The 64,514-nt window shown below is 49.0% G+C and overlaps 2 protein-coding genes across 2 annotated transcripts in view; one reads left to right on the top strand and one right to left on the bottom strand.

Annotated features, from left to right (window-relative positions):
- The first annotated feature begins 3,871 nt into the window (after positions 1 to 3,871).
- LOC111152524 (pyroglutamyl-peptidase I-like) lies at positions 3,872 to 37,600 on the top strand. Its single transcript, XM_022511008.1, has 5 exons — positions 3,872 to 3,905; positions 8,850 to 8,902; positions 35,197 to 35,319; positions 36,350 to 36,576; positions 37,351 to 37,600. Exons 1-5 carry the CDS (start codon positions 3,872 to 3,874, stop codon positions 37,598 to 37,600), a joined length of 687 nt encoding a protein of 228 aa, XP_022366716.1.
- A 10,917-nt stretch (positions 37,601 to 48,517) lies between these two features.
- The window catches only part of LOC111152643 (insulin like growth factor 1 receptor), a 293,795-nt gene continuing 277,798 nt past the window's right edge, over positions 48,518 to 64,514 (bottom strand). Inside the window, exons 19-21 of the mRNA XM_022511183.1 lie at positions 61,570 to 61,699; positions 56,677 to 56,811; positions 48,518 to 49,083 (exon numbers count right to left, since the gene is read on the bottom strand). Of these exons, the coding sequence (XP_022366891.1) occupies positions 48,702 to 49,083; positions 56,677 to 56,811; positions 61,570 to 61,699 (647 nt within the window). The 3' untranslated portion in view covers positions 48,518 to 48,701. The remainder of the gene's footprint in view (positions 49,084 to 56,676; positions 56,812 to 61,569; positions 61,700 to 64,514) is intronic.

Here is a 64,514-nt window from a genome sequence, read left to right as displayed (position 1 = left end):
AAAAAAAGAATCAAAAGAGGAATAATGGTTTGTGACACGTGGGCATTGTATGTACTCAAAATTCATAGTTGTTGGAACAGCCACGCCCCCTCGTTTGCATATTATCTGCTCTGCTTTGAAAGCTACAAGTTGGAGTGGAAAGGTTGCAACAGAGACCGGTGGCCCAGGGTCTTTACAGAGACTGTGTTTTGGCCCCTTTTGAGCTATTAAGCTGGAAAAGCAAAGGAATGGGGTGAGGGAGTCCCAAAGGCTATCTTGGAAGAGTGACATTTTTCAAGATTCAGTCAAGGCTTTGACAAGAGGCAGTGAGCTGTTCATGGTCAGAGACAAATAAACAAACCCTTTTAATCCTTTTTCTTGCTTAAGCAGGAAGTCACAACCTGCCAATGAGAAATTTAAAACAAATCCCACGAAGTTGTATGTTTGGTTCAAAACTCGAAATATTTAGGTCTTGGGATATCACAGTCTTGGCAGCCAGCATCTGTCATCCCTGGTGAGAACACGTGTGTCCTGTTGCTTGCTTTTCAGTTCACTGGGAGAGGGTCGCACCTTGCCCTCTTAATCCCAGAGTCAAACACAATTACAAATATTTTCCTCTCGGGAAACTAACTCATAAGGAAGATCACTGTGCTTGTTTGTTAAATAAAACATCTCTCTTTAGTTGCCTTATTCGTTCTCAGGCTTACTGTGTTTCATGGGCCTAAAGATTGTGTTTGACATCAACAATTGTTAGAGACCATTTGTTTTTACAATGGAAAAAGAAATGAAAGTGCAGATGTCAGACTTCAAAATCCATACTTCTCTGAATTGTTTTCATTTTAGAGAATGAGAAGGTGTGGGGTTTTTTGTCTTTTTTTTTTTTTTTCTGGGTGGGAATGGATGCAATCAGAGACAGGTCACTGCTGCTACGTAAAAATGTTTTACATCTCTCACTTTCTTTTTTATTAATTGCAAAGTGAAAGGAAAGTTCAAAACATAAGAAAAATAAGTGAATTATGGGAACATGAAACTTCCAGGACACATTCCAGTTTAAGTTAAAATAAGAAAGGTTTACATCAAACCCTGAAAAAAATAAAGATAAAAATTGCGATGTCGTTATCAGAAAAGTAGCATCGGTAACAACTGGCAGTCTTAAAAACAGTTGAGTCTATTTTGAGGTATGATAGGTTAACAACACTCTAAGCTACCCAGATCTCATTAGTGTTGATATCAGAGTTTGACCACTGGCATTTCTAGTGGCCTAATTTGTTTATGACTGTGATGGGCAAGCAAAACCCTCCGGACACAAGAAGTAGGTAAGTGACAAGAACTTGAACCAGGGGAGCCATTCACCAAGGTAGGGAGTTGACATTACATCCACAATGCCCGAGGGAGTATGAGAAACTGGGTAATTGCTTTCAAACTTGGATTTCTGTATTGTCTACTCTAATCTCAAAAGAAGGTGTAATGCAACGCCTTCTGTGTCCCTGAAAATACAAGGTGGCCCCAGCCTCCCAGAGCTGGTAGGGGAAGGCCTCTGGGGGAAACATACCACGTCCCACCTGCTCTCTGCTGCAAATAAGCCTGCAGTCCACACCAGGGGCCAATTAAAAGGAATCTTTGGTTCAGCATCCCAGGAAGGCATCAGGTGAAATCAAGTCCTTGGCAGTGATCCCAGTTAAAGGGGGTGGTGTAGTTTTTTCTATCGGGGGCCCAATTAAGAAGATGGAACCACATGGTCACACTCTCTAATACAGGGCACTCTGAACTTGGGAAAGCACTGTGACCCTAGAGGAGCTCTGCCCGTCTCCCTGGGATGGAGCTTCACATGGCCATGCCTAGATGGGGAAAGAGAATGTTTTTTTGTATCTCCTATTAGACAGCTTTCTTTCTTTTCTTTTTTTTTTTTTTTTTAAGATTTTATTTACTTATTTGAGAGAGAGAGCAGCAGGAGAGGTAGAGAGGGAGAGACTCTCAAGCAGACTCCCCACTGAGTGGGGAACCCCACATGGGGACTCGATTCCAGGACCATGAGATCATGACCTGAGCCAAAATTAAGAGTCAGATGCTTAGGGATGCTTAGGTGAACTCAGTCTGCCTTCAGCTCAGATCTGGACCGTGTTCCCTGCTCAATGGGCCAACTGCTTCTCCCTCTACCCCTCCCCACTGCTTGTGTGCACTCTCTCCCTCTCTCTCTCTCTCAAATAAATTAATTAATTAAGAAACGAAAAAGGAGTCGAATGCTTAACCAATGGAGCCACCCAGGCTCCCCACCTCCTAGTAGACGGCTTTCTAAAAAAAAGTATTTTTAGCTAAAAAACTACATACATATACAAATATATATAAAACTTTTATATAGTCATAGATCTATAAAAGTTATAAAAGTTACATAAAATATAGAAGTTTTATATACATAAAAGTTTAAATAAATATAAAAATGACATAAAACTTTATATATGAAGCTGTATAAACATATATATAAAAAACTGTATAGCTACAATATATATAATATATTCTGAAAGGTCAAGATGTTGCATAACATGGCTTCTTCCCTAGAAAAACTAGCCCCAAATGTGAGCTTCAGTGACTCTGACACAATTAAGAAGGTGGAGGCATGTGTACAGAGCCAGGTGGAAGGTCACCACAGGGCGGCAGCTGACATTACGTGTAGTTAGTCCTGTACCGCGTTACCGGCTGGTGGCAGGTGGGATGCGGTGTGGGGAGGGCACAGTCCGAGAAGCCAGCGAAGACTTTGCTGGCGGGGTGAGCCTCTGCCCCTGCCAGGGCTGGGCTTCAGGGACTGAGGACAATGCCCCTGGGGTTCCCCCATTTAGGAAGAGGGTGTTGTGATCCTCTCCATTTCACACAAAGAGGAGACAGGGCACAGAAAAGTGAACTTGTCTGAGGACCCACAGCTTTATAGGGGACCGGTGCTTTCAACTAATACTTTTTTTTTTTTTTTTTGAGATTTTATTTATTTATTTGACAGACAGAGATCAAAAGTAGGCAGAGAAGCAGTCAGAGAGAGGGGGAGACAGGCCCCCCCCCTGCCCCAAGCAGAGAGCCCGACGTGGGACTCAATCTCAGGACCCCGGGACCACGACAGGAGCCGAACGCAGAGGCTTTAACCCACTGAGCCACCCAGGTGCCCCTCAACCAACACTTTTACCATAAGCTTCATCCCTGGGTTTGGTTTTCTTTTTCCTTTTTTTTTTTTTTTTTTTTTTAACATATTTTGCATAATCAGTTTCAAGAGCAACCAAATTTCACAAAGCCATCATGGCCAAACATAACTCAGGACTGCAGGGGAGGGAAGGGGGGGGAACATTACTGAAGAGAGGAAACAAGAGCTAAACAAACAGATGGTAGGAGCATCTGATTTGCCTGGGACTCTACGGGTTACAGCACATTTCAGTACCTCCCCCCACCAGCCCCTACCAACCTCCCCAGTCCCAGAAACCCCTCAGTCCCAGGCAAACAGGGACAGTGGGTCACCAAACTCGTGGCTCACCTTTGACTCATACCCAGCAACAAACTGAAACAAACTGACCCAGACCCCAAGGATCCAGAAAGTCCCTGACGGTGCTCCGACCCTTTATTTGTCTGATATCCAAAGCCTCTGAGCCCTGAACTGGCTGCTTCTGCTTTCAAGGGGTGTCATCTTACCACCCTACCCCCACCCCAGAGTCCTCAGCCTTTCAGGGGGGTGCCTCCTGGCCAGACAAGGCTGGGCACCGCCCCCTCCCCCAACACACACACACACGCCAGGAGCTTGAGACTGTCAGCAGCCACGCGGGAGGGGCGCCCGGTGTTCCGAGTGCCCGGTGCCCTGGGCGGAGCCTTGGCCGCCTGACCCCCAGAGACACAGAGACACGCTCCCCACTTGGGTTTCATGGATTCCCAGCCCAGCTGCGTGGTGGTGACGGGTAAGACTGTTCTTCTGCTTTCCCATTTGCTGCTGCTTTTAGCCTGATCGTGGAATGTGCACTTGCCTGATCTGCTCATAAACAGCTCCCTCTCGGGGAAAAAAGAGTGGCAACCGGTGGTGCCAATAATTCCAGATGGAAGCTCGCGTCTTGCCATGCCCTAATTGAAAAACAGTCCAGGGGACAGAGTGGCTTTTGGCTCTGGTCCTATCCTTCACTTCAAAGGTGCCTACGGGTGGCTCGGGCTCAGACCTTGTCCATTCGCCCACCAGGGAGGAATCGAGGTTGGCACCTGCTGTCCCTGAACTGTAATGGTACCCACTGGGGAGTCAGCTCCATAGCAAGGCAGTGGGAGTTGAGGATCCAGAAAGGATGGGGCCTTATAAGGCTGGGACAGCGGTCCTTCTACAAGAACCTCCCCCAAAGGAGCACACAGCCCCCAACACCCAGACTGAAGAGCTTTCAGCCACTCAGAAAACCCTGAACACCACCTGAGAACCTTCAAGGGGAGACTCTGAACCCCAAAAGATCAACTTGGAGGTAACAGTAGCCACGTACTCCTACCTTCCGCCAGCTCATCCCAAATCCCCCTCAGCCGCCCTCAGTCATTGTCAAAACTGGTCCCTGAAAGGCTCGATTTCTTCACAAAGCTCCTTCTTTCTAGTTAGACACTTGGACATATTTAAAGTTTTTCGACTTGTGTGTGATGAAAGGAACAGGACACAAGGATTCCTATGGACATGGAAAACCGAAACTTAACTATCTTAATATTTTCAGACTATAATCAAACTCCTGTTAACCTTCTGAGGAAAAGAAAATTCTTTGGAAACCTTTTATCTCCCCTGTTCTCATTTGTGTTATTTGGGGGTAGAGAGACTGAGTGGTTCAAAATATTCTGGAATTGCTAAGGAAACTGTATCCCTGATAAACGCAATGCTTGTCACAAATGAGTTATGAATATTGAGGCCCAGTTGGCATGTCTTTGACTCACACTGACCCCTGCCTCTGGCCTGTCAGCTTGTGGTTTGCTGGCAAACATTAGGTTTTTTGATGAAATACCTGATTATCCGCCACGATGTGGGAATGCCCACTGGCTTCTAAGAGTGTGGCCTGCCTTTATTAAAAGTGCTTTGGACTGCCAAGGGTAGTCTCTTCTTATAATTGGATTTGCGTGGAAATCTGGCCAAGACAGTTGGCGCAGAGACTGATGTGGGTGGGAGAGGACAGGGCTCTGACTAACAGGCCTCAGGTTCAAGGCATTCTGACTAGCACCGGGAAGAACAGGGGGAGGCTAAGAAAACCTGCATCCCTCCCTCGAGAGGGCCTCCCATGATTTCAAGAGAAGATTCCCCAGCCTTATGCAAATTTCACCTCCCCCCCAGAGCCTGCCAAGTTTAAAGTGTAAGGTTGGACCCTATAGAACAAGAAGTTCAAACCTGTACTTGCTGAGCTGTTTTTCCTAATTAAAAACAGAGAAGAGATGATCTGACCATGCTGATCTGAATATGATTCTAAAGCCGAATGTGGTTGTTTTTTGTTTTTTTTTTCTTGTGGCTCTGCATTTTTATGATGTCTGCAATCATCCCAGGAGGTACCTGGTTTCTCAGTGATTTTTTTCTGAATCTCAATATTTTCTAAAACTTTTTTGTTTGTTTGTTTGTTTTCCCAGGCTGCCTCCAGTGGCGGCCACAGTCTTATTTACTGTCTAGGAGTCAGTCCGTGTCAAGAGGACGCACCATGGTCTTCCTGGGGTCAGGACATCCTGTCCAGAATTTCTGCATTTCCTGAGAAAGAGGGATGGATCCCTTGTGAGCCACGCTTGTTAGCGGTTCTAGACTCAGAGGCTCAGGAACTTCGAAGGCACCATCCTCTCCGGGACTGGCTCCTATTCTGAAAGCCTGAGTTCTGTGCAGCCACTGGCCTCCCGTGCAGGGGCAGGGGTGGGGGGTGACCCAGGAGCTCTGAGCAAGGGCCACTCTGAAGGAGAGAGAAAATAAGCGGTCTCCTGGGTGTGGTCACGCCTGCATCATCTTTTAGGCCCTGTGATGGTTAATTTTAGGTCTCAACTTGACTTGGCCACAGGGTATCTAGATACTTGGGCTGAAAACAATCCACTTCCCCCATCTCTAACTCCTCACTGCCATTAAGCTGTTCTGCATCTGTACAATTATGTTATTTTACAAATATTGTATAAATGGCATCGTGAAGTATGCATCCTTTTGAGATTGGCTTGTTTTCACTCAGCATATTTCCTTTGAGGTTCATCCAAGCTGTTGTCTGTATCAGTGGTTCCTTTTTTTTTTTTAATGGCTTTATGGAGATGAAATTCACATGCTATACAATTCACTTAAAATGGACAGTTGTCATGTGCGGCTCAGTCAGTGGAATGTGTGACTCTTGATCTCGGGTTTGTGAGCTTGAGCTGCATGTTGGGTACAGAGATTATTTAAAAATAAAATCTTTAGGGGCGCCTGGGTGGCTCAGTGGGTTAAAGCCTCTGCTTCCGGCTCAGGTCATGATCTCAGGGTCCTGGGATCGAGCCCCGCATCAGATTCTCTGCTCAGCAGGGAGCCTGTTTCCCCCCCTCTCTCTCTGCCTGCCTCTCTGCCTACTTGTGATCTCTGTCAAATAAATAAATAAAATATTTAAAAAACAATAATAAAAATATAATAAAAAAATAAAATCTTTAAAAAAATAAAAATAAATAAAATGGACAGTTCGATGGTTTTTAGTATATTCATAGTTATGTATTCATCACACAAACAATTTTAGAACATTTGAATTACCCCAAAGGCAAATCCCAAGCCCCTTAACTATCACTCCCTAATCTGCCCTGATGTAGGAAAGGGTTAGGGTAGGGTTCAGAGCTGAAGGCCAAGAAAGAATTCTTGAGACATCTTTGGTGCAAAAAGGTGGTTGGTTTTGTTAAAGCATGGGATCTGTGGGCAGAAAGAGCTGGAATGGGGCATGAGGAGTGGCCCATCATATACTTTCAAGTTGAGAGAGGCTTAGGGATAACATAATTCTCTAAGGACTTTTGGTAGCAAGGTTTCCAGGACCTTGAGGGAGCTAGCTAGTTGGGAAAAGGTTGTTTTATTACTGTCCAAGAAAATCTTAGTCCTGAAACCCTTCCGATGTATATCGGTGAGCCATATGCTTGAGGGATGACTGCCATCATGTATCTCAGGGAGCAAAGATAAATGAAATTTCTAAAGGAATTTTTATGTTAAAGACTTACAGGCTAAGATTGCTTTTCACCCTTAGCAAAGTGTTCACATTGAGGCAGCTGAGTTCCTAGAGGAATATCACTCTGCCTGTTTTAAGGACTGGTCAGTGGGCTGCAAGTAGGGAGAAATTTTAATTTTTCTTTTGTCTTTTTTTTCCCCATGCCACCACCCAGCCCACCCTCCACTCCAAATCTACGAACCACTAACCTATTTTCTGTCTCTCTAGATTACCAATTCTGGATGTATCATATAAACGCGGCCATATGCTGTGTGGTCCTTTGTGGCAGGCTTCTTTTACTTGGCATAATATTTTCAAGGCTAAGCCATGCTGTACCATGCATTAGTACTTCATTTCCTCTTCTATGAATCCCACATTTTCTTTACCCATTCGTCAGTGGATGCACACATTTGTGTGGTTTCGACTTTTTTCTTTTCACTGCTGAGTCATATTCCACGATCCGGAATTCTTGCTCTACTGTCACCTCTTGAGGGACATTTGAGTAGTTTCGAGCTTTGGGTTATTACAAATAAAGCTGCTGTGAACATGTGTGTACAAGTTTCTGTGTGAAAACAAGTCTTCACGTCTCTGAGATAAACATCCGGGAGTACGCACGCTGGGAAGTCCACTTTCAGTTTTAAAAGAATCTGGCAAACTATTTCCCAGAGTGGCAGTACCATGTTGCATTCCCACTAAGCAAGGTGTATGGGCCAGTTTCTCCTCATCTCTGTCAGCTTTTGGTGTTATCAGCATTTCTATTTTAGCTGCTCTTCTAGAAATGTGATAATATCTCATTGTGGTTTTAGTTCGTGTCTCCCTGCTGGCAAGCGCGTCAGACAGTCCCCACTCTGCTTGTTGGTTTGTACATAGATCTTCTTCAGTGAAATATCCCTTTGTGTATTTTGCCAACTTTTTAATTGGGTTGTTTCTTTAACGTTATGTTTTGAGAGTTCTTTATATAGTCTACCTATAAGGCCTTCCTCAGATGTGTGATCAGCAGCTGTTTATTTTTGTTTTTGTTTTTCCTGTCCATGTCTTTCTTTTCATTCTCTCAAAAGGCGTTTCATACAGCAGAAGTTTTCATTTGGTTGGGGTTCAATTTATTAAAGTTTACTTTCATAGATCATGGTGTGCTCTTGGCGTCAAGAATTTGCCTAAGCCTAGGGCTCAAGACTTTCTCCCTTTTTCCCCCATAAAAGTTTTATAGTTTTCCCTTTTTTGTTGAAGGCCATGATCCACTTTGAGTTAATTTTTGTGCAAGGTGCCAGACTGAGGTTGGGGTTTCGTGTTTTTGCCTCCGGGTATCCTGTTGTTCAAGCCCCGTTTGTTGGAAAGGCCATCCTCCCCCGCTTCCCCCAAACTGACTCCACACCTCTCCTAGCAAAAACGGGGCATATTCCCACAGGTGTGCTTCTAGGCTCTTAACAAAGCATGCATTTTAACCGGACATTTGTGCACTTTCTCAAGCCTTGCTATCTTGGGCGTGGGTGGGCAGCACGTTCCTCTTTGGCTCCCCCCACAATGCCTGACACAGAGAACTCTGAAAATGCTCCCAGACTGGCAAGGTGGCAGGCCTCCTGAAGAAGGGGGGTGTATGGAGTACCCCAGGCCCACCATGGCCCTGGGAGCGCAGGAAGCCCCCCTGGGAATTTGGGGAGCAGCCCAGGTGTAGAGGCCTAATAAGCCGACCTGAGCTAACCAGGGTCTCTTTGGCTTCAGGCTTTGGGCCCTTCCGGCAGCACCTGGTGAATTCCAGCTGGGAAGCAGTGAAGGTAAACAAACGCCCACCAGGTCCGGACCTCACAGCTCAGGGCCCCACTGATTCCTTTTGTGGCCGAGAAACCCCGTGTACAACGCCCCTTGGTAGCCAGATCCACATCAGAGGGGAGAAGACAAATCCTCAGGACCCTGACAGAAGGACTAACCTTTGGTCCTTGGATTGAGATTCACCTGCCCCGAGCTGGCCCTTCTGGCTAATGTGGTAAAGAAGAGACGGTGGGGACACTCCTGGGAAGGACAGAGAGTGCCCAAAAGCAGGCTCTGCTGCCCCGAGAGCTAAGTTCTCATGACCCCTGCCCCCTTTTGGCCCTGGGGCCGTGGGAAAGTCACTTCCCCCAGGCTTAGTTTCCTTATGCATGAAATGAGTGGGTAATAGTGCAGGTCTTACAGAGGAGGAGGAAAAGGGACAAGCACGTAAAGCAAGTAAGCATGAAAGTCTGTAAAAACAGCTTTTTATAGTGCCTGGCACAAGGTAAGTAAGTGCTTAACAGTTGTCCTTATTATAAAGGACACACATTTTTTATTATTTAAATTCAATTTAATTAACATATCATGTATTATTAGCTTCAGAGTTGGAATCCAGTGATTCATCAGTTGCATGTAACATCCAGTGCTCATTCCATCAAGGACCCTCCTTAATGCCCTTCCCCCTGTTACCCCATCCATCCCCCCACTCACCTCCCCTTCCTCGAACCCTCCCTTTGTTCCCTAGAGTTAAGAGTCTCTTATGGTTTATCTCCCTCTCTGTTCTCATCTTATTTTATTTTTCCTTCCCTTCCCCTATGTTCATTTGTTTTGTTTCTTAAAGTCTACATAAGAGTAATAAAGGTGTGTCCTAATAGCGTATGATTTCACTCATAGGAGAACACACCTTTATTTTGAAGGAGGTAGCCAACCAGTAGAAAGCATGTCCTGGGACAGGGTGAGGGGCGGGTCAGGGTCTCATCACTAGAGGGGACCACCTCTCCTCCTTGAAGCAAATGCCTCCTATCAGTCCCACGTGGGTGTCACTTAGCGACTTGGAACACAGCTGGCTGTTGATTCATACCTGACCGTCAATTTCATGCCTCTGTTGGATCAAGTCAAAGGTATGGGCTTGAGTCTATTCTCAGGGCTTCCCAGTGGAGCTGAAAATGTCACAAAGCTACTTGCATCACGAGGTCTAAGCCACTGTACCATTGCTTTTCTAGACTATCCACACAGATGCAGTCACGGAGCTCTTGAGTGAGAATTTATGTTGTTTTATTGTTGCTGCATTGTTTTTTGTTGTTGTTGTTTTTCCCAGCCAGAAAAAAAGCCCAGAGAACCCCAGACCCACTGCCAAACCTCACTGCTATTCACATCGTACCAGAAAGGCCAGGTCACGGCTTTTATGAGTTACTGGGTGTCTGTAGCCTTTTCCTCAAAAAACAGGGCTTTTTCTGCTGAATGTTGGATGGCCCTGAGCCCTGGTATTTCTTTTTGCCATCATGAAAAAAGAAAAGAGCCAGGCTGCCTGCGTTTGCCCCCCAGCTCCAACAACTGCAATCTCTGGGACCCAAAACAAGTCCCCTAGCTTTTCTCTGCTTCAGTTTCCTTATCTGCAAAGTGGGATGGTTGTCATGACTATGGGAGTTAACACATGTAAAACCCTTGGAACAGGGGTAGCTGGGTGGCTCAGTCGGTTAAGCATCTGCCTTCATCTCAGGTCCTGATCTCAGGGTCCTGGGGTCGAGCCCCACATCGGGCTCCCCACTCAGTGGGGAGTCTGCTATTTTCTCTTTCTCCCTCTGCGCCTCTCCCCCACTCATGCTCTGTTTCTCAAATAAATAAAATCTTTAAAAAAAAAAAAAAACTATACCCAAAACAAAAACCAAACCCTTGGAATGGGGCAGGGAGCACTGCTGGTGTTCACAGATATTATCCTTATTACTAGGAAGCTATTCTATTGGTCGGTCTTCTCAGCTGCGGGTCAACAGATTCTGAGTTTGGAAAGTCACACAGGAAATGGAAGGATGGAGAGGATTCTTTGAGAGACTCAAGATTGACCGATAAAGCCAGAGAAGCAGGGCAGAAACAGAAGCAGGCTAGGGGCTTCCAAGCAGCGGAATAGGATGGCAAATTAGGTGCTCTGAGGGGCCCTTCCACTGTAGATAAACTAGAGAGGACAGAACTTCTGTGTATTGTTGGACATGATGTATGATGTTTTCCAGGAAAGCTTGTATACATGACATCGTGTGCCTATACCCATCACACATAGGAAGGGCTGTCACCTGAAGGAGAGACATAAGAGGCACGTGTGGGCAAATACCATTATCAGTAGTCAGCAGCGAAGGGGCTCGAGATGAAACCAAGACTTGAACTGTAAACTAGACCCTTGGAAGGGGGTCCTGTGGTTTCTAGGGCCCCAGTTCCCAGCAGAAGCCTATGCAAATTCTCTGGAATATTTAAAACCCCAGATTCTCCACAAACCAAGACCAACTAAACAGTAGTTTCCATTCAGATATCACCAAATACCTAAAGAAACAAACAGCTTTGAGGAAAAACCAGCAGACTTAGAATCTCAAGAATGTGAGATGCTTAATCATTCTCCTAGACATCATCATAAAATAGCGTAAGTGTGAAATATTTAGAGAAGTAAAGATGGGATGACAGAAATGAGACCATCAGGGGGGAAAAAGACTATTAAAAGATCAGGTAAGTTGAAAAAGGGAGTAAAAGAACTTACAGAAATTTTAAAAAATTGTTGAGGTGAAGAATTTAACAGATGGCTTATAAGGCAGTTTAGCGTTATGCTAAGTGAAAGATACCAGTCGCAAAAGATGACAGGGTAGGATTCCATTTAGATGAATGTCCAGATGAGGCAAATCTGTTGAGACAAAAGTAGGTTTGCAGTTGCCAAAGGCAGGGGAGGAGAAATAGGAGGAAATAGGGAATGACTGTTGATGGGTACAGTGTTACTTTAGGGGTGATGAAAAGATTCTAAGTTTGATTGTTGCACCATTCTGTGAATATACTAAAAATCACTGAATTATAGACTTCATTTTTAAAAATATAGACCTTAAATGGGTGAATTGTGAAATATACACACAAATTTACATATATATGGCAGTTTAGAGAGTGATGAAGAGAAAATTAGTGAACTAGAAGATGGATCTGAAGATATTATTAAAAGGGCAGATTTAAAAAGGTGGACAAAGAAGCGAAAAAAGAAATTAAAAGGTATGGATAATAAAATGAGATATTCTAACATATGGCTAATAAGAGTTCCACGAGGAGAGACTAATGAGAATGGAAGAGAAGCAATATTCAAAGACAATGATTGAGATGATTCCAGAAGTGACGAAAGACATGAATTCACAGAGATAAGAAGTACAAAATGTACCAAGCAAAGACTAACAAAATCCACACTTAGGCACACAATAAAACCACACAAAACCAAAGACAAAGAGATCTAAAAACTTGCCTGAGAGAAAAGATAGCCAGTTGCAGAAATTGGTCATACAGTGAGACCGAGAGTAAATTTCTCTAAAACAATAGTAAAAGCCAGAAAACAGTGGAGTAATATCTTCAAAGAGCTGGGGGTGAAAATATCAACCTGAAACTGTTTTTCAAGAAAAAGAATGAAATGAAGACATTTTATAAAAATAAGCACCAGGAGGGGCACCCAGCATCCTGCAGGGTGGAGCCCTACCCAACCTGGTCGCCTCATTAGCATAACAAAGACACTCCAGTCGCTCAGGAAATCCAAGGGTTTTAAAGCTCTATGCCTGGAACCAGGGACAAAAACCAGATCCACTCTTTCTTATACCACAGTTCCTTCCATGGGTTTTCAGCCTAGGAAGAGGAGGTGACCTTTAAGTAAAATCATTATAACTCAAAGCATATTCTGAGAAGCGTGATGCTGTGAGATACTCTGAAGAGGAAGAGATTCACTTCATTCTGGAGAACGTATAGAGGAAAGGAACCTAAAGCAAAATGAGAGGAAACTGCTCCCCAACCCCACTCCAGAGGTCCACTGGGATGGCCATCTAGTGGATGCAGGATGAAGGACAGGCTGATTTCTGCCAAGTGGGAACAAATTCTCAAACCACTGTGTGCTGGGTACCACATGGGACACTTCAAGCAGAAGAGCTTATGGAGTTCTTCCTGCAGTCCAGAGAAATTGATATTTATTCCCATTGTGGAGATGGGGAAATGGATGCACGGGGAGGTTGAATATCTGGCCCAAGGACATATGCCGTCTAGATTTCAGTCTTAGATGGTCCTGGTGAGCGAAGTCCAGGTTCATCCCACTTGCTTCTGTCTTCCCTTGTGGGAAAATAACATCAATAATGGCTTATAAACTTCCTAGAACTCAAGAAACATCCAAAACCGCACTATCCAATGACCCTCAGGTGAGCAAAGTGAGGAGACTCACCCAAATGCCTTAGCCCTATGGCCATGTCAACATGGCTGACTGTCCGCTGTGATCTGATCTCCGAGCCCTTCCCAGCTCTCCCGCCAGCATCCGAGACACGGACAAGGCGACAGGCTGCTCAGTCTCCTAGCTCAGGAGGAACCACAGTGGTGATGACCAGAACAGAAGCCACCCTAATATCCAATGAAGAAGGGACCCCAAGTCCTGCCACCCCCCATTTGCCTCCTCCACCGGTCCCTGCTCTGGGTCCCTGGTTTCTGCTCTGCTCTTCTTTCTGGCTTTTTTCTCCAGGGTGCAGATGCCTGTGATGAATTTAGAGGCTCTTTTCACTCCGAATCCGCAGGACCGTTCTCACTTCCTGGGCCGCCCTGGGTCATTCTGTGGCCTCCACTAACATGTCTGCAGACTCTACTCAGTGTTAGACTTCCCCCTTCGGGCTTAGGACCACACTGGTAGCATCCATTGAAAGTTACCAGCAGACTGTCAACAGAACATCCTTTGCAAGGCTAATCGTCTAAGCGGCCATACTAAGGCAAAAGTCCAACCTAGTTCATGTACATATGTTTGACCCATTATGCAGATATGGAGACTCAGATGGGCAAAATAATGCAAAAAGAACCCCACAGAGGGCCTAGCCTGAAGCATGTGTTCCAATGGCTAGATGCATGAATGAATGCTTTGCTTTGCTTTCTCTTTCTTCCTTCCTTCCTTCCTTTCTTTTCTTCTTTTCCTTTCTTTTCTTTTTTCTTTTCTTCCTTCCTCCCTCTCTCCCTCCTTCCCTTCCTTCCTTTCTTTTAAAAAATATTTCATTTATATAGTTGAGAGAGAGTGAGAGAGCACAAGCCAGGGGAAGAGGCAGAGGGAGAAGGAGAAGCAGGCTTCCCACCGAGCAGGGAGTCTGATGCAGGGCTTGATCCCAGGACCCTGCGATCATGACCTGAGCCAAAGGCAGACGCTTAACCAACTGAGCCACCCAGGCGCCCCAGTGCCATTCTTTTCTATCCCCACGCTCTCTCCTAGCAACGTCAGCCTTGTCAATATCATGGGCAATGTTTAATGAGCACTTACTCCATGGCAGTCCTCATAAGTGGGCATTATGGAATCAAAAGGAGGAAAAGAGTCTTATTGCACACTTACAGCATCTCACCTCTAAGAGAGGTGAGCTATTAATAAATAGTAACTTGAATGCGGTTCTGGTGGAGTTGCCCTTAAAAGTTTTTATTCACGTAATCTCTACACCCCATGGGGCTTGAGCTCATGAGGTCAAGTGTCGCACGCTCCTTGGACAGAGACAGCCAGGCGCTCCTTGTCATAGCTGTTCTTGAAGGGGAGAAGAGTGTTTTTAAAAAGAAGGAAAATACAGAAGAATAATATAAATGCTAGAAGTCCACAAGGAAAAGAGACATTTGCTACAAGCTCCCAGAAGGGTGATTTAATGCTGTTTACCACTAGCATGTGCCAAAGTATTTAACATCGCTCTGGCCCTTGGTGGGCGCCCCTCCCTCCCTGCCCATAAGCTTTATCTAGTGACTTATGAATGCAACGGCTGCATCATTATCTCCTGGGCTTTGGACACTTTAATTTTGGAGCCTGGACCACTTCACATTCTTTCAAAAGGAATGATGTCCTTAGCTCTTCTACAAGTGCCTGAGCCTGGAAAGGCAGCAAATAAAACAAAAGTTTGTAAATCATACCATGGATCAGTTGGGCCAAGACATTATGTAACCGCATAGAAGATAAACCCAGCCTGGGTGGCCAGAGGGTCAAGGCTCTTGCCAGATTTCATAAACTTGATACAGAATTTCTCTTTACTCCAAAGATGAAGGGGCATCGTGCCTTTATTACATGTTGCTTTAAAAAATCATCATAATAAAGAGTAAAGGGCAGTGCATCAGAAGATCTCAAAAAGCACCTTGCCTAAGGGCACTTTACAGCAAAGGGTGAGTCTTGGGGACAAGCAGGGCACTGTCCGCCTTTCTGAGTAGAAGTGAATTGTTTCTTTGATTCATCTCTATCTTCTCTTGTAGGAAGGCCTCAATTCACTTGTTAGACTGCTGCTTCATGGATTATTATTATTATTTTTAAAATATTTTATTTTTTTATTTGAGAGAGAGAGAGCAAGTGTGCAAGTGAGGGGGAGGGGCAGAAGGAGAGCGAGAAGCAGGCTCCCTGCAGAGCAGAGAGCCTACTGTGGGGCTCCATCCCAGGAGCCTGATGTGGGGCTCGATCCTGGGATCCCGGGATCCTGGGATCATGACCCGAGCCAAAGGCAGCTGCTTAACCGACTGAGCCACCCAGGTGCCCCTTTTCTCATGATTTCTTACACCTCCTCTCTCCAGTCTGATGACTAGGGTGTGAGCCCATTTTATTGGTAGGAAGAGAAGTAGTTGTGTTCCTCCACGCACTGGCCCCAGGACCTCATGGAACAGGTTGTCCCCGCCATCCCATTTTGCAGTGGCACAAGAAGTCACCAGAATAGGGAGCATATGTGAGCACATGGCAAGGAGCCTGGGTCCTGGACAGAAGGCTTATGGCAGTGAGAGCCTCCACAGGAAGCTGGGCTGCAGAGAATCGGCTAGATATACCTCCCCCCCCTCCATAAACACCAGCTTTTATTAAACATCCAGGGATGTGCATTTAGTCGGCTTACTTAGGGCAGAACTTGCCATTTGCAGGCAAGCGAGTCAAAGGTTTAGTTCTTGCTAAACCCTAAATCTATTCCCACGTGGACGGGAAGACAAACCTGAGGAACCAGAATAAGATCTTTCCAAATCACAGCAGCATTTTCCCAGGACCCGTCTGAGGAGTGCCCGCCCCTTCCCTCCAGCCAATGCAGAGTCTTCAACTGTCTCCGAGGACCAAAGCAGGGCAGATTCTCCGACTTCTCACCTGTTTAAATAAACTTTTTACTTAAAAACACATTGAGATGAGGGGTGCCCGGGTGGCTCTGTCAGTTAAGCGTCTGACTTGATCTCAGCTCAGGTCTTGATCTCAGGGTCGTGAGTTCAAGCCCCGGGATGAGCTCCATGCTAGGCATAGAGCTGATTTAAAAAAAAAAAAAAAAAAAAGGCTGCCTGGGTGGCTCAATAGGTTAAGCCTCTGCCTTCTGATCAGGTCATGATCCCAGGGTCCCAGGATTGAGTGCCCTGTTGGGCTCCCTTCTTAGTGGGGAGCCTGTTTCTTCCTCTCCCTCTGCCTCCTGCTCGTGCTCTCTCTCTTGCTCTCTATCCCAAATAAATAAATAAAATCTTAAAAAATAAAATAAGAGAGAGGAAAAAACAGTTTCCATATATTCCACACCTACTTTCCCCTCTTTTTTTTTTTTTAATTTATATATTTGACAGACAGAGATCACAAGTAGGCAGAGCGGCAAAGAGAGAGAGAGGAGGAAGCAGGCTCCCCGCCGAGCAGAAAGCCCGACTTGGGGCTGGATCCCAGCACCCTGGGACCATGACCCAAGCCAAAGGCAGAGGCCCTAACCCACTGAGCCACCCAGGCGCCCCCTACTTTCCCGTCTTATTAACGTCTTACATCTATATGGTACTTTTGTCACAAGGAATGAACCAACATTAATAACATACCAAGGGCCCATTAATATGGCGGATCACCACTGATGACCTGGCTTGTCAGGTTTCTCACTGTAAAGTTGCTCCCTGCCCCATCACCCTCTTTCCCTATCATGCTCTTCGGAAGGACAGCACTAAGCCCCGCCCACCAGTGGGGAGTAGGAGTGACGCCCCCTTGAGGGCAGAGTATCTGCAGAAAGTACTCGGAAGGCACCTGCAAGAAAGATTTGGTTCTTCCATCCCCCCACTTAAGTACATATTTACTTCATCACGTCTTCACATCGGTACGGACTCCTGGATATTTATTTTATACTTTGGATTATGGCCTGTATTCACCTCCCTTACAATCCCTGGTCGCAGAGGTCCCTTTCCTCTAAAGGAAACGCATGGCTCCATATTTCGTTTTCCACCGTGTGCTTGGCTGTACTGGGTTCCACTCAGGCGGACGCTTTTGAAATAACTGCGCTCGTTTTCTGTAGAACTCCGAGCGTGTTCTCCTGTCCCCCTTCACATGCACCCATCATCTTTTATTGATGTAAAAAGCCACTTTAAAAAAAAAAAAAAAAAAAAAAGGACTGGGGCATCCTCAAATTAGGTGAATCTTCCAGGCATTTGCATCTCATGCTTTGCCATAGTTGAGCAGAACTTTTTGCTTTCGTGGTGCTTCACCCAATAATGCTTGGCGTTCCGTCTCTGAGGCTGAGATTGGATGAAATTCATCATGTCCTTTCTGGATTACACATTCTGTCAGCATGGAAAGCACTCTGGCCTGTTTATCTTGCTTCGTAGAGTCTAGACCAGAACTTTGAGGGGATTAACGCTGTATTTGTGCTGCCTTAGATACGGTGAAACAGTATCCTGCAACACACAGAGTCCAACACAGGGGAAAGTGCGCAAACAAACCTGACGTTGGAATCATGCCGCTTACTCAGCACTCCCCACCACCCCCACCCCACCTCCGGCCTCGGATTTGAGGCGCCTTTTCATTCTGGGGAGGGACAGAATTTGGGGAAAAACAAAAAGCTCTTGGACCTACTTTTTTTCTTCTCCATCCTCACAGCCAGTCACATTAGAAAGCACATTACAATTTTTTTTTTTAAGATTGTATTTATTTATTTGAGAGAAAAAGAGAGGGCACGAGGGTCATAGGGAGAAACAGCCTCCTCCTTGAGCAAGGAGCCCGATGTGGGGCTCGATCCCAGGACTCTGGGATCATGACCTGACCCAAAAGCAGACGCTTAGCGCCTGAGTCACCCAGGTGCTCCGGCACACTCCAAATCTTAAAAGTAAGGTCAGCATTACCCCGGATTCCAAAACCCATCCAGACTTTGTGGGCTTGCAGGCTGAGAGGCAGTTTGAGACGGACGCCCTTCGATCCCAGCTTCTGCACTGACGTTCATAATCATGGAGGAATATGCCCCTCCCCTTCCAGCCTCAGTAAGGCTCATACCTCTCCAGGGTGCTCCCGGCTCTCCCACCCTTGGCCTGGGTGCTCACGTGCACACTGCACCTTCTCTCTGGGCAGGAAGCTGTGCTCAGGCCGTGTTTCTTCTCTTGGAGGCACTTGCAAACCAGACAGGGACGAATGAATCCAAAGGCTCTATGGCAGTCAAATTTCAGGCACTGGGTCCCCCAACAGTGGGGAAATGTTTGGGGAGCCACAAGATGCATTTCGGGTGTCGGTCCTCAGGCTGCTGGGATCACGTTCTTTTTGGCCACTTGTAAAATTATTCCTATCCTTTAGCTGTCTTGGTAACTGTGTTCCAAGACGTCAAATTTGGAGTCAGAGAGCCAGTGAGCAATTATGGAAGAAGCAGCCATTTAATGGAGGTCAGGTAATCCAGAAGACATAACAGCCCTAAACATTGATGTCCTTAATGACAGCACTTCCAAAATATATGAAGCAAAAATGAATGAAAGTATAAGGAAAATAGAAAACCCCACAATTTTGTCAGTGCTTTTATTTATTTTAAAGATTCTATTTATTTACTTGACACAGAGACAGAGCACAAACAGGGGAAACGGCAGGCAGAGGGAGAGGGAGATCAGGACACCTGACACAGGGTTCGATCCCAGGACCCCGGGCTCATGACCTGAGCTATAGGCAGACGCTTAACCGACTGAGCCACCCAGCCACCCCTTAGTCAGAGATTTTATTACCCCTCTCTCAATAAGTGATAGAACACAGAAAATCATCAAATGTATATAAGACTTGAACAGACCATCAGCCAACTTGACCTAAGTGACATTTATAGAACACTCCAACAGGATCTGCAGAATACACACTCTTTCAAGTGTGTATAGAACATTTTTCATATGTTTAAGATAGACCGTATCCTGGGCCACAAAACAAGTCTAAACAAATTCAAAAGGATCCAAGTCATGCAAAGTATGTTCCCTGGGCACAGTGGATTTAAATTAGAAATCAACAACAGAGTGATGTCTGGAAAATCCCCAAATATTTAGAAACTAAATGCATATCTAAATAAGCCATGGCCCAAATAAATCAAAAACGATGTTAGAAAGTCTTTGGAAATGAATGAGAATTAAAAGAGAGCATATTAAAACACGTGGCGTGCTGCTAACGCAGAACTCAGGAGGAAATGTGTAGCACTGAACAATACTAGTAAAGAAGAAAGGTCTCGGGGCACCTGGGTGGCTCAGTCGTTAAGTGTCTGCCTTCGGCTCGGGTCATGATCCCAGGATTCTGGGATCAAGCCCCGCATCAGGCTCCCGGCTTGGTGGGAAGCCTGCTTCTCCCTCTCTCACTCCCCCTGCTTGTGTTCCCTCTCTCGCTGTGTCTCTCTGTCAAATAAATAAATACAATATTTAAAAAAAAAAAAAAAAAGAAGAAAGGTCTCAAATCAGTGACCAGTGTTTCTACTGTAAGAAATTAGAAGAAGAAGAGCACGTTAAACCCGAACTAAAGAGAAAGAAGGAAATAGTAAGATCAGAGTAGAAATCAGTGAAACAGAGAACAGAATCCTAACAATGAAAATCAAAGAAACCAAAAACTGGTTCTTTGAGAAAAATCAATAAAACTGATAAATCTGTAGAGAGACTGGCCACGGAAAAAGAGAGAAAAGAGAGAAGGAGAGAGGAAGAGATAGACAATGATTTCTATGTTAATTTTCAAGTTCATTTACCACTGCCGGGCTTCCTGTCTTTGTTCCACACTCAAACTGCTCCCATCAGTCACCAAGGCCTTTTTTTTTTTTTTTCTTTTGCCAGTTTGCTTGAGCATTCTGGGATCCTAATAATCTTTGTGGTGGATACCATATGGCTATTATTCCCATTGTACAGGTCGAAGACTGAGGCCCAGGTTGACCAGGTCCTTTTGTCTCCCTGTCTTAGCTTGAAAGGCAGCTGTGAGCATTCAACCAAATACAATAATAACCTGTAAAGTTTTAGTTCAGCTCGCATACATCAAATAAACATTGAATCATGAGCTTCCCTTAGCAAGACCCTCTTCCAACTGGCTCGCCATCCTCCGACCCCCACCTCCAGATAAACCCAGGAGTCACCCTTGTCCTTGCCTCTTCCCTTGTTCCTGGGGAAACATCCAGATTTTGATGGCCCTAGGTTTGCAATACAGCCTTTATATGGGAAGAATTGCCATCCATAATGACTTCTCTTTAGGATCCCTCAAATTCTGAGACACTTTCAGTAAGCGAACAGCTCAGACACTGCTCCCTTTCGGACTCTCCTGCCCTCATCTGAGAAGATGACTTCTAGATCTTGATGCCATAAAACCCTAGAAGACTTTCAGATATGGAAAAGAGTAGGCTTTGTTAAAATCCCCACATAACAGGGGCAGCTGGGTGGCTCAGTTGGCTGAGTGGCTGTCTCTTGACTTGGGCTTAGGTCATGATCTTAGGGTCCTGGGATCAAGCCCCATGTTGGGCTCAATGCTCAGCTGGGAGTCTGCTTGAGGACTTGATTCTCTCTCTCTCTCTCCTTCTACCCTTCATCTCACTTCATCTCTCTCAGATAAATAAATATTTTTTTAAAGCCCCACATAATTGGGGTGCCTGAGTGGCTCAGTGGGTTAAAGCCTCTGCCTTCAGCTCAGGTCATGATCCCAGGGTCCTGGGATCGAGCCCCGCATTGGGCTCTCAACTCAGCAGGGAGGCTGCTTCCTCCCTTCTCTCTCTCTGCCTGCCTCTCTGCCTACTTGTGATCTGTCTGTCAAATAAATAAATAAATAAAATCTTTAAAAAAAAAAAAAGCCCCACATAATTATTAGCCCTGTCTAAAAGATGGAGGCATCAACCTGAGCCTAGTCACTGGCAATTCAGTCTTTCTTCAGATCACACTTCTATCCAGGCTAAACAATGTCGGTGGCCAAGCATGATGGTGAGGTCCATAAATTTTTTTTAAACTATGACAAAATATACATAATAGTAGGTTTATCATTTATTCCTTTGAAGTGTACAGGTTGATGGCATTAAATAATTCCCATCATTATGCAACCATCACCAGCGTCCATCTCCAGAACTTTCCGTCATCCTAAATAGAAACTCTGTCACCATTAAACCGTAACTCCCCATCTCCCCCGGTAACCGTCATTCTATTTTTCTTCTCTATGAATTTGACTATTCTAGTTTACCTCATATAAGTAGAATCATACAGTGTCTGTTCATTTGTGTCTGGCTTCTTTCCCTATAAATCTTTATTTCTTCTCACATTTGCTACTAAACTTGGCCACTCCTCCCACCCCCATTACACTGTTCTCTGTATTTGCCTGTCTTCTCCCTTGTCCATCCTGGTCTCCAGTTCATCATGAGTACCTAGCACAGGCCTAGAACATGGTAGAAGCAAAATTAATATATTTGGAGAAATATCATTTTTAAAGAAATGTTACTTCCTCAAGGAAGCAAGAAACATACACTTAACATTTAACACATGTTGTTCTTTTTTCCCAATTCCAAATGAGTAGTTAGGTAAGACCTACAAAGACCACAAGGAAGCATGAAGGAAAACAGATTGTAACACACCAACACCTCCTAACAAACTAGTATAGTGTGTGCCCTCCTAATCTTTATTGTCATGCTCTGTGTTGGGTACATATAGCTGGGCTTTGATACCACCCTAGGACTTACTGGTGTCAAACAACCAGCCCTGTGATCTCTCCCAGCACTGTGGGACCACTAGGCTCAGCTGGGCAGTTCTTCTGCTGATCTTGCTTGAGTCTCTCATTGGTTGTGTTAAGATGGAGCCTAGGGCAGGATCATGGAAGCGTGACCAGGGAGCTGGGACAACAAAGCCTTTGTCCTCCCTACATGAGGTCTCCTCAGACTCTGAAGGTGTAGGTCAGGCCCTGACCCAGCTGAATTCTCAGTTAAAATGAGTCACAAGTCAGTTCAGACTCAGCGGCGGGGCAAGGGGTGGGTCACAGAATTACACCAGGGTGTGAATATTACAAAATGTGCTTCATTAGAAACCATTTTTAGTTGGCTCAGGCTACTATGATGAGATACCATGGACTGGGAGCTTAAACAATACACATTTATTCATCATGGTTCTGGAGGCTGGAAGTGTGAGATCAGGGTGCCAGCAAGGTTGGGTTTTTGATGGAGCCCCGCTTCCTGGTTATAACCTCACAGAGACTTTCTTTCTTGCCCTCAGAGAGTTCTAGTTTCATCCTGCCTTTTTAAGGGCCACTAGTCCCATCATGGGGGTCCCACCATCATGACCTCATCTAAACCTAATTGTCTCCCCAAGGCCCCACCTCTAAATATTGTCACATTGGGGATTAGGGTTTCAACATCTGCATTTTGAGGGACACAAACATTCAGTCCATAGTGGGGGCCTTCCTAGAGCTACTGTGTCACATGAAACAATATTCCCCCTCAGAAGAGATGTACCAGTTCCCCCTTCCAGCAACAGGGAATGTGAGTGTGGTCGTTCCATACACACCCCAACCCAGGGGGCGGGGAGGGGGGAGATTTTAAAACTTTTGCAAGTCTGATTAGTGTCCCATTGTTCATATAAATCCTGTTAAACCAGCACTTTTAAATGAAGAGTCAAGCATCAAGGTGAATGAAAGAAGTGGAGAGGTGTCATGAACTCAATCCCTATGAGTTTCTTGACTGGTCAGTTTGTAGATGCTGAAAATAATCCTGAAAATAATAGATAGCGTCTGTATGTTTGGAAAATTGTCCCAAGTTTTTTACAGTTGTGGATCTCAAGTGGTATGGCTTGTCGCTCGTCATGACCAGTAGATGGGCACAGGCCAAAATATCTCCCACATTGGATTTAGGAAAATAAACTGAAAATAAAATTAAATGTAAACACCCTCCTTGCTCATCGAGATGACAGAAACTTCTGGTTCCTTCTTCAGGGTGTGCCCCACAAGGGGCTGGTCATTCAAACCTTCAGATTTCCGTGATTAGAAACATTGTTTGATAAAATTCTAGAAGTGTTAAGTAGGCAGAATTATTATCATGTTTTTTTGGATTAATCCTAGAATCCCAGTGAAGAACCCCACCATTGGGGATCTGTGGGGAAACCATTCAGGGACAGGCCAGTCACCCCCTTCTTGATTCCAGGATGTGTGGGACACACCTGCATGCCAGGTGTTTAGAGCCTCAGCCTCCGTCCCTGTGGCGCTGGCCTTCTGCGGCAGGAAACAGCCTTGAAAGAACTCAGATCTAAGCAAGACGACGTCAGTGAATGTGAAGGAACACCAAGCATGAACCCAAGGTGACCTGGTGGGTGGTGTCCAGTGAGCTCCCTCTCAGACATGAGCCAGAAGAGCTCTCTGAGTAGGTGACATTTCGTCCGGGTCCTGAGTGATGAGGAGAAGCCACTCGGGGACATGTTCCAGGCAGAGGGGCACCTGCTGGAAATCCAGGGGGCATCATCATGGAACCACAGTACCAGAGCCGGGAAAAGAGGCGGAGGGGAAGTCAAGGCAGCCTTCTCTTCACCGACCCAATTTCCTTTGACTACGAGCTTCCAGCTAAGTAGAAACCAGATGTGCCAGAGGAACGTTCTTCTGAGATGAGATTACTTGGGGTTAGTTGTTAAGTGAGGGTGCGTTTCCATTCTCTTGCTGAGACAAAGTTCCCATTGAGCAGCCTCAGGGAATCTGAAAGCCGACTGATACTCAGGGGCAATTCGTCCTGTAAAATGGCTCTCTTGCCGGGACTATGTGACTGAAGAAGTACCCCCCTCCCGGCTCTGGCCCCCACAGCGCCCCCCACGGGCATCTAGAGTGGGAACTGCTGCCCTTCCAGCCTGAACAGCTTTCCCAAACACCCTTGACTTTACTGTTACGAGGCATGTTGATGGTCTGGGTAAGACTTGCCTCCTGGTTACTGAGAACACCTGGAGTCTCCATATCCCCAGAGGGGGGGTACCCAGAAGCCTCAATCTGCCCAGACTCCAGGATGGGGACTGAGACCTCCCAGGAGCTGAGGGGCACGGTTGACAGACCAGGTGGGTGTGGCATTATTCTTGGGACCAAACCACTGGAGATGCATTCAGCCAAGTCTAATGGCAGTCTCCACCGACCTTCCCTTCTGGCCAACTCCCCACTGCTATTCTTCGGCTAGATGGAGGGGATGATTGCCTCTTGTCCTTTCTCTTCCCCATTCAGTCCTGTCCGGTCATCATGGGCCAAATGTAGCTGAGAAACTTGTAAGTTAAAATGCAATATCCCTAATATGTAAAGAGCTTCTATGAATAGAAAAAAAAAAATTGGTGAATAACGCTATAGAAAAATGGGCCAGAGATGTGAAAGGATGCTTTACAGAGAAAGGAATACAAATGCCTCTCCCCCATGTGATATTATGTTCCAACTTGTTCATATGAGAAAAGCAAATTAAAACTATACTAAGATCAGATTGGCAAAAATCCAAATGTGTGACAACTTCTCTGCGAGGCTGTGAGGCTGATGGGTATTGTCAAGCTTTGCCAGTGGGAATGCAACATGGTACAATCTCAATGGAAGGGAATTTGGCAATACATGACAAAGGGACATATGCTTATAGCCTAGAATCGAGCAAATTCCTAGGAAGCTCTCCCAAAGATACTCTGGCAAATATAAGAAAAGACATATGCACAATGATGGAGAAATTATATAATAAGAATGGAGGGGTACTGAATAAATGTTCCATATTTGTTTATGATAATAAAAAGATGGAAGGATAAATCATAAAACTGAAAAACGATTTCCTATGGAGGGGAAGGGAAGAGACTAGATTTCTCTGAGTCAAGCTTGTTTTGTGGATTTAACTTTGGACCCATGGGGGGGTATTTTGCATACTAATAAAACAAAATTATATTTTTTTAAAAAAAGCAATCCATAGAAATTAAAAGTAAATTGAGTTAATAAGCCTCAGAGTGTATCCAGTTCGTGACATGATCACACGTGGTTTTGAAACAGCAATTTCCTTTAAGGATAGAAACAAAAACAAAACAGGGACCCCTGGGTGACTCAGTGGGTTAAGCCGCTGCCTTTGGCTCAGGTCATGATCCCGGGATCTTGGGATCCAGTTCCTCATCAGGTTCCTTGCTCAGTGGGGAGCCTGCTTCCCTCCCTGCCTCTGCCTGCCCCTCTGCCTGCTTGTGCCTTCTCTCTCTGACAAATAAATAAATAAAATCTTTAAAAAGTAAATAAAACAAAATAAAAATATCTTCAACTTTATCAGTAATTATATTGTTGAAAGTGGAGTTAGTATTATTACTCTGAGATCAGTGTAGATAGAGTGTGTGATAAAGTAAAATATGTACTTGGGGATATTCAAGCTGTTGACCTCCTAGACATGGCCAGCCAGTAGGTTTCCCCAAAATACCCCACATAGGTCAAATACCCCCTCAGGGACAGCATCACTATGAAGAGCCAATGCAAAGACAGAAGTCATGTCTCAGGTTTACAGGTAAGGCCTGTGAAGCTCCTAGAGCCTAAGTCATTTGTCCAAGGTCAAGAGCCTGAGCTGGTGCCCTAGGGGGCACGTCTGGAATTGAACCTGCCTCCACCAGGCTCCAAGCTTCTTCTCTCAAATCCTACAATGTACAATGTCCTCCAATTTGTACCTACCTGGTCTCTCCTGGCCCACCCTCTACTTGCTCTGAGGACACTTACCCTCCGTGGGCATTTCCCATTCATGGTAGAAACAGGGCAGCACAGTGGTTAGTGGAAGGAAGGGCTCAAAAAATACTGAAAAAGTGAATGAATGAAGGAATAAATGAATGAATGAATACAGAGAAAATTGTCTTCTTTCCTACTTGAACCAAAAGCTAGGAGGAAAAAAGACAAGAGAAATGATTTTTTTTTTTGAGATTTTAAAAAATTTATTTGACAGAAAGAACGAGAGAGCACAAACAGGGGTTGTGGCAGAGGCAGAGGGAGAATCAGGCTCCGCGCTGAGCAGGGAGCCTGATGTGGGGCTCGATCCCCTGACCCCGGGACCATGACCTGAGCCGAAAGCAGATGCTTACTTAACCGACTGAGCCCCCAGATGCCCCGGGAGAAATGATTCTAAAGGAAGAACCAGGACCCAAGAGATGCTGAGAGGCCTGTGTCAGCTGGTCCCAAGACCGTCCTCAGGCTCTACAATACACCTGACTCAAGACTCCAAAAATCTGCTGAAAGACTAAAACTGACAAAGGGAAAAGGGCATGAGCAAAGACCAGGAGAGACCAGGCACGAGCTTCTGAACATCATTTCCCAGGGGAGTTCTGGGGGTCCATGTTACTCTCCCAGCAGTGACCTATGACAACAAGTGTGCAGTGGTTTCAATCCGGGAAACATCTGAGTCTTGGTTTTTATTGAGGGTTGGGCCTATACACAGGCAGTGCCCTCCTGGTTGGCCTCAGCTACTCAGACTCCAGAGCAGAAACAAATCACCCCGTTAGCAGAAACTAATCAAGTTAATATGACGTGACCCATTGCCTCAAGGATACAAAACCACTCCTACCGGGGGGGAGCATCCCAAGGGCTCAGAGCTCTTCTCCAGGAGCTAGCCAGGGGCCAATCCCGAGGACAGGTCTTTCTTGGGAATGTGTAGGGTTTGAGCAGTCCGGACCTCCTGAGGCAACCCTTTCCTTTCCAGTCCCTAACCAGAGGTGTGTGGCCCCCCTCCCCTCACCCAGAGGTCTTTCCAATACTTCCTACATCAGCACCAACTCAAGGATCCAAGCTCATTTCCACATTGGGGTTCACTGGGCTATAGGATGAAGACATTAGGCTCTCCATTTCTACGTTTTTTTAAAAATTGTGATGGAAAACATGAAATTTACCATCTGCACCATTTTTAAGGTACGGTTCAATAGTTTTAAGTATATTCATATTGTTCTGCAACAGAGCTCAAGTCCTCGTGCAAGAGTGAAACTCAATACCTGCTGAAAACAACTGCCCATTGCCCCCGCCCCCCCGCCCCAGGGGACCGCCATCTTCCTTTCTGTCTCTACCAGTTTGGTTACTTTGGGTCCCATGTATAAGTGGAGTCACACGAGATTTGTCTTTTTTTTTTTTTTAAGAGATTTTTTAAATTTATTTGACGCAGAGAGAGATCACAAGCAGGCAGAGAGAGAGTGGGAAGCAGGCTCCCCAATGAGCAGAAAGCCCAATGCGGGGCTCGATCCCAGGACCCTGAGATCATGACCTGAGCCAAAGGCAGAGGCCCAACCCACTGAGCCACCCAGATGCCCCAAGATTTGTCTTTTTGTGACCGGTTTATTTCACGGAGCATCGTGCCTTCAAGGTTCATCTAGGTTTGTGGCACGTGTCAGAAGTTTCTTCCTTCTTAAGGCCAATTAATATTCCATTGCTGGTATAGGCCACACTTTTGTTCATCCGTTCACTCATTGATGGACATCTGAGTTACTTCCGCCTCTCAGCCCTGGTGAAAATGCTGCATTGAAACTGGGTGTGCCAATATCTCTTTGAGATCACACTTTCCGTTCTTGTGGATGTATACCCAGAAATAGGATTGCTGGATCTTAATGCTGACTCTATTTTTCAAATATGGAGGGACCGCCATACTGTTGTCCACAGCGGCCACACCATTTTGCATGCCGACCAGCAGTGCAAAGGGTTACAGTTTCTGCACACATTCACCGACACCTGTTTTTTATTTCCCTTTCTTCTTTTTTTCCCCCACAGTGGCCATCCTAACAGGTGTGAATTTTTATGTTTTTAGTCTATGAAAATAATCAAGAAATTGACCTTGACCGATATCTCATAGTTGGACTGCTGCTGGCCTTGGTGGGTATGTGTGCAGGGACGTGAATTGTAACACTGCACAACACTGTGTAAAGTGTAAAACAACACATTTTTCAGAGGGCCAAAGGAACGTGTCACTCTTGGGGTGAGGGATGTTTTTGGTGCTGGAGAAGCCCTCCTTCTCTGATTCACTTTAATTTATTACAATTATTTTAGCCAAGTTAATGGGTTTCAGGATGATATTATCCAGTTTTAATTAAGCTAATCTTTAAATTATGATCAAAGAACCCTCACAAATATAATCTGCAAAAACCCACAGATAAAAGATAATATGATTCATGCGAACCCAAGCAACAATGTGAAAGTAACTGGTACTCCTGCTTCTCCAAGGAGCTCTGTACCCCCTTCTCCAAGGAGCTCTGTGCCTGCCAAGGTGTTTACATAAAAACAATGACCAGCTGATAAGAAGTTGCCCCTTCCCCCAAAAGAGGAGGAATTAAGAAAACCATTGAAATTATAGATTTATATCTGCTTAGGAATAATGAAGCCTATTGAAAGGTATATCATCTCTTGAGACATCAAGACATCAACTAATGGGAGTGTGTGTGTGTGTGTGTGTGTGTGTGTGTGTGTGTGTGTGTGTGCATGTACTCATCTGTGTACACACTAAAATTTTTTATTAATAGGGGCACATGATCAAAATGTTTGGAAACAACTGCTCCATAGAGAGGTTTGATTACGGGGGTCTGTTTTTTATTAGTGGCTTTTTCACACCATGACCCGCAAGTGTGAAGGAATGAGTTGGAGGAGTATGCTAGGACAGTCATCACATATGGAGAAGGGAATGTGGCATTGTTAAGGAAGAGAGAGTGACCTTTTTTTTATTTTTAAAGATTTTTTTAAAATTTATTTGAAAGAGAGAGTGTAGGAGAATGGGGGAGCGGCAGAGGGAGAAGGAGAATCAGGCTCCCTGCTCAGCAGGGAGTGGGACACGGGGCTCCAGCCAGGACCCTGATATCATGACCCGAGCTGAAGACAGACATTTAACTGCTTAACCCACTGAGCCACCCTGGTGCCCGGAGAGTCACCTTTAAACAGAATCCCAAGATTTCCCAAATCACTTATGATTTCCCAAATTACTTAAACAGTTGACTCCGCTGTTGTGCTAACATCACCGTGGTGGCTTCTTCCTGGAATACCTCCCTTCTTGTAATCGGATCCTCTCTGGGCCTCAGTTTCTTCATCTGTAAAATGGGTGCATTGTTAGCATTTCATCAGGAAGGTTCTGAAGGGGTGGGCATAGTACACTATACAGCAAGCATTCTCCAGGAGCAGCTAGTCTGATTAGTGAGCCATTTTTGTTTTCAAGATTTTAGAACCAGAAAAATAGTATATGCATACCCATTGTAAAAGTCCTAAGCAGACTATACAAAGAGGTAAGAATTGCCCCTACAGATGTCAATTATACTACAATAATAATAATAAAAAAGAGAATCAGTCTAACTCTCCCCTCGAGAGATACTCATTTTAGTATGTTTCCATTTCCATGAAGGAAACAGCCCGAGATCTGGCTTTGTTTTGTTTTTTTGACTTATTTCTTCTCAGGGGTTTTCCGGTGTCAATAAATTCATTGTAAAGGGAGGGAAAGAGGGAAGAAGAAAGGGAGGGAGAGAGAAAGAGAGAAAGAGAGAGAGGGGGGGAGTGTCTGCATACATCTCCGAGCTTCACTCTTGCTTTCCCTAGCAATATCCTGCTAATCCTCCAAGTCCTGCTCAAAGCCCCCTCCTCCCTGCAGCCTTCTCAGACTGCAACTCCGCGTGTACAGCTTAACCTTTACAGCAACCCATATGAAGTTGGTCCCGTTTTACTGTGGTTTAAGATGGGGAAACTGAGGCTCAGCAAGTTTCAATGACTTGCCCAACTCACACAATTGGGAGTGGGAAAGGCAAGGTGTGGGCTCTTTCTCTCTTACCGCCCCCCCACCCCCACCCCAGGCTTCTGCACCTCAGGGAGGGCCCAACCCAGCCGTTCCTGCCAGGATCCTGTCATCACCTCCTGTTTCTAGTCTGTGTCTCCTCTAAGAATGTGACCCACCAGGACGCACTAAGCCTGGAGCTGAGGATAGCCCCGGAGGCTCCCAGGAGTTTTGCTCAAATGATTGAATGAAGAGACGCATCCTTGCTTGCCGGTCCTAGCCGGGAACTCTCATCTGATAGGGGAAGCAATCACATTTTGGAAAAAACAGCAACTGTTTTTCCAACACCAGTTGGTGTCCCAGCCTCGGTGGATTTGAAAAAAATTCAGAGAGCAACTGGTGTCTTTTTCCCTCTCTTCGATTCCCTTTGTTAAACTACCATGTGTTCCTGGTGACCAGATTTCAGGCGATGCAGAGACAGGAAGAAGTGGGAGAAGGAGGCAGAAGGCAGGCTCCCTGCTTCCCCAGGACCTTAGCACCTGGTGGGGTTTGGGCTTCTTTGAGGGACTATGGGCCCTGCGTGGGCACTCAGCGTCCTGCTGGGCCTTATCATTCCTCTGGCTGGCACAGCCCTTGGGATTCCGCTGTGGCAAGCGTGGTTATGCCAGGCTCACTCTCTCTCCCCTCCTTGAGCACAAAGCATTGTGCCAATCCGGGAAGCACAAACCCCTGGCTCCCTCCAGGTCTGCACAGAACCTACATTCTCTTTGCTAAAACAACCAGCCCTGCTCAGCAGAGAGAAGGCCTGCCTTCTGCTTAGGCAGAATGTTCGACTCACTGCTTCTGACAGGCCCCAGGCTCATCAAATTCTACTAAATGTCACTTTCAATAAATCCTTGCATGACTTTCCCAATTATAATGATTAATTATAAGCACTGATCCCTTATATAAATCCCTGTGTGCCAGGCACTGTGCTAGGCACTTTTTCTGGTGAATCTTCTTATTTAATATTCGTGAAAACTGTTCAGATTTTTCATTCTCCCCATTTCACAGATGAGAAAATGGAGTCACACCCAGGCTAGTAACATGCCTGAGTTCGCCTGCTGGAAGGTGGCAGAGACAAGTCTCAAACCAGCGTCTTCCTGACCCCAAAGCCCACGCCTTTCGCTGTGGCCCTGTAGCTGGGGTCTGGCTCTGTCCGTGTTCCCCTTCTGCCCTGCGCCCTCCTCGTTCTAGACTTAGGCTGGTGAGGAGCACTAGCTTGCCCTTCTTTTTTGTAAAATGCCTTTGTCTGCCATGGGCCCTGGTAGATGGCCCAGGACACCAAGTGTGTGTGTGTGAGCAGGAGAGAGAGAATGAGAGAACGAGCAGACTGTCCCCATGAGGTAGTGCCTGGAGACTCTCTTCATAATGTCAAGTTAGAAAAGTTTCCTCAATATCCCGAGTCAGGACTGCAGTTGCAGGCCGCGTGTGAGACGAAGGCCCCAGCAGTTTCCGTTTCTGGTGAGAACCCTCTCCCTAGCTGGCAGAGGGCCACCTTCTGGCTGTGTCCTCATGTAGCAAGGAAAGAAAGGCTCTGGTTGTCTCCTCCTCTTCTTATCAGACTCTAATTCCATCCCGGGGCCCCCACCCTCCTGAGCTCATCTGTCACCTCCCTAGGGCCTTGTCTGCAAATACCATCACACTGGGAGGGGTAGGGCCTCAGTCTATGAATGTTGGGAGGGGGCACATTTCAGTTCATAGGACCCTCTCTTATACCTCTACGGTCCCTTACCAGTCCTGGTGACCTTGGGATGGCCACAGACTTCCCATGGTCGCCCAGGCGGCTTGGCCAGGGCCCAGGTGAGGCCTGCAGCCTATGAAGGTATGGACGCTCTCCCGGCTGTCCTTGAGTTGTCATCCACACCCCCATCCCCGCCCCCAGGTTGAAAGGCTCCAGGGGACCCAGCTCAGGCCCCCGGACTTGCAACCATACAGTGTGGGTGGCCGCGGTCACCTCCTCCCTGGGGAGGCTCTGCAGCTTGAAAAGAGTCTGGTGACCGGGCAGACCCGCCAAGCTGCAGGCTCTTCCCTCGTCAGGACAACAGTGGAGAGAGAGAGAAGAAGAGGGTGACATTCTTGTTAGAAAGAGCATATACCAGGAAGACACTGAAGGCAACGCCTGAACACGTTCAAGTCGACACAGGTCCACAAGCCCTTATTTGCAACTCTCACATCCAAGGGTCTCTAGACACGAAGCTTTTCTTCATTGACTGGTTGGCCACACACGGCCGAGCTGACGGGACGCAGCGTGTGGCACCTGTCCTTATCCGACCCGGAGTCCGTGACCGCATGACCTCTACCGCAGTTTCCATGGGGCTGGGCCGTGGCCGCGGACTTCCGCTAGAACCCACGGGGAGGGGGGCACGCGAGCACCAGCCTGCGGTCAAGCGCATCTGGGCATCAGGTTGGCAGCTTAAAAGGAAACGCGTGATGAGCGGAAGCGGGATGCTTTAATCTCCTGGGAATTATTTTCCAGATACAGAAAAAAACACAAAGTGGTCAAATTGGATGTTGAACACCGTCCATCCCACAGCGGCTCTGTGGATGCCGAGGACGGCGACAGTTCAGCGTCCTGGCACTTCCTTCTGGGAAGCACGGCCTCAGACGGCGCCAGGGACTGGGCGTCCTTATAAAACGGGGGGACCTGGACTCGAGGTAGCTGTGTGCGGAGGGAAGACGAGGGGAAGCCCGCAGAGACACCGCGGAGGCCCAGGGCTGCCCGGGACTCCCGGAAGCTGGAGGAAGCAGGCGGGGTCCCCCTCCTACAGGTTCATGGCCCTGCCGACACCTGGATTTTGGGCTCCTTTCTCACAGGTTTGGGTGATAAAATTTGTGACTGAGCCACCCACTTTGTCATGACACCATAGGAAACTCATGCAAAGAGCTCCCCAAAGCCAGTCCCCGGAACCCCAGCTGCAGCTGTGGGACCTGCGACATGTCCAGGGGCTTGCCTCCTCTCTCCTCTCCCCTCAGCTGGCGTGGCGTGGGGTGGCAAGAAAAAGCTGAGGTAGGGGGAAAAAAAAGGGAGGGGGGGGGGCTCCTTCCTCAGCCTGTTTTGGTCTGGGCTTCCGTGTGCCAACCCAGAACCAGAGCCTCATTCCTCTGCGAAGAGGGGGCGCTGACCGGTCACCACTGCATGGCTGGGTGCTGGGCCTGACTGGGCCTGACCAGGCCTGCCTGGCTCAGGGTGGATGTCCCTATCCCTGGGGCGCCGCGTCTTTATAGGCTTAGTGAGCGTAATTACTTGACATTTCCACTGACGGCTGGGCTACAGCAGCTTCTTGGGGGGTTAGCTCTGAAGGCAGATTCCCTGGTAATTCTCTTTGGTTCTGGGGCTCCCCTGCAGGCTTTGCTCAGAGCCAGACCCCGTGAGAATGCCACCGAGTAGAAGAAACTAGTTCTTCACAGATGACTAGGGTCTGAGAAGCAGCCAGAGCCAAGCTACGGCCTCTTCACCCTCCTCACATCAAAGGCAAAGGCCTGAGTGTTGCCTGTCTCCCATGGGAGCTTCTAGAGGGGTCCAGCCTCCCTGTTCCTGTCTCACTCATGCCCCACAGGACAGGTCAAGACAGGGACACGGGAGTTGGAACCCCCTTGGTCTGTCTGGCCCTTGGAATGTCCATCTGGAAGCTCAGCCTCCAGGCCCCCATCCCAGGTGACCCGGCCCTCCTTCCTGCCTCCCCCCACCGGAGTCAGACAAATGAAGTCCCCCCTTCAGGTCCCAAATGGGGATGTGATCTTGGCACTTACTTTTGGAAGAGGAAAAAGCTTGAGCCGGGTGGAGGAACTGGGCTTCTGAGTGGGTATCTGGTGGGCCAAGCTGAGCCCTTCAGGACCGCCGAGCTTGTCGAGGCCAGACCTGAGACATCGAAAGTCAGCCAGAAGTGCTCTCCTCCATGAGAGCAGCAGAGGCCAATCTGCACGGGGCCCATCATCCCAGCCTGTCTCCTCTGAAGCCCAGGGCAGGGCCCCAGAATGTCCCGTCTGTGAACTTTGGGCAGGCCTGACAAGCCCAACAGCAACCTCTCTCCAAGGAGACACGCTCCTGGATATCCTAAATTGCCAGCGAAGGGAGGCAGGAAAAAAGAGAGGTGCTAATCCAAAACCATCCTGGTGACAAGCCCAGCTCCTGGAGTGGGGAAAGGATACGGCCTGCAGGTTTCTGATTTAACGTTTCCCAACAGTGCACAGCACAGGCCTAAGATCTCACTCTCTGGCTTTCTTCCTTCCAAACTCCTGCCCGTGAAGGAGGGTGCTCCCTGACCTTGGGTTTTTCTCCACAGGACTTCTTTCCTATCTCTGCCCCCCACCCCACCCCATCCAGATCTCATCTAAACCCATGTTTTTGCCGCCTTGACATGCTACTGTCTTCCCAGAATCCTCTCTGTGAGCTCCAAACGCACAGAGCCAAGAAGCCAGGTCCCTCCCCTTCAAACTCAGCAGGTCCAAAGCCAACCTCATGATCCCCACCCCCACCCCCAACCCCCTTCCACTGCCATCCTTTTAGGAAGAGGCTCTGACCCATTAGCTCCTTGCACACAATCCTTGGATGGCTCTCTTTTGCTCTAGCTAAAGTCCAAACTTTAATGGAGCACCCAGTCTGGATTCCATAGAATTTTCTAGCTTCTGTTCCCACCCTTACCCACGTGCAGTGCCTCCTGTTACACCATTGATGGTGCTGGCTTACTTGTCAGAATGCCCAGGGGTGCCACAGGCAGTTAATGCTCGGCTCAGAGTCCAGGGGTGCTAAACATCCTGTCCTTGGAGATGCAGGACACCCGGAGGAAGGTTTTCCCTGCCCCACACCCACTGCCCAGCACCAAGTCCCACTAGGTTTCCCAGCGGCTCTGGTCCTCATTCTCCCCCGTGCCTCTGGAGCTCCCTGCCTGGCTCGCTCGTCCCCAGCTTCTTCATCTGGGTCAGTCCCATTTGTTCTCGACATCTACCCTGCATCCCTTTTGCGGACCATCGTTCTAACCAGCAGGCTGGGTCAGATATGCCGTAGGGGTACCCCTTTTTTGGGGCCTTGAGGGGCAGGAACTGTGACTCTCCTGCTGGCCCCTCACCAGCACATGAGCTCCTTGAGGGCAGGGTCCAGGCCCACAGAAGACCCTGGGAATAGAGTGAGTGACCCAAGTGTTAGCTTTTCAGGGTCATCCCATTAGGGTGAGTCTACCTGCTTCTTCCTGCAGGAGCTGTCCAAGCTGGGCCTGAACGGTGACAAGGACGTAGAGCTGCGGATTCTCCAGCTGCCTGTAGATTACAGGGAGGTGAAGCAGAAGGTCACCAGAATCTGGGAAGATCTTAAACCGCAAGTAAACGATGGCTGGGGAGGCAGTGAAGCTGGGGGAATGGGGTCAGAGATGATGACGTGGTGGAGTTCCAGAGCCTGTAAACACCTGGACCCTGGTTCTAGGGTTGTCCCACCAGTAAGGTCCCAGCCAATTTTCTAAGGTTCTGAGTCTGTTCATAAAAGTTTAAGCTGAAATAAAGAGTGGATCTTGGAAGAAGATTCTGGAGACAGGGAAGGAGGAAAATAAATGGAATCTTTATTCTTTGCCCGGACTCAGAGATAGTTTCCACCCAACCAATAAGCCCTTGGGTTAGGTCCCAGCCATGGCCATGCAGGGCAGGTTGGCTGTGAGGTGAAGCGAGAGACAAGGACCTTTTGCGCCTGGAAGGGAGGTTGGCAGGTGGCTCATCTAGGGAGGTCCCATCTTCATCACACCCAGCCTTTTTTTATCTGAACAGTCATTATATAAAAAAATTGGTACAAATATCCAAAAAATAGAAAGTCCTGATGATGCGGTTAACACAACACACACCACCAAACCATTAAGACAACTGCCCCAGGTGTTTTGATAAAACGCAACACGGCTATTTTTTCAAAAAGGAAAAATAATCAGCTCAAAAAATCCCAAGAGTATTTTATCACACTGTTACTTCCTTTATTAGAGTTTCATAAAAGAGAGGGGAGAGGGGAGTTTCCCCGGAAATGGTAAGCTTCCCCTGTGCTAGTCTTAGCTACGGGGCGGGGGGGGGGAAACCCCTCCCCAGGGAAAAGAAGGGGAAACACATCACCCGTCAAGAATATTTGCGCCTATAAAAGTAGTTAAATTAAATGTCACATGGGTTTCTATCCAGTTGTTTTGCATTCCTGCACATTCATGGTGGGGGGAGGGGAGGGGAAGAGTCAGCGGGGAAGCCCGGAGGTGAGTGCCAGATCTGGGCTTTGTGATGCTTTGCACCCTGTGCTCTTGCTGGGCTTGGCCCTTCAGCCATAACCGGGGAGCAGAGCAGGCCTCAGTTTTCCTAATCTCTTGGCCGCCGCATGTATGGATGCAGCTCGTTGTGCACATCGGCATGGACACCTCCGCCAAGGCCATCATTCTGGAGCAGTGCGCCAAGAACCGGAGCTACCACGACGCCGACATCCGGGGCTTCAGGCCGGCGCGCGGCGAGTGCCTTCCGGATGGCCCGGAAGTGATCGCTTCGGAGGTCAGCATGAAGGCGGTGTGCAAGCGCTTCGCGGTGGAGGGTGTGGAGGTGATCTTTTCTCGAGATGCTGGCAGGTACCTCCTGTGGGTGTTGGGTGTCTGAAGGGGTAGAGGAGGGGAAACGACCGCAGCGCGTCCTCCGACGAGGGTCTCTCCCCGGATATCCCCCTTCCCTACGGGAAGGCCATACTGCGGGGTCCGGCTGGGCACTTGATCACGCGGTGCCACCCCGGGACGGGGTGGGGGGCTCCTGCAGACCACCGAGTTGTCGTCCCCGCCCCGGGTCTCGGGTCCAAAGCCCCCGACCCCAACCCCGGCCTTTGGTGCTTGGATAGAGAAGAGATGGGAAGGCATATTTTGAGAACCACTGATGTTTGTGGATGCTTTGTTTTTCTCTATGGCCGCCCAGGTTGTGAGTTAACTATTGTGATTTAGCCCCACATAGAGATGAATTTGCCTTGGTTCCTCCAAACTCTGACCCGCCGGTAGATAGTTTCTCCACTCCCCTCCCCCACCGCTCCCCAAGAATGAATAAACAAGTGACTCAGTAGACATGAATGAGAGGGGTTCGGGTGTAAAAGTGTTTTGAACTAGTTGCTTGAAAATCTGGTCCCTTCCCAGGCTCTGCTGCTTGCTGACTGTGGGACCGTGAGACCAAGAATCAGTCTCTCCCCGATTCATTTCCAGCAACTCTTCTTTCTAAGACAGAAGAACAAAACCTAAGTCTCCCTGGGTGGCAGTCCGAGGTCTTCATGCTTTGGGGATGCTGCATTGTCCCTTATGCTTACACTTCCCTGGGATTAGAGGCTGGCTCAGGGAGTAGTAATACAGCACTTCCTGTGGTTGCAGATACGTCTGTGATTACACCTACTACCTGTCTTTGCATCATGGAAATGGGTATGCGGCCCTCATCCACGTGCCTCGGTTATCCCGTTGGTTCCCAGCCAGGCTGCTGGGCAAAGCCCTGCAAGTCATCATCCAGGACATGCTGGAGGAGCTGAGAAAGCCTGAGCTTGAAGCCTCGTTTGCAGAAAACTCAACCGCAGCGATTCCAGCCCAGGGGAACCAATTGGGGGACTGCTCCTTTAGAGAAAATTAAATGTTTCAATCCTGTGTGCAGAGTTCAGCTGTGCTTTGAGAGACTTTTAAAAAAATGGCTTGTAAAACAGTTTACACGAGGAAAAAAAGCTCTGAATTAGCCCAACGAAATCACAAAGGGTTATTTTATTGTCAGAAGAAAGAAGAACACTATGAAAGGCAGACATTTCACAAGGGATTAACTAGCTTCAGTTATGGTTTTCATGACAATAAAATGAAATCCTAGTAATTTTTTTTTCTCTTAAAAAGACTGCGCAGGGGCCTGTGGAATCCTGCCCAGATTGCTAAGACCGCAGACCTATTGGGCAGAGCTGCATGTGGTGGGTTGATCTATGACCAGCTGGCCAGGGGGAAACACGGGGGCGGGGAGCAGCCACTTGGTACCCCTCCCTGGCTTCCACCCTCATACATCAGGTGCCGTGTGCTGCTTCTGACCCTCAAATCTCTACTGTTTGGTTTTTCTTTTTCTACTCTTTTTAGTAGTAAAATTGTATTTAATATACAACATAAAATTTACCCTTTTAACCGTTTTTCAGTGTTTATGGACATTCAGTTGCACAGACATCACCACTGTCTATCTCTAGAACTTTCTCAGCATCCCAAACTGAAACTCTGTCTCTATTAAACAACATCCCTCCCACTCCCCCTAGCCGTTGGCAACCATTATTCCATCCTCCATCTCTGAATTTGGCTACTCCAAGGACCTCGTATACATGAATCATACTCTTTGTCCTTTTGTGACTGGTTTAGTTCACAGAGCACAACGTCTTTGAGGTTCATCCATGTTGTAGCATGTGTCAGAATTTCCTTTTTTAGACTGAGTAATATTTCATTTTTGTGCAGACCACATTTTGTTTATCCAGTCATCCTTTGGTGGACACTGGGTTGCTTCCACCTTTTGGTTATTATGAGTACTACTACTGTGTACACTGGTGTGCAAAAAAAATATATGTTAGAGTCCCTAATTTCAGTTGTTTTGTTTATATACCTAGAAGGGGAATTGCTGGATCATAAGGTGTTCCTGTATTTACGGTTTTGAGGGTCTGCCATGTTGTTTCCCATGGTGGCTGCACTATTTTATATTCCTAACAGTCGTGTTTGGTCTTAAAGCAAAGGATAATAGCCAGGTTTGGCTTCTCTGCCAGGTTGGGTGTTATCCTTACCTTCTAGGACCAGAATCTCCCCTTTCCAGCCACCATGTTGCCTTTGGGCAACGCTGCCCTGGCTCTGAGCGCCAAGCTGCTCAAAGCAAGGTTTTGCTTGTCTAAGGTTTTCTGGGGGCAAATATCCATTGAGATGCATTGGTTTTTGGAGGAAGGGGTTGATGATGAGGTTGATGCCACCCTTTGGAGGAAGGTAGCTGTGGCTAAGCTCTGGGAAATTTCTTACGGTGTTGTGCTCATAGCTATCACTTTCACTTAATTACTTTTTTTTTTTTTTAAAGCATTGTTTATTCTGTGTCCAGATTTTTTCACTCTAAGGAAAAGCATGTGCCGGTTAACAACAAAGGAACCAGGCAGACTCTGCTTGTTTTATCATTAGCTCTCTAGCATACTTGAGCCTTTGGTACAGACTATACAGGACCCCTTTTGCAAAGGAAACTGGCTTAGTTGACATGAAACAGATCAGAGTCCCCTGGAGCAGATCAGAGCCGGCCAAGTGGGCTGGGATGGCATGGCCAGCACGTGCAGGTCCGGCTGCATGGTTATAAATGCAGAGATGCTTCTAGATTTGGAGGCAAACACCTGGCACCGACAGCCCTGTCCCCCTTCCCCACTGTAGCTTCCCTCTCAGGCCAGGAGTAAGCAGGGGGCCTCAGGACCCTGCTTCAGAGTTATTTCAGATTGCTTGGCACCAAACCACACACATTATTTATTTATTTATTTATTTATTTGACAGAGATCACAAGTAGACAGAGAGGCAGGCAGAGAGAGAGAGAGAGAGAGGGAAGCAGGCTCCCTGCTGAGCAGAGAGCCCGATGTGGGACTCGATCCCAGGACCCTGAGATCATGACCTGAGCCGAAGGTAGCGGCTTAACCCACTGAGCCACCCAGGCGCCCCCAAACCACACACATTTTATAGACTTTTAGATGTCATCTGGTGAGGAGGCCCAGAGCTCCCTCTTGATGCACGTCTCTGTTGTCTCTCCCTGTGTGACCTCCGGTGTTCATGAGGAAGATTCCCAGAGGGCCCGGGTCCCTCCGAGGCTCAGCGGCTGTCCATCCACCCCTGTGGATATGTCCTGGGGCCTGTTCACCTGTGGCTGGGCTGCGGTCGCTCAGAGTCCCTTTGAAAGCTGACCCCGTGTAAACAGGTTGAACTCTGGGTTGGTCACATACTAGTTGGTGGGTCTTGGGCAGGCCTGTGTGTTTGCTCATCTATGTAAAAAAAAAAAAAAAAACAAGCCTTTCTTTGCCAAGTTGTGAGCATCTGCTGAGAGAAGGGATGTGCGAGGCGGCCAGGATGAGCGCACGCTCTACACACATGCGCCATACCGAGTATGGGCTCTTAGCCGGACTGCTGAGGCCAGATTACGGAAACGGCCCGCTGGCTCTGTGGTCTCGGAGCAGCACGCTGGGGGGAGGCGCTGGCGTTTGTAAGGATTTGGCACCTTCAGCCTGGGAAGAAACTGCGCTGCTCCCGGCAGAGCAAGGGTGCAGAGCGCACCGCGGCTGGCAGGAAGCACGGCGTGTACCCACACAGGACACTCCTAGTGCCCACCTCCCCAGCAGTCCCACGCACCCATCGGAAAGGAACCTGGAGACTGCCTGGAACCACCTGTCATCTAGGACCAGTCGGTCGAGGTTGAGGGCCAGCCACTCTGTGACAAGCAGAAACCCCGGGGCCACCCCGAGAACTTGAGAGAGTCCTTGCTCTTAGAAAGGCCTTTTGTTTTCAGGTCCAAATATATGTGAGACTGACCAGATCTGAAATAACTATGGCCTTTGATTTACTTCTACTGCCTACACCTTGCTGTTTAGCCCTTTATACGGTGGCCTGACTCTGTTTCTGGAGTTTCCTGCGATCAAAGTTCAGTGAAACGGTCCTCTTGCATCCGCCCCTCCCCCATGTGTCTGCGTGTCTCTGGTCTGATTCCAGAACACTTCCAGCCTGTTTCCTTTGAACATACATTCATACTTCTTACTGTGGCCATTTCTCCCAGCAGTAAAACAATGCCTGGATTGTAGAGGCCTTGGGACAGGCCAAGATCCTCAGTTAGAAAGGAACGTTCTGAACACCTCCCGCGAGCCACAGCCTGTGCACGCTTGCTGACCTGCATCCCGAGCAGGTGTGCTGGCTGCAAGGTAACAACAAGGACAGGGAAATGGGAAGTGTGAGTCCTTTGTCCCAGAGTCACCTACAGCAAACCTGCCCGGGCCTGACTTCTGTCAGTGGAAATATAGCAGAAGTCTACAGATCAGTCAAAAATGAAGTACAGATTTCTGTATCTTATGTATTCAAATTTTCTTCGAGCTGATTTAATGGAGTGAGAAAGCGAATAGCTTCCCTGTCTTCACCAGCAATTTGCATGCTGAAAAGGTTCAGCTGTCAGAAAGGAGGCAAAGCCTTTCCGCAGAACACCTCCGAGCGACATGTGTGAACACACGGGCCACACGTGGGTCGGCTTCCCTGCCTCAGAAGCCCCCGATTCTTCCAGAAAGGGAGGGGAACCAAATCAGACACCAAAAATGCATACAGAATTCTTTTATTTAACTTAAACCATGTAGTACTTTAACTACTAGAAAAAAGCAGAGTAAGAGAAACTAAAGTTGCCTTAGCTTCAGCCATTCAAAATAGACAAAGTTTTTTTTTTTTCATAATGTAAAGAATCCAGAGTATATCGCAGTAACAGGAATAAATTCTTACAACAGAATATACAAAAACATTTTGAAATTTTTTTCATCTACTGATTTTTTTTTATAAACAGAATTTTTTTTCTTTTTTAGGAATAATTTGTACACAGAAAGTCATTTATGTAACAAATTGGCCATGTTATTACTTTTTTTTTTTTTTTACTTTTTTAAAAAACTTTTTTTTAAACAAGGAAACTCAGAAAATGCATTATTTGCGATGCATCCATTCCATTGCGCCTTCTGGTTTAATTCTCTTTTTTTGTCCCAGAGGTAGACATACTCTGGCAAACCTCTCACCTCAACCTCACTGGCTTAGAAAGCAGACAGGTGTTTTTGCCAAGCATCTGTCCCACCTGTGGATGCGTATATGCAACGCCAAACATCTCAATGAACAGTTGAACAAAAAAAAAACCCTAATTGTTTCTGGATCTTTCTCCCATGTAGTGCAAAACATCCAGATGTTTCTACTGATGGAGATTTTGTGGAGAAGTGTAGACATGGCCAATAATCCACTGGGGGCTAGAGGAAATGGAGCCCGACTGAAACACATTTGTGTGTGTGTGTGTCGTTTTTACTTAAGTGGACTTGGTTTGGACTGGAAAAATGTGTCTTCAGTGCTCTGCCTTAAATAAAATAAATAGGGTCTCTTCCTTGTTATAACAAAGCACAAATCACGGTATGAGGCATGTAAGCAAAGGGCCTGTGTGCACCAGAATTACCATCGTTCGCATGATAAGTCTGTATGCTGTGATCACTGTGAAACCATCAGCTGTGCCATCCGGGCTTTCCCTCCCCCGGCACTGCAGGACAATGGTGACAGCCAGCCCCACCCGCCAGCTGCTCACGAGCGCCATGCTGCTGCTGGGCTGCAACACCTCTGCTGTGTCCTTGGCCAATGAGGTTCTTTCAGTCTGTTAAAGTAGCTACACTCCAAAGGGAAATGACCAGTAAAAGATGATCCCCTTCCCAACCAGAGGGTTCTGGAAGACCAAGATACTGAAGATACAGAACTACTTCTTAAATCATCATCTTTCCTTTGTTACAAGCTAGGGCACAAAGCATGGAGGAAAAGAGGGTGAACCATGGCCTGGGTCAGGGAGAATCTTTTTTTTTTTTTTCTTTTTTTTTTTTTTGGCATATTGTAAAGCTAGCTAGGAAACAGGTGTCCTAAAAAAAATGATCACAAACACACATTTGCACACACAGAGGAAAAAGGTGTCTTTAAATTATTTTCGGCAATTATAAACTACAAACATTTTATAAAATTATTCTATGTTCTTACAAAAATGCAATGAAACATTTAATTAGTTCTTGTAAACCAGATCTTTGTCAACTGACTACCCGTAATCTACTGGACTTGAGAGCCCTATTGAGAACGCTAATGAGTGACTAATTAGAACAATGTTTACCAGAAGGATGCGGACACACACAAACGTGGACATACAGATGAGTGATCATTATGTTCTTGCATAAACAAAATAAAACAAACCCTAAAGTCATGCCCCAGAACTGACAACTGACGGGTGCGGTGCAGTTCCGTTCTGGACCGATTTCACTGAACTCTGCGACAACAGTGTCCAAAGGAGGATGTTTGGTTTCTTTGCCGAAACCCAATGCCCACGGGTGACTGTTGAGCCTTGATGTGGTCTGATACCTTCAGAAACCATCAGGTTCAAAACATGGCCCATCCTTCTTCCCAGCCCCATACCCTTCTGCTCGCCAGTCTTTGCTTGGCTTCACATCACGTCCCCATTACAGTGGTTCCTTACTGCCCCATCATCCCACCGTCAAGGATTGTCCAGTCTGCTTTTTCTCTAAGTGATCAACGAGCCATCTAAGCTGGAGGCCCGAGATGAAACCCTCTGGCCTGTCCAAGGTCTGTATCTTCAGCATCTCTGGTAACAGAGGTTCAATCTAGACAACATCCTCTCTTGAAATTCTCATTTGTACCACCGACTAGTCAGAGGGGAGTAAAAAAGGTTGACTTTCATCACAGGTGCTTAGAGGTTGGATCTGGTCCATATCTCCCAATGCTGCTTAGCCCAGGAAATTTAAAAACAAAACAAAACAAAACAAAAACAAAACCAGCTGACAAACACAAAAGTAACAGTAACAAAAGAACAAACCCCAAACCTTAAATGTACTAGTGGGACTGCTGGGATGGGCCAGGGTGTACGGTGGAGCATTACTGCCAACTGGAGAGTGCCTGTGTTTTGGAAGGGAGTTGCTTTTGACACAGGCCTCCCTAGGGGTACCCAGCAGTGACAGCCATGGACCTTGGACCAAGCACCCTAGGCTCCTCACCCATCTGAGCTAGTGTGACCTTGCCACGACAGCAGCCTGCATCACGCCCTGCCACCTGCCAGCAGAGGTGAGCTGCTGACAAGAGGCTTTGGTGGAACAAACTGGCCTCGAGTCCGGCATCATACTTGGCTCGTACATATGTTATCCCAACCGGAGCTCATCACCTCCTGCCAAGCATTTTGCCGTCGGGTAGTTCCACAATAAGTACTTATTTATTTATTTACTTATTTTTTTTTTTTTTCAGATTTTACCAAGCCACGTTTCCTCCCATCGAAATGTTGTCCCAAGTCCTAAGGAACAGGCTGGAAGGAGAGGCCAGCGTTGGCCACGAACACGGTCTTCCGTCTTCCACGGAGGAAGCGCATTCCAATTGTGTGTCAAACGTCATGACATCCCATAAAGGAGAGCTGGGTGGTCTGGGTCTCGCACAGCTGAAGTTCGACAGTGTCTCCAGAATGCACCAGCTCCTGCTGCCTCGGGGAAGGGCTGTGTGTGCTAATGTCTTAATGCTCACATCAATTCAATGATGTGCCTCAGTGGTTCATGTCACTTCAAGCAGTGTGAGCTGCTGTCAGAAGGAGGTTGCATGGAAAATGCCACAACTCAGCTTGATTAGATTATTTGGAGCATACAAAAGAGAAAAATCAAGAAGAGGTGGGAAAATCAGCATAAAATTAGGCGAGAACTGTGGATAGATGATGCCTTGGGATAGTCAAGGTGGGTGGTTTGGTCCAGTAAAATGACTGCACCATCACACAAGCAAAATTTTCTTTTATTTAAGTGTTTCTGAAGCATTTGTTATGATGGGCACTACACTATTAGTGTTTTCTTTCTACTTAAAGAAAAACCACCTACGTAAAACAAAAACAAAAGGACACCAACAACTCGGACAGTTGAAACAAAACCCTTATAACCAGTTGAATGATCTGTAGAAATCCAGTTGTGGAAACCGGTAGGTATGTGCAAAAGAGGAGCGGCCACTATTCCAAGGGGTCACCTACAGTGTGGAAGAAGAAAACCCTGATCCAACAGTATTCTCAGTGACCTTACGATGCCAGGGGCCTTGGGAAAAGAGGGTAGTGTTCTCGCAGTGGAAAGAGCGCTCCTGAGCCTAGCCACAGCGCTAGAACTGAAAGGAACCATCCCTGCTTCGGGAAAACCCCCACCACCTTTCCCAGATCGAGTCACCAGTGCCTGTGAGAGCAGCTGCTGGAATCGGGACACACGCCCTCCACCCGTGTGAGCAGCAGGAGGACGGGATGAAGGCGCAGCCCTGGCAGGAGGTGCGCCACCCCCGAAGGAGGCTGGGCGCTGACCACCGGCCCTTTCCAGCCCGAAGGTTTGGTCTCTGTTTTCGCCTGGGGGAAGAGGAGATGAGGGTGAAGCTGCGGAACAGTCTGGGGTGGGGCAGGGGGAATCCCGTCCTCTGTACTTCCTGAATGGGACCGGCTGGCAGGTCAGGAACCTCTGCATTCCCTCACAGGAGGCCTGGCAGACCGAGCTCTCAATAGGGCTGTTGTGGCTGCACCACTGAACTTGACCCAGCGCCGTGAGAGCACGTCCCCACCTCGGGCAGGCCTGCCCATGGCGGCTGGAGCAGCGACCCAAATCCAAACATCACACCTTTCTGGGTGGGACTCTAACCCAGAGACTGCCGGCCTGCCCTCCCCACCACCCCACTCCCTGGGTCCTGCCAGCCCTTCAAACCCAGAAGACTAGCGCTCTCCCAATGACAGAATCTGTCTGTTGTTGGGGCTGCGCGAAGCCCCTTTCAAAGGCAGAGAGCCAGGGGCGGCCCAGCGGCCTCCCCGCGGCTCGGTCTGCTCGCCTCCCAGCAGAGTGCGGGCGCCCTGGGCCGGGAGGAAGGAAATCCCAACACCTCACAACCTCTTAGGAAACCAAGTTGGGAGAAGAAGAACGAAGGCAACACAAAACGAGACATCTCAGGAAAAGGCAAGCTGTCTGACATGGGAGGAGAGGTGTATTAGTGTTGCTTTGACCCCGGGATACAGCGTGACCTCCCCCTGCCTCGCCTGGTATGTGCGGCCTATGGTGTGGATAGAGGTTACTGGTATCAACGGCATATTGTCAGGTGCTGAGAAATGTGAGATGTATTGTTTTGTATATATACACATATAAAAAATAAGAGTGAGGTAGATAAATGTTTGAAAACCAAAACCAAGAAAAAAAAAACAACAAAAGCAAAAAAACAAAAACAAACAAAAAAAAACCCAAAAACTGTCCTGTCTTACACACGTACACACACACACACACACACGCACACACACACAAAACCCTTTTCTCAGTATTTAAATTCATAATGGGGCTTCTCTACAGTGATTGAAACTGGTATCACAAAATAAATTAAAAGAAAACTCCTACATATAATACCTTCTTAATTAACTTTTTTCTTCTTTCTTTTTTTTTTTAAGGGAAAAAACTATGGGACAGAGGCTAGAGAAAATTGTAGGACTGAAGCTACCGACAAGCAGGAAAGCACTACACACTTGCTTTCTCGTGTTTAATCTCCAGTCACAGCTAGCAATCATCATATTCGAGCTTTGTTCCTACTCATAATTTAAACATTTCCATCCCAGAAGCAACTCGTATGCTGTCATCACTCTGGTGAGAAGTGCTAAAAACTAAACAAAACAAGACCCCCAGGTCCCGAGGATTTGGATTCCCGGCCAAGGAAAAGCATACCAGTGCCAGGGCTCCCGTCCCCCGGGAGCGAGCATGGGGCTCCCCGGCCACCGCGGCGGTGCTCGCCCCGACCGGGTCCTCCAGCTGCCAGACCTGGTAGAGGGCTCACCGCCAACCCGAGGAGGCTGCCCCTGTGGCCCCTTCCCCGCCAGTGCCAAGGAGGGACCTGGGGATTTTTGGGTTCTAGAGACAGGTAGGTCAGTCTGGAGGGTGGCGGCGGGAGCCGCAGAGGGGCCCACTGGACCACGCCCGCTGCACCCTGGGACTCAGCAGCTGTTTCTCGTGGGATGGAAGGATTAAATATCCATTAAAAAAAATAGTAATCCAAATGCCTAGTGTCTGCAGTTAAAACTGCTGTTGTACCCAAGAATTAAAAAAATAGATATATGTGTGTCACAACCAAAACAAAGGTGCGGGGAAAGAGAAGGTGAGACTTTTCCAACAAGGGCGACTAGAAACACTGAACAAGGATGTGTGAAGTATTTAACCTTCTTTTTTTTTCTGACCTGAGTTTGTATCGTGTCTTGCACTGAAACAGACCCCAGCGCCGTGTGGGAGCAGGCCGAGGAGTGGGGTGCCGCCCGCTGCCCGCCTGCGTCCCTCGCCAGACTCGTGCCCACAGAGCCTCCGGGTTAGAACATAACTAACGGGTTGGGGGGAGCGGGGAGGGGAGGGTGTATTTATAAAAAGGCATCAAACAGTTCATGGCAAATTATGTTATAGAAGTATCAGTTACTGGGAAGAGAGGAAGAAAGTCACGCACGCTAGTACAAAGCATAAGAAGTTTCTTGGAGTGAGCAGAAAGGGAAGAAGGGTAGACCTGAAGGTTTTCATAGATTAAATCCACAAAGATAAAGGACAAAAAAAATAGCAGCTTTTTTTTTTTTTCTGTACAGACGTATAGATGAATATCTGAACCGTAAAAAAGTTATAAAAGTGACATTAAAGACGATGTGTATGCAAATGTTTCATGGTCTAACATAGAACTGTAAGACCCATGAAGAAGTCCTAGTAACAGAGAAAATGTCAACAAAGCTTAGAATGCTTGAATCCATTTACTGCTTTTCTTCTTACTGTTGTGGTGGTATTTGAATTCCTTTCCTTGCAAACCTGCATAAACAGTTGGGCTGAGTCCCTGGAAACCCCTTCCCATCTGCGTCCTGGGGGGCCGGGAACCGGTGGGGGGTGGTGGCCGAGGTGGGGGGACAGGAGACTGGCACGTGGACGACCTTTCCTCAAAGCCTGTCTGCCAGGCTCTCGACAGGGCCTATTTTCTCCAGAATTCCTGGGGGCTAGCAAGTGGGGTGGGGGGGTGGGGAAGAGGGGTTTCAGCCTCTCCCAGTCTCCACTGAGAGAAAAATCCCATTCTGTCCACTTCCCCCAAATAATAACCTAGTTAAAAAGCAACTGGACCTGTGTGAACGTAGGACTGGAAAAGAACACCAGGGGCGATCAGATGGAGTGTGTCCTCAGCGTGGCTCCTAAATGGTGTGACTCGCTACCGTGCTCGCCCCATGCCTCTGGAAACAAGGAAACAGGTGCTGGGATCGGGAGGGAGGAAGTTGAGGGTTTTGGCAGAATTTGGCAGCATTAAAATGGTAACAACCTTGAAAGCATGATGGCCCTTTGTCAATTTCGTATGTACCTAAAAAGCTGAAAGATACAGTTAAAAAAATTCCGTCTCAACGTGGTTTTTGTTTTTGTTTTTTTTATAAAGACCTACGGTGACAGGCAGGTGTGTACGGGGGGGGGGCAATGTGGGGCCACAGGGAGGGACGGCCAGTTCCTTAATCTGATCGAAAGGGCGTCCCAGCTGGGCTTGCGGCAAAGGTTTTTCCATTATGAAGCAGAGAGAAAGAGAAAGGGGAGAGAGAGAGAAGGGAGAGAGGGAGGGAGGAAGGGTGGGAGACAGGTCTGAGAGAAGTGAGGAGTGACAGGGAAAGTGTGAGGAGACTCGATTCTCGAGTGTTCTGTTGCTATTAAGTGTTGTCATTAAGGTTCTTAAAGGCCCATGTCAGTTAAGGGTTTGGGTAGGGAAATAAACAGCTGCTTGCATATTGAAAAAAGGAACATCCCAAACGTGTTTACTGCAGAGAAGCCGTCTCCCGTGGGCAGCACTGGCAGTTCTGAAGATCCACTGAGGTACAAGAGGCTGTGAATAGATTGTTCGAACTCTCTCCCCCCACCCGCTGCCCGGTGTGTGCACACGTTACTGTTTGCACGGGATCCGGGATCCCAGGATCAGCAGGTCGAAGACTGGGGCAGAGGCAAGGCCCTCTCGTTCTTGCGTCCCCCGTTCATGTGCGCGTAAGGCTGTCTCTCGTCGAAGCTGGCTCGGAGCACCAGCACGCCAGGGCCTGGGCCGTTCTCGGCCTTGTGTCCTGAGTGTCTGTCGGGCAGCGGCAGGGAGGACGAGGAGGCGGAGGGGTCCAGGGGGACGCTCTCCATGTTCTCGGGCTCCAGGTCCAGCTCCTCCGGCTCAGGTGGCTTGTTGTCCTCGCTGTAGTAGAAGGACACCTCCCGGAAGCCGGGCTCCATCTCATCCTTGACGCTGCTGATGATCTCCAGGAAGGAGGGCCTCATCTTGGGGTTGTACTGCCAGCACATGCGCATCAGCTCGAACCTGAGGTGAGGACACACAGCACATGGGCCCCGCCGCCTCCCCGGGCCCCTCGCCATGATCCCCCGGCCACACGCAGAGACCCCAGGGGCGCTGCTGCCTCTCTGAGCCTCTGCTTTTCTCTCTCGATGGCCCGAGGAGCCTTCAGCTTCCCCTGTCCCATGTCCTACCATGGCTTTCGCTTCACCCAGGACCCAGGACCCTTCTTGGGGCAAAACCTAAGTGCTCATTCCCCAAGGAGGACAGATCTAGGTGTTATGGTGACAGTGCTAAGACATAAAAACAGGGGCGCCTGGGTGGCACAGTGGGTGAAGCGTCCGAGACTCGGTTTCAGCTCAGGTCACAATCTCAGGGCCAAGGGCTCGAGCCCCCAGTTGGGCTCTACTGTTAGCAGGGAGTTGGCCTCAGATTCTCTTTCCCTCTGGCCCTCCCCCACTCCCTCTCTAAAATAAACAAATATTTAAGAAAGAAATAAAAATAAAAAAACCTATACAGGATTCTGTTTAAAGCATCTCTTATAGCCACGGATGGAACATTATTTCCGGAATCAGGGTGCAGGAAACCTCTGGTGTCTCGGTAACAAGGGTTAGAAGCGATCGCAACTATCCCGACAGTGAGCTCTCTCTTAATCCCACCTCTGCTATTTCTAGGTTTCCCTCAGGGGCTGGGGACAGCCAGCAGGGGACCTGCAGAACAGGCAGCGGGGCGGGGCGGCGACAAGACGGAAGGAGCATGTGTTCCAAGTCGCCCCGGGGTCCTGCCCAGCGCCGCCCAGACTGCCTGCTGCGCGCCCCACCACGCAGAGCCTGCTCTCAGATCCAGGCTGCTCCGAGCTGAGTGACAGTCCCAGCAAAGACCTGCATCCAGAGCCCAACAAGGCAGGAGGTGCCAGCGGAGGCAGGCAGCAGACACAGCGTGACGCCCGTGTGGGGACTCACCAGCTGGACCACGACGGCATTTGGGTTGCAAACCTCTGCAAAACCCTCAGCACCACGTGACCACCGGGAGTCATCCTGGCAATGGGACGGGGCCCCCGGAGAGCCAGAGCCTGCACCCGGAAGGAGATAGGAGGAATGGGGTGGTGGGGCCAGCCGACCTAGGGGAGGCCTGGGCTTTGACGGTTCAGGATGGCTGGAGGAGGAGGGAATGCTTCTGATGAACCCACAACCCAGACAGACCCAGCTTGGTAGACCTTGGGAGTGGAAAGGAAGGTGACGGAGCAAACAACCAGGCCGGCCCCAGAGCCGGAGGAGGCCATGGTTCCGAGAAGGGATTGGCCAGTGGCCCTTTCTCGCGTGAGCTGGAAGCAAAAGAACCTTCCCTTCCCACTGTTGTTCTTGCCAGAAAATTCTATTCTCTGCAAAACTTCTAGCTAAAGAGATGCTTTTCAATAAAGATGGCACCATGGAACGCCCCATATTTGGGGAGCACAGAGCCTCCCAGATTGGCTTCTGGCCTTCCTTCGGGCTGACCATTTGACGGACAGAGCACTTGCTTGTGTCTGGCCCCGGGGAAGAAGCCAGGGGAGAAGCCCGTGGGACCCAGAACCCAGTCTGCAAAGAGAACGCTCCTAAGCTAATGGCCCCAGCTACCTTGAAAGAACTGGGGAGAAGGTGTCAAGTCGTTGGGAGGGAAAAGGATGTGACTTTGAGAGTGGACATAGGGGAGAGGCTTTCCGCCCATGTTGCTACCTGTTTTTGTAAACCGTGTTTTATTGGGCCAGCCACACCCATTTGTTTACATGTGTCTGTGGCTGCTTTCAAGGGACAACTTCTAGTTGAGTAGCTGGAAGAGAGACTGGCCTTGAAGCCCAAAATATTCGCCGTGTGGCCCTATACAGAAAACGTCTGCCACCCGTCCTCCGGCAGAAAAAGATCTGGACAAAATGTGAAGCCTGACCTGACTGCTCCCCTCCCCACACTACCCCTGACCGCTTGGCCACGCCACTCACCACGTGGCAGGACTGACCCCCCAGTTCACGCACTCAGTGACACACACGGGATGGCAGGCAGGGTTTGACACACGTGAGCTGCCTTCCTCCTCCCGAGCCTGGGAAGCAGGCGCCTTAGAATATGTGCCCATTTCGTAGCTGAAGCAGTGGAGGCACCAAGAGACTCCATGATCTGTGCGAGCAGTGAGGGTGAGTGGGGTGGGGCGCTCCCCTGGAGAGGAGGGCTGGGCTTTGAGCAACACCTACCTCAGGAAAAGGAGCATTTTCTCAGCCTCAACAAAAGCAACCCTGGTCCTCCGAGGAGACCGGGTGCCTTTCCTCTGGTCACAAGTGCTCTGGGGGATTTGCACTGATAAACAGGGAGCTTCTGCCTTGGGTTCCCTGGCAAGCACGCCCACCTTCCCGGACCGGAGGAAAAGGACTCCCCTCCCCCCAGCCCCCCAAATAAGTCAGGCCATAAATACACAGGACCCCTCTCTGTGGCCGGGCTGCAATTTCCTCTCTGGCTGACTGACTTGTCCCTGAATAGAAGCGTGGCCAGCCAGGAACACGTGATGAGGGCTGGCTCAGGGCTGCTGGGGTGGGGGCTGGGGGGGTGGGTGAGGAGGTGCCACTGGCAGGGGAGTGACTGGAGTGACATCAGCACAAACAAGCCATGTGATGCCTCTCTTAACCCATCCCCGAGTCACAGCCCTTCCAGGGCTGCCCATAAAAGGAAGTCTTTTTCACTCTGTAGGATCCAAGACCTTGTTTACACTATCTCCACAAGAAAACTTTCCAGTAGGCTCTAGAAGGATTTATGGGCTGATAAACCTCTTCTTTAAAAAAGCACATGTTTTACAACTAGTCGGCTCTGGTGAGGCCGAGCCGTCCTCTCCCGGATGCCCTCTTCTGGGGGCCGGGGAGGGGTATGCGCGGACCCTTCACCCGGGGCGGGAGGAGATCAAACGGGGCTGAACACCACACACCCTGCCTGGCAGTGAAGGGTGAAGCCGCTTAAGGGAGCCCAGTGTGGCCCCGGGGGGCAGTGTGAGGGAAGAGCGACGACTGGCTTGCTCCCTCCCATCCCGCACACTGAGGGCCCCTGGGTCGCACCCTACTCTCGGCCCTGCTGTGCGCACACGCAGCTTGTGAGCATAAGCCAAGAAGTGAGATGCGGCGCAGCCTCCGTACACGCGGCCACTGTCGCAACAAAGACCAGATTCCAGAAAGGCCCGGAAGGGCTTGGTGTGCCCCTCCTCCACCTCCTCCTGGCAGCCTGGAACAGCCAGGATTGTCTCGTGAGCCTCTTCTCAGCTGGGGCCAGCAGTGGGACAGCAGGACCGCTGGACCCCCCCACCCCACACCACTCTGTCTTCAGGCCAAGATCAAATGCAGGGCCCAGGTACCACGAGACAGCCCATGGTCGGAAGGCTGCGCAGGCGAGGTCGGCCATTCCTCACTGTCCGGATTCTACTCCAGCGCCCGAGTCCCACCAAACCAGCATGGGTCACCGGCGCCGAGGGAGCCTTAATCAGCCAAGCCTACTGAATCGGTTTCAGATGGGCTCAAAAGTTCAAATTCTGTCCCATGTGCTGTAGACTGCCCCTGACAACTGTCCGGACGTGTGACACTGCGGAAGTCTTACCGAAGACCAAGCGGCTTCTTGGCCCAGGGCTCACGACTCCAAGCGCCCCTCTGCTTGAGCTCTAGCTTGCAGTGTGAGAACCCGGTCCCGCAGCCCCGCTTCCGAGAGCTAGGACCCAGCCTTGCCACCGTCTCTGGGGTGTCAGCAGTCAGCATGTAGCCAGAGGGACACAAGGACATTCGTGGTGTAAGTACAGAACCATGAGATGGGCTGTGTCATCGATTTAAAATGCAAGCCACCGGCGAACCACGAGCCAAAGCTGATCTCGTGCCCCTTTTTAAATTAATTCAAACCGAGTCTCGGCATTAAGACTCCCAAGCTTGGATGGGACTCTGTGTGGCTTGGACCACTCCGCCTTTCCTCGAAGCTGCGGTGCACCTGGCCACTGGGGGACGGGCGTACCGGCCACTGCAGAGCAGTCCACCTCACCTGCCTGCGTGGACGCTGAGCTGAGGCCCCCGGGAGCCTCTGCTCCTTCCCCCCACCCCACGTTATCACACTGGGGCCTGTTCAGACCCCTGGAGCCACATCATCGAAGGGTCCCTCTCCCACATGGAGGCCCAGAGGGGCTTTGGGGCAATTCCCACGAGCTCAGTGACTCAACTCTCCTCTCCTCTGGGAGAAACAGGAGTCTGTTCTTGCCATGCCGGTAACCAAAGATGTCCTCTCCCAGGACCCTCCTTCACCCAGGCTCATCGATACGTTCAAGCCAACCCAGACGTTCCCTATACAACCAACTCGCCTCCTTTCCTTTTGTTATTTTCTTAGAAGGGAGAACAATTGGCCAAGGGGGGGTTCTGGATGGCAAAGCCGGAAATGCCTCGTGAATTAAACATCTAATATCCACTGGTAACCTCTCCGTGTGAGTTTCCTGGTCACTCTGTGCTGGGAACAGGAAGTGCGCGCCCTTTCCCGTGGCAGGTGGGCTGCTTCCCACGCCTATTAAATTAGTATCAAAACTCCAGTCACCGGGAGGTAGCTCAACTCTAGGAGTCCTACAAGTTTCTCAGCGGCCAACATTTATCCCAAAGAGGAAGCTCGAAAACAATAACTCTCCTCCCACCACCTCCAAACCACATGAATGCAATGCACACATGCTTTCTTGGACTGTCTCTAAGCTTGCTACCACGCCGCGGGTTCTAGCCACCGCCTCTGTTCTGCACCAGACACCTGGATGCGAATTCAGTGCGCATCACTCCTTGTGCTCCATGACTTAGATTTCCTCTCTGAAGGAAGACCTTTCTTACAATACACTGACAAGAATACGGCAGCCACACTGTTCGGAGAGAACAGACCCCAGTGACAGCCGATTTTGTAAGGCCTAGGAGCTAAGAATGGTTTTTTATACTTTTAAGTGGTTAAAAAAAATCAAAATAAGAATAATATTTTGTGATGTGAGGAGTACGGGAAATTCAAACTTCAGTATCCCCAAACCAAGCTGTCCGGGAGCATAGCCGTGCCCCGTCACGTGGCACGTGTGACGGCTTTGGCTCTGTGACAGAGGTGAGTGGCTGTCACTGCGACCGTGTGGGCCCCTGGAGCTGGAAAATATTTCCCCTCTGTCCTTCCAGAGGAAGCGTTTGCTGAGCCTGCTCCGGGAGAAGCCAGCTGCCTGGCACCTGGCCCCATGGGCGTGCCACCTTGCAAGTGGGTCCCAGCCCTGGTCAAACCCACTGTGGACAGCGGCCCTGGGCGGGAGACTCAGGCTGCAGCCGGCCGGCTTCCGCCTTCAGACACTCTGTGGGATGGCAAATGCTGATTGTTGTTTTCAACTCTTAAGTTTGGGATAATGTCCTGCAGTGGAAAACTGGTACAGGTACAGGTTGGGAGAGGGAACGTTTCCATGCTAGGCAAGAAAATGCACTAAGTGACTTTTTTTTTTTTTTTTAAAACTAAGTGACCTTTGAGTCTCTTCTAATTTTGGGTCCTGAAGTCTAAGAGGCTAATTGGGAAGGTTCTTGAGGGACCTGGGAAACCCCATTGCCTCCCACTCTGTCTCTGCCACCCTTTCCCCACCCTCCACCGTTCACACTGCCCACTGAGGAGAGGAGCCTCCCGTCACTGGTGGGCCTACTCTGTGCCCCACGTCGAGGACCATGCAAAGTTCCCACGCTGGGCCCAGGCTCAGATGATCAGTGGGTTCCCCCGTCCCACCACACACACACACACACGCACACACACAAGAGCAATGCAAGGATGCTGCTTTCCCTATGGCAGTGGTAGGTCCTCTCTCATACTTCCATGCAAACTGTCCATGGGCTAGAATGGGCTTCAGCTGAACAAACATTCACAAGCAGCAGCTACAGGGCCCAGGGCCCAGCTAATGTGCTCCCCAGCACAGGGGTGCCACACTGAGTCACCCCCAGCCCGCAGGACCTGCAGCTGCGCAGTCAGGGCCATGGGAACAAGGCTTCCCACATCTCCATGGAGCTGGGGAGTCAGTCTTGGTAGCAACCCAGTCCTTCAGAAAAAAACACAAAAGCTTGGTTTGTTGATGGACAATGGTTTCTGTTTCCCAAGCCATGGCAGCCAGACCCTAAGACGCTCCCCGAGATTCCTGCCCCTGTAACCCCTCACCTGAATGCGGGTCGGACCGCGGGTGATGACAGGATTTCCCTCGGCTATTTTAGTTTTCTCATCAGCTGACTCTGAGTTAACCACAAGGGAGATTATCTGGGGGAGATGTGGCTTAATCAGGTAAAACAAAAGGTAAAAGCAGCGGAGAGAGGGTCCTTCTGGGTCTGAAGAAGTAAGCTGCTCAGGTAGGAGAAGACCCAGTCTCCGGGAGGGCGACAGTCCCGCAGCCACAGGACTGAATCCTGCGGACAACCTGAGGGGCGTGGAAGAGGGAGGCCCAGAGCCTGGGATGATGGTGGCCCCAGATTTCAGTCTGCTGAGACCAAGCAGAGGGGCCAGCCCCCCTGCATCTGGATTCCTGCCCCAAGGAAACTGCTGAGAGACTCAAATGAGCGAGACTTTCATGGCTGTTGAGGCCAGTTTCCCCGGTATCCGCCTGACAGGGTATCTGCCTCATGTTTGCAAACCATCCCGCCGCTCGGAGGCAGCCTGAGGCAGTGCTCGCGTGAGGCAGATCTAGGGGGTCTTCCACATAGACACAGACGCAGCCCCACAGTCCCTCTGGGATCTTTCCTCACGAGAAGCCAAACAAGTCCAGAAAAACACTTCTGGAAAATTCCTGAATTGGTCCCCAGGTCCGACGTCCTAGTGGTGGTAGCCTACCTTCCACCCATTGGGATCCAGAAGAATCTCCAGGCCCCACCTTCACGTGCGTGTTAAAACCAAGTGCACCACTCTCTACCTGTCCCTGTCCTGCACCCGACGACCCTGCCCCAGGCCACCTTCACACCCTCCTCTGACTTGTTCCTCCTCCGCCAGACAGTGAGGCCCAGCCACCTTCCGCAGCGCTGGCCTCCGGCAGCTTCTCCTAAGGGCCGAGCAGCGAGGCCCAGGAGGCTCGCGGACACTCTGCGTTAGGCTCCCCGGGGGTCACTGCCTGAAGCTCCAGGGAGCATGTCCCTTGCATGGTTTACGACTTCTGTCCACGCTCAGCAGGGAGGACACTTGAGGGCAGCCCCGCGGCGGAGGCAAGTGCAGGTGCCAGTTCTTGCAGGCCTGCCCACCACTGCGGGAGGCTCTGGAACGGGGTCAAGAGCGCTCACTGTCATGCAGGTGTCCCCCACGACCCCCCCCTTTTAACTTTGCAGGGAGAAGACGGGTAAGGATTGCTTTGGGCAAATACTCCACAGAGACGTGTGGCCTGAGAAGACCAGTGCAAACTGGTCCATCAGAACCCTAAGGGAGACGGAGAGAAACTGAGGCAGCCCCACGAAGGCGCAGGTTCCCACCATCAAGAAGACCCTCTTCGAAACTGCCCCCACCCCGGCCATCATGGCGTCCCGCCGGCCTGAGAGACTGGCTCCCAGAACCGCGCCCCCCACCCCAGGTCACGGGTCAGGGAACGTGGAGGGGGTGCGGCGGGGGCCCAAGGAGGACGTACAGCATGTCGGGACAGTTGTCCGGCTTGTCCAGAAGGCCGCCTTCCATAACGAAGCGAAGGACCTGCTCGTTGGACAAGCCCTGGTAGGGCTGCTCGGCCAGCGTGGCGATCTCCCAGAGCACGACCCCGAAGGACCTGTGGGAGAGAGGGGACAACATGAGGGCTCAGAAAGGGGACCGCTGACCGCGCTGGCCCTGTCCGCCCAGCACCTGCCCACCCCGGGGGGCAGCCACCCGCGCATTCTGCTGTGGGCCCGGCACTGGCGGGCTGTGCATGTCCGTCTCCCTCGGTTGCTACTCATGTCTTCTGCACAGGAGACACAGCCCCGGGGCACAGTGGAGGAAGCCAAAGTGGAGCGGGTTTGCAGGGGCCCCCGAAGGACTGGGAAGCGCCTGAGCGCTCCTGTGAAGCCCGGACAACCTGAGGTCAGGGCCCCAGCTGTGCAGCGGGCAGGACAGTCTCCCAAATGCACTGTATCCTGTAATCAAAAGCAGATCCCCAGGCCCTGCCAGGACCGCAGTGCAGTGGGTTCGAACACAGCCTAGGACAGCCAAGCCGGTGAACGAGCTCCCCCGATTTGGGAAGCTGTACCCAAGTAGCTCTCAAGCCTGCCTGCAGAGCAGAGTCTCCTGGCGAGTTTTTAAAACACACGATGCCTCGGGTCCCTGCCCACAGCTCGGATCCCATCGGTACGGAGTGTTGGAAAACTCACCGGGGATCTCCCAGGGCCAGTGGGGGCAGTGGGGAGAGAAGCCCTGGGGGGCCGCGGGAGCTGCCGGCCTGTGGGGGGCTCAGTGTCATGGCAGGGGTGGGGGGAGGGAGCAAGGAGGGCAGGACTGGCTGGTTTTGGGGCTCCCTGGGCATCCTTAGGCAGAGTTCAGCCAAGTGGCAAAGGGGCCGAGAAGTCAATTCAGCAAGGGGAGCAGTGAGCGACTCTGCCAAGCATGCCGTCTGTCTGTTGGTTTAGAAGATCCAACGACCGGAAAACAAATTAAAATACATATACACGCACACCGAAAGGTCAGGCGGGTAGTGTTTAAAGAGGCGATGCTGTAATCTGCAGAGTAAAGGTGCCTTCCCGACACACACGGCCGGCTTGTACAGCTTCTCCTCTGTTTGCCTTTACATTCGGTTCATTTCGGTGGAATAGCAGGCTCGCCCGCAGCCCATGGCCCGAGGGGCTTCTGATGGGACTCTGCGAGGCCAGGGGTGCTGGCAGAGCCGCATGGAACATTCTGGGGCCCGGTGCTTCCCGCCGAGAGCTCTTGCGATCCTGAGCCAGGAGGGGCTCGGACTCTACCACCATCGTGAGCGGAAGGCTTCTGGGCAAATTGCTGCTGAGAGCAGACGTGGGACACAAAGACAGAATCTTAGCAGAGGATGCACCCACCCAAGGTCCTTTGTAATTTCCAGTGGCCAAGAAAGAGTCTTTAATGTTGCGTAAGAGACCTAGAAAAGCCAGAGACCGCAGAGGCCCCGGTGCGGTGTTCAGAGGCTCAGGCTGGGGCGGCCAGCTTCTCCATCAGCTCCGGCGGTGCGATCTCCTACCGCAGGGCGCCTGGTCCCAGCAGCACATGGCCCAGAGGCCACCGCTGCCACATAGGGCAGCCCAAGAAACGGCCAGCTTGCCGTGTTTACTGACTGCAGGCTGGGGAAGGATTTGGGAGCGCGGCTCCCTCCCGAGCCACCTGTGCTCCGTAGGCCGCAGCAGCTGGCTCACTCACCAGCTCCCGCCTGGACCCTTCCAGCTGCTCTGGCTCAAGCTCCCGGTCACAGTCACCTGGCCGTCCGTAAACTTCACGTGTCGCAACCACAGTCTATCCCACAGCCCTGCTCTTCTGGCCTCACTGGGGCAGTCCACCCTGGGTCCCCTGTCCCTCCACCTCCTTGGAGCCCAGCACCGCGCCCCAGGATCCCGTTGGGGCGCCAGCACCTGACTCCACACAGCCTCAGGCTTCAGCTGATGGGAACATCTTAAACCACAGTGCTGGGTCCCACTCCTGGGTCCCTCTGCCTTCAGCAGCTCTGCGGGTCTTTGCAGAACCTGAAGGATCAGGCCCAAGCCCCTGACACAGCGCTGGTCTCTCTCTCCCCTAACCTCCTCAGGGGAGTCCCACCGTCCTCCAGAAGCAGCAAGCGCATCCTGCCACCATGGCTTCCCCTGCATTCCCGCTGCCAGGAACCCACACCCTCATGGCTCCGGCTGGGACAATTCATACTTTAGGGTGCCGCACGACCCCATCTCTCCTGGCCAGGCTTCCATGACTCTAGTCCCTCAGGATTGCTTCCTCTTCTCCATAAGACTTCACCCCTCAAGGACAGGAGTCCTCCCCGCCACCGAGCCTTTCCTGGGCCTCACCAGGCCCTCGTGATCATACGCGTGAAGTAACACGGCAGGTAAGAGGCCCGGCTCTCCCCCGGAGGCCTCCCCCGAGTAACTCCTGTGTGATGTCAGTGTCGCTCGTCAGGGAGGGCCACTTAATCCTGGAGTCTGGTCATCCTTCGCAGGATGTGACCAGCTGCAGGGAGTCTATGGATGGAGGCTGAACCGACTCTACCCAACACTGAGACGCCTCCCTGGCATCCCGGGTTGTCACAGGAGCCATTTAAACATCAGTCAAGCTCCTGCAGGCCTCACAGGGCGTGTAGACATTCCCAAACAGACCTCACCCACAGACGGAGCAACCAAAGCCCCGCGATGTCCCATGGTTTGACCAAGGCCACACAGCCAGTCAGGGACGCTGAGAAAGAGGCAAAACCCATGTGTTTCTCGAAGCAGGTACTTAGCAATGTGGCACATTTTATGTGAACATAAAACCAAGTCACGAATTCCGTGGACACGGCTCTTCCTGAAACATCGGACAAATGCCTTCATGTGCTGTCTTTTTGAATTATGAGCATTGCATTCCCCAGAGACGGTGCAGCTTGCTGTGAATCTCGCAGGTCAGTGCCGGCGCTGCCTGGGGTCAGCGTTCAGGGACCGCGCCTCTGCATACCAAGATGGGATTGTGTTGATGTCCCACCCGCCAGCAGCTCAAGACCTACAGAGAGATCCATGTTCCCCTCTCTCATATTTGAGCCACTAGAGAAGCAGATGATTGTAAGTGGGTGCAACCAGCCCTGGATATTTGTGGCTGTTTGGAAACCTTAGTGAGTCAAGAAACGAAGACTATTGGAGACCAGTCTGCATACCCAGGAAGGGAACACACTTGTGTCTCCTGACCCGAAGGAAATGCTGGCAGGGACAGGGCTAGAGAGGAGCCAACACCGGGTCCAAGGGCCTGGGAATAAAATCTCAAAGGGGCACAGAAAAATGTGGAAATGTCCAAACTGCAGAAAAGAGACCCCTTCCTGTGACTCCGAGGCCCGTCTTATCAGAAACACAGCACGGTGTGCAGCTCTGCCTCAGAGGAGGGCCAACAGGTATCACCAAGAGACCGATGTGAGCCCTACCTACCTGTGTTACCCTCGAAGACTGTGTTAAAAAAAAAAAAAAATCTAATGCCTGGACATTGAATGGAACGAATACCAAATACCCACTCTTGTTTATATAAATATATTATTGGTTCATGATCGATGCCATCAAGTGGGAGAACACTAGCATCGAACACTCTCTATGTCCCTCTGTTGCAGTTTGTCCCAATCATTGCTAACCTGAGTTTGGGCAAAATTAGCCTGGAGATATTAATAACTCCAGTTTTATCGTCCTATTCTGCCCCTTGTTTTCCCTGGCTCTCACAGTTTTCTCTATTTTATCGTACTGTAAGCTGACCTTGGAGCTTTTGGAGGCACAGGGGCTGGAATAATGAGATGTGTGAACAGACCCAGGCCTGTCCCCTCCCCATCATCTCTACATCTAAAAATGACGGTGAGCACTTTGATTTGACAGCAAAGAGATAACTACCCTGGACAGACTGATTGCAAAACAGATCTCCTATGTGAACTCGAGAAGCAACTGCGCTTTGCTGGGTCATATTCAAATGCTATTTCCAATTTGCACCTGTCTTCAAAGGAAGATCCAAGGCCCTTGAACTGTGAAAGGTTCATGAGGTTAAAAAAAAAAATGATGTTGGTCACTACTTAAATAGCTCTTGTGTGTAGTCGTCCAGACAAGTGGAGCGAACAACTACCATTTCTATAACACATCAGCATTGGGATCTCCGGAGGGGACGGCCAAGAAATGAGCTGACGTGCTAGAAGGCAGATGTGCCAGGACCTCAGCCTGCCAAGGACCCCAGTTGTATTTTAGGACCTGACCTCCTCTCTACAAGGTTGCTGATGAATCACAATAGTACAACTAAGAGTCCTCTGCACTCCGCAGCTGGTAAGCTTTCTACCCCGAGACACATTTATCTTTAAGGGAGACATTCTGCTTTCCACACCATCCCTGGGTCAACGATGATGCTGCCCATGGAAAAAGGACAGATAGCAGACAGGACCAACAAGAAAACACATCCGGACTCGTAAGCTTTTCGTCTAAATAAAGTAATGTCTGCAATCCCAAGTTTGAATCAGGTAAGGCAGCCACGCACATGCAAAGTATCTGTTGGGAAAGATAAAATGAGAGCAGGCAGACAGGGGAGAGGTTGAAGTTTTCTGACTCCTGGTGTTCTGTCACTAGGGTTCCTGGCTGCTTAGCGAGCAGCTACGGATCGGAAGAAAGGTTGGTCCTATAAATTTTTCAGATCCCACAAATGCCCTTAGCGAGGCGGCCCACAACAGGAACCTTAAACAACGCAGGAGTGTGGCCCACATGACACTTCTGGGCTGAAGCTGGAAATGGGGTAAGAGTGAACAGAAAACAGGAGAAAATAAAGCGCTTGAGACGGAGCCAATGGGATCTGTGGAGGCTGGAGGATGCCGGGCTTGTGTTATAGGAAAAGTCTCTCATACCAGACGTCAGAGTGAGTGGTGAAGACTCCATCCTTGAGAGACTCGGGGGACATCCAGCGCACAGGCAGCAGCCCCTTTCCTCCTTTCCGGTAATAGTCTGTCTCGTAGATGTCTCTCGTCATACCAAAATCTGTAAGGTGGAGAGAAGGTGCCAGAGTGATGTGCTTTGAACAGCTCTTGGGACAGTAGCAAAGATGTCCCATCCCTGCTGCAGGTGAGGGTCCCATACCCACATCCAAGGGGGAGTGCACTTTAAGGAGGCTGGATCTCAGTGTTCACAATTGTATAAGGCAGACTCGGCAAGGGATAATTGATTAATCACATGACAAGGAAATACCAAGAAATCTCGGCTTTCAAATAGGTCTCTAATTTGAGTCTCCAAAAAAGTTAATTCCAGAAGTGCCGTGGTGGCTGAGTCAGTTAAGCGACTGACTTGATTTCAGCTCAGGTTGTGATCTCAGGGTCGTGAGATCGAGCCCCGAGTTGGGCTCCACACTCAGCCGGGAGTCTGCTTGAGATTCTCTCTCTCTCTCCCTCTCTCTCCTTTTGCCCCTCCCCCTGCTCTCTCTCCTTCTCTCTTTCAAATAATCATTTTTAAAAAGTTAATTCCAAATAAATAAATAATTTCATTTACTTAAAAATGAGAAGCATTTACAAATTATCGAGCCATACAATTTATTAAGAAGATACATACTGTGTAGACCCAAAGGTCTCTTTTATGTGTTCTTAAAACCTGGTGAAATAAACAAGGGCATGTTGACTCTTATTGCCTTGGTAGCACTGCCCACTGCCAGAGGAAATAGGGTAGTTTTGCTGCTTAATATGGGGGAAAATATTCAAAGTACAAATTCACGGGGGAAAAAAGTACCCTAAGATGTCGGGGAGAGGATATTTACTAGGCCCCTGGAGCCATTACTCAATAATGTTTTTCAACATAATACTCCCACTCATTTTTGAAAACTTCTTCCATTTTCCAGTCTCCAGAAGATGTCATGTAATTATGTTTGATGGCAGGCTTGCTTTATAATCCTAAATTATTGCTTCTTTGTCAGATTTTGATTTTCCACTCAATCGTACAACCTTTTCTTACAGGGACTCTTCCGTTCTCCTTCTCAGGAGAAAGGGCTGCTCTCCTTTCTCAAATGTTCATTCATGTCTCTAATTATGCCACAAAGCCATCAGGGCTACAAAGCAAACAACACGGGGAATAAAGTTCCTTGGACGTTAACTAACACAATTTACTTGTACTGAGCTGAGGGCCGTCGAACTGCCTCTGGTGAAATTACTTGTCATGTTTGTAATCCAGGAGACACTGGGCATAGGAGAAATAGGGGTTTTGAACCCTAGTGAAAAATAAAAATGAATGCTGAAGTCTTATCTTGGAATTAATCCAGTGACATGCAAATGAGAGGACTTGCCTTTATTTGCACAGAAAGGGAAAAAAAAAAAAATAAAGGAAATCCCAGAAAAAGAACACAAGCTATTTTTTAACACAAAAGAAAAATTTCAAATTTTAGTGAGAAAAACCACAAGTACCAAGAAAATGTCACTATAAATGTGCCACCTAGTTAAACGGCAAATATGGTCCTTGCTGATTTGGACTTCCAATGGCAAGAGGCACAATACTAGCTCTCCCACCGTGATGTGAAGCCAGGAAGAAAGGAGCGTGAACTGAGCTCCTGCATGTGCCAGGAAGAGGGTGGGACGCACGATGCCAATGGCTGGAGGACATAACATCTACAGAGGCCCAGGCATGTGCTTATAGCCTCCCTGAACCCACTTCTTTCCACCATCCCATCTGCTGTATCAGCATTGCCCATTTCAGAGGGACAGAGACTGAGGCTCACAGAACTTAAGGCACTTGTCCCAAGTCTTATCTGTTACTGGCAGAACCAGGATTTAAGCTCAGGCCTTTTATGTTCCCTGGTGCTGGTGAAGGGGAGCTGGTTGGCATCTCTGTGGGAACAATCTGAGTCCTCATGGAGAAGGGAGGGCAACGCAAAAGCAAGGGCAAGTGAGCAGGAAGCGCAAAGAAAGCCCAGACAGCAGCCAGAGAGGCTCTTCCTTGGAAACCCGGGAGCATGACAGCCTCTCAGGCTTCAAGGCGCACCAGATATGTGGAAGCTTCAAAGGGCCAAATCCAGGGACCGGTGGCTCCTGAATGAGTAATTCTGAGGATCAAGGGATGTTTATTCTATGATACCGTTCCACTCATCACCTCTGTCTCCTACAGAGGGAAAATCTCATTTGGTAACTATTCTAGAGGCGATACTCACTGTTCACAATTGAAGGGCCCAAACAGTTCATTCAAAATCATTGCTAAAGAAAAAAATTATTGCTAAGAGTGCATTTCCAGAATAGACAGTTCAAGAGCTAGACAAAGAGGTTAGTTTTATTTCACTTTATTATCTTTTCGGTACTTTGAATACATCATGCCATTTCCTTTGGGCCTTGCAAAGTTTCTGCCGAAAAATCAGCTTATAATTTTATGGGGTTTCCCTCGTATATAACTGTTTTCTTTTTTCTTGCTGCTTTTAAAATTCTCTTCATCACGACTTTTAGCCATTTTAATTATTACGTATCTTGGCGTGGACCTCCTTGGGTTGATTTTACTGGGGGCTCTCTCTGCTTCCTGGGTCTGTTTCCTTCCCCAGATTGGGGACATTTTCAGCTATTATTTATTTTATAAATTTTCTTTCTCTTCTCTTTCTGGCATCCCTAAAATGTGAATGCTATTATGTTTGATGGTGTCGGTGACTTCCTTTAACTTATCCTCTAACTTCCTTTAACCTATCTTTTGTTCCCGTTCCCTTTGGTTGTTTTTCATGACTCTCCCTTCCAGCTCATGGATCTGCTCTTCTGTTTCCTCTACTACTTATTCCCTCTAGTGTATTTTTAATTTTAGTTACTGAGTTCTTCATCTCTGATTGATTCTTTGGTATATT

Source organism: Enhydra lutris, unplaced genomic scaffold, assembly GCF_002288905.1.
Source record: "Enhydra lutris kenyoni isolate GAN:26980312 unplaced genomic scaffold, ASM228890v2 scaffoldscaffold29, whole genome shotgun sequence".
Taxonomy (NCBI): domain Eukaryota; kingdom Metazoa; phylum Chordata; class Mammalia; order Carnivora; family Mustelidae; genus Enhydra; species Enhydra lutris.
The sequence above is the reverse complement of the archived record's forward strand: the minus strand, read 5'-3'. Positions and strand labels throughout refer to the sequence as shown.

Bases quoted from the DNA above. Each gene is read 5' to 3' on its own strand.
- LOC111152524 (XM_022511008.1), top strand. From the start codon at position 3,872: ATGGATTCCCAGCCCAGCTGCGTGGTGGTGACGG. The intron at 8,903-35,196 runs GTAAACAAACGC...TTCTTCCTGCAG, and splicing joins CCAGCTGGGAAGCAGTGAAG to GAGCTGTCCAAGCTGGGCCT. The intron at 36,577-37,350 runs GTACCTCCTGTG...CTGTGGTTGCAG, and splicing joins TTTTCTCGAGATGCTGGCAG to ATACGTCTGTGATTACACCT.